General features: G+C 41.8%; 1 protein-coding gene across 2 annotated transcripts; it reads left to right on the plus strand.

The window, feature by feature from the left end:
- The first annotated feature begins 25,943 nt into the window (after positions 1–25,943).
- ZDBF2 (zinc finger DBF-type containing 2) lies at positions 25,944–52,000 on the plus strand. 2 transcript variants are annotated; one of them, XM_060782812.2, is made up of 8 exons: positions 25,944–26,064; positions 32,592–32,699; positions 34,460–34,511; positions 34,661–34,715; positions 36,919–37,015; positions 38,986–39,113; positions 44,574–46,704; positions 48,480–52,000. In XM_060782812.2, the coding sequence occupies exons 3-8, from the start codon at positions 34,460–34,462 to the stop codon at positions 48,630–48,632; spliced, it is 2,616 nt and encodes an 871-aa protein (XP_060638795.2). In that variant the 5' UTR covers positions 25,944–26,064; positions 32,592–32,699; the 3' UTR covers positions 48,633–52,000. The 2 variants fall into 2 exon arrangements, with proteins under 2 accessions (XP_060638795.2, XP_060638803.2); XM_060782820.2 differs by having other exon boundaries at positions 51,144–52,000.
- Positions 52,001–70,706: the final 18,706 nt, after the last annotated feature.

The raw sequence follows: 70,706 nt of genomic DNA on the forward strand, positions 1-70,706 counted from the left end.
GCACACATCAGGATCCATAGGAGTCAGGAGACCATACGGGATCTGGGGAACACGTACAGAATGGGGCTCAGGAAACAGTCTGGGGACCCGACCATAAGGAAGTCAGGCTACTCTTGAGGGAAGGAAAGGAGCTTTTGGGGTCCCCAGGAGTCCCTTGCAGGCAAAGGACTTGGGGAACCCCAACACACTAGGGAGAGAGGCACAAGGGCATTTGGGGTCATGCAGGAAGGGGGTCACCGTCAGCTACATTAGCAAGGAAACAGCAAAAGTGAGTCAGATATGAAATAGAGAGGCAAGCATAGGTAGAAAGGATACATTTTAGACTTGAGAAATAACTGCAATATGAAAAAATATATTGTTTACTTGGCTTTCCCTTTGCTAACCCTTTTAGCTTTCCCAGGCTAAAGCATAGAAATGTAAATGTCCCTCTCCCCATCTAGACAAAAGGCATTGGAAATCCCTTTGTTTGTGAGTCAATGGCTGGAGTAGGTCATAATAGGAAAAGGGGTGAGGGGACCTGGGTGTAAAGAAGGACCCTTGGGTGGTAGCGGGAGACAAATAGCCATACCCTCCTCTGCCATTTATGGAGACAGGATCTTGCTTACTCCCTGTGGAACTCTTCTGGGATGTCAGCTGGTTCCGCCTCTTGAGATTGTGATCCCCTGGCTTTCTTTGGGTGCCTGTAGCTCTGTTCCAGCAGATGGGTCTGCTTCCACCAGCGGACAGTCTCAGATCGGCCCCAAAAGGAAGCAGTCATAAGAGCTTTCTTAACAGCATCAAAGGCAGACCTGCATCAAAGGTAGTCCACATCAGGGCAGAATCCGGCCTGCTGATGGCCTCTTACAGGGACCTGCCTAAAAGTCCTGAAATAGGGCTCCAGATTCCTGCAGAAGTCTGCCATGCTCAGAAAGTCTTCCAGCTGTTTATGGTAGCAGGAGTGGATGATGGATCCTGTAGTCCAACGCGATGCCCTTTGCAAAGTAATCCAGGTACAGTCCTTGTGATCAGCCATGGATGTTCTTCTCGAGCTGTGCTGGGATGCCTCCAAGACCTGTAGTGCACACCCTCAGTATTTAAAAATGGTAAGTGGGGTCCCTAAAACATTCACACACACGCACTCAGGAGGGAAAGGAGGACCCTTGGGTGCTTGGGGGAGACAAATAACCACACCCCTCTCTGCCATTTATGGAGATATATGTATATATACACAAGCATTGAGAAGAAATTCAGAATTATGCCCCCCCCCCTTACCTGCTGTTGTGGGGTTCTGGTTCCTCACCCTCACCTGTGGGGGTTGTTTGAAAGGATTGTTTCCCCTGTGGGCCTGGTGCTGGGCTGAGGGCAATGGGGAGAAGGAGCAGACAGGGTGGAAAGGGCCATAAGGGTCTTGGCCAGGGCAGAGGGGAGAGGGGGGGTAAAGGGAGACAGTTGTGATACCTCATGGGGCACCCCTGGGGTTCCTGCATCTGTGAGACAGGGACGGTAAGGAGGAGGGGTGACATATACATCAAGTGTGTCCTCTTCTTGGGTGAAAAAAGAGGGTCAAGAGGGAGGTTTCTAGGGCCAGTTGATGCTCCACCCGACGGCTTCACTACCTGGGGGTTGCCCAAACTGGCAAAGGCATTTGGGCAACTGAGACACAAAATCCTAAGGTGAAAGACCCCCCTCCCCCCCCCCCAAAGGAATGGGAAACAAACAGAGAAATCTAGGAGAAATAATCCATCTTCTGGTTGTCTCTTCACGCTCCTTATTTCCCAACTGACAAAGCCAACTGCTTCACCCTGGCTCCCTGGCTCAGCCTTAACTGCCACAGAACAATTGGCGCATCACAATGGAAGGCATGGCGCATCACCCATGCCCTGTCAAAGCCATGGCTGGCCTGAACTACCCCTCGATGGGGATTGTGTCTGCTTTGACAGACATCGCTATAGCATAAGAATAAACAAATAGCTTTTTTTTGTCCCATGTTTATCTCAATAGGTTTTATTAGGGTGTATTCAGTGGTTGAGCACTCAGAGATCTACATTTAAGGAGCAAATACACCAATGTCTTGGAGAACAGACATGCTTTTCTATCTCAATGTTTTCTCAGATCCATCCCCGCCCATTTTAGATGTAGTAGCTGAGATTAGCTCAGTGAGCTACTTTCCTATCTAAGAGTGGAGTTCTTACTAATCTTGGATGGGATGTGAGAGAATTTCGGGGAGAGGGGAGTAAAAAAATACATTCCTGAGTGCAGGCCCATAGCCAGGATTTTGATTTGGGAGGAGCTGAGTTTGATTTGGGGGGGGGGGGGGCTGAGTCTGAGTGAAAGAGGGTCTACCCTAGCAAACCTTTTGTATTGTTACCCCAATACCCCCATGCATATGGGATATATTGAGCATGGTGATCAGATCATGATATGAATGAACATAACACTTGAAATAATGTACCAGTAAGGCCTTCTCGTGGACCACCCTGAGAATTTGGGGGGGAGGGGGGCTGAAGCCCCTCAAGCCCCCCCCCCACATGCCTGCCTGAATGTGTAAGTCCACATCATAGAGAGAGCAGGATCTGTTTGACAGAGGGGGGTACATTTCAGATCACTCAAATCAATCTACCTTTATTGCGACTGGCCACCACTATAAAGCATTCTTCACACCTCAGTGCTAAGTGTTGTTGCGTTCCTAACAAAGTTGACTCACCACAGAGATTAAAACTGAGGCCCCTTCCACGCAGCCATATAGCCCAGAATATCAAGGCAGAAAATCTCTCATTATCTGAGTGTGGACTAAGGGTCCTTCCACACAGCCCTGTATCCAAGAATATGAAGGCAGAAAATCCCACATTATCTGAGTGTGGACTCTGATAACCCAGCTCAAAGCAGATACTCCAAGTGGGATTTTCTTTCTTGATATTCTGGGATATAGGGCTGTGTGGAAGGGCCCAGTATCTGCTTTGAACTGGGTTATCTGAGTCCACACTGCCATATATTCCAGTTCAAAGCAGATAATGTGGGATTTCATTCAGCTGTGTGTGTGTGTTTGGGGGGGGGGGGGGGGTCTGTCAAAGAATGCAGTTTGATCTGTGCTATATGGTCAATGTAATGTAGTTCAATACAGTTCAAGCTGCATTATGGGTCTACCCTGACCATGTAATGCAGTTCAAACTGCTTTCATTAGATCCAGCCTCAGTTTTCCCAGCTCTGGTGTAGAAGCCCCAAAAGCAATAGGAATAGAAAGCACTGAATTGTCAAGACAAATGCATGAATTAGCATTTTGATCCAATTGATGTTTCTGCAGAAGCCCCCTCTACATTATCATCCAATGCAGTTTGAAACTGCATTATATGGTCAGTGTAGGCTTATATAATGCAGTCACTCTCACTCCGCCTCAGAGGAAGGAGAGAACTTATTTTTTGGACACGAGTAAATGCAACCATGGGTATCATGTGGTCTTACTAAAGTTATAAATTATGCTGCAGATACTGCACAGAATATAAAAACAGGGGCAGCTAAACTAATAAGAAAATAAAACTTGTCACTTTTTTCTGTTTTAGAGAAACTTTGATCTTTGACTTCTTACTTTGTGCTGCAAAATGTTCTTTTAAATGAGCTGTGCTATGCTTTAAATAATGTTTAAAGGTATTTCATGCTGGTTTAACCTTGTGTTTCTGTTCTCATTTTTAAAATCGTTTTCTAAGCAGGGTCAGAGAGCTGAGTGGTTTGAGAACTCTGGAGGCCAGGGTCCGAATCCCTGTTTGGCCATTGAAGCCCCCTGGGTGACCTTGAGCAAGTCCCATTCTCTTGATGTGCTCTTGATGCATTTGTGATCTTGATGGCTTTCCTGTAGTACAGGCAGGCCTGTAGCGAGGGAGTGGTTTTAGGGGTTCAAACCCCCCCCCGAAATGTTTCAGATTTTTTTAAAAAACCTGGTTTACTCATGAATTTTAACTGGTTATCCAAATCCTCATGCTAAGTCTATGAGATGCAAAAAATTAAGAGTCCCTCCAGAACTGCAAGCACTATCTCAAGCAAATATTGACAATTTATTCACACTGTCATTACTTGCAGCAATAGCCAATGTAGTGAAGCAACCAAGTTGGGTGTGTGTGTGTTGAATGCTCTCATTAAGGAGGCCAGACTTGGTGGAGGTGGTTGACAGGGGCGGAGCTGCAAACTATTGAAGGCTGCTCTGCCCCCTCCCGTGCTCTTTGCTTCAGCATGAGCTAGGAGGCAGGTTTCAACCCCCGCTGCAAAATTTTCACCCCCCCCCCGAAAATTTCAACCCCTCCCGAAATTTTTTTCTGGCTACAGCCCTGAGTACAGGCATCCTCAAAGTCTGGCTCTGCAGCTCTTTGGGGGAAAGCTTTGCTCCCAAATCTGTAATAGATAAAGCATGATGTGCCTTTCCTCTTCCAGAAGTCAGGACATCAAGGGGTGGTGTTTAAAGGGTATTCTTTTGCTTATCAGTGAAAGGCTACATTTCTGCTTAGCATTTCTGTAAGCCAGTAGGTTGTGCAGGCACAGTAAAAGTGCAAATCTTGCAAAAGTGAATGCTTAAGGAATGGGTGTACAGAGGCATCAGGAAACCTGATACCAGGCCTGTAGCGAGGGGGGGGGGGGTGTTAGGGGTTCAACCCCCTCCCCCCCCAGAAATGTTTCAGATAAAAAAAAAACTGGTTTACTTATTAATTTTAACTGGTTAACCAAATTGCCATGCTAAGTCTATGAGATGCAAAAAATCAAGAGTCCCTCCAGAACTGCAAGCACTATCTCAAGCAAATATTGACAATTTATTATTATTATTATTATTATTATTATTATTATTATCATCATCATCATTTACTGTATTTGTAGGAGCCCCTGGTGGCGCAGTGGGTTAAACCTCTGTGCCGGCAGGACTGAAGACTGACAGGTCGCAGGTTCGAATCCGGGGAGAGACGGATGAGCTCCCTCTAATAGCTCCAGCTCCTCATGCGGGGATATGAGAGGCGCCTCCCACAAGGATGATAAAACATCAAAAATCATCCAGGCATCCCCTGGGCAACGTCCTTGCAGACGGCCAATTCTCTCACAACAGGAGCGGTTGCTCCTGACACAACAAAAAAACCAAACAAACTGTATTTGTATACCGCCTTTCTCAGCCTATCGGCAACTCAAGGCAGTTTCCAACAAAATAGAATACATAGTATCATAATACAATTTAAAAACATTAAAATTACATAAATCACAACAGCAATAAAAACAACATTGGCGTCTCCTTATTGTCAAGCATTGTCCGATTCCATCGTCAGTTATTCGTTCCTATATCAGTTATCTGTATTCGTTACTCTGTGTTTGTGAACACTTGCTCAAACAGCCATGTTTTGAGTTGCTTCCGAAACATTAAGAGGGAGGGAGCAGATCTAATCTCTCTGGGGAGGGCGTTCCATAGCCGGGGAGCCACCGCTGAAAAGGCCCTGTCTCTAGTCCCCGCCAAACATTCCTGTGACAAAGGTGGGGCCGAGAGCAGAGCCTCTCCGGACGATCACAAGGTCCTAGATGATTCATAAGGGAAGATACGTTTGTACAGGGGAGTTGGGCCAGAACCGTTTAGGGCTTTATAGGCTAGAACCAGCACTTTAAATTTATTCACACTGTCATTACTTGCAGCAATAGCCGATGTAGTGAAGCAACTAAGTAGGGAGGGGTGTTGAATGCTCCCATGAAGGAGGCCAGACTTGGTGGAGGTGGTTGACAGGGGCGGAGCTGCAGGCTATTGAAGGCTGCTCTGCCCCCTGCTCTGCTCTTTGCTTCAGCGTGAGCTAGGAGGCAGGTTTCAACCCCCCTCCGTGAAATTTTCAACCCCCCCCCCCCCCGAAAATTTCAACCCCTCCCGAAATTTCTTTCTGGCTACGACCCTACCTGATACACACTCCAACTATAAAATCCATTGTAACTCAAGATTCGGCGTGTCTGAGAATGAAGGAGAGATCCGTCTTGTGAGCCTAGATGTAAATAAAATCCTCTTTTTTCCACTTCAGAAGACTCAGTGTTATCCTTGGACTGCTCAAGCGTTATACCAGAATCCCTGACCATTGAACAAGCCGGCAATAGAGACTTCTGGGAGTTGAAAAATCAAACAGCTGGAGGGCTGCAGTTTGAGGATACCTGCTGTAGTCAATAACTTGGCTGCTGAGGGACAAAACACTGCCTTGGTCTGCTCCAGGGATGTTTTTCTCTCTCTCCCATATCTCCTTTCTCAGCTGGTGATGGTTGCATTTTAAAGGTGGCTGTTCAGCTTTTGGCTTCGCAAATCCCTAGATTGGCAATGAGGATGTTATTGGGGGAGGGGGGAAACCCAATTGGCTACTTTTCTTGTGTCTGCCCTGCTTTATGGAGGACATTCCTCTATTTTGAAAGTATCCTTCAGAATGATAGCACTTGCACTGTTGTGGTCACAACCTTTGAAATTACAGGATATGTAATTTGGAGATGGATTTGGAGTTTCCTCTTCCTATGGCAAATGAATTCATGTATTTATTTTATTTACAGTATTTATATTCCGCCCTTCTCACCCCACAGGGGACTCAGGGCAGATTACAATGCACACATATATGGCAAACATTCAATGCCATAGACATGTATAGAGAGACACAGAGGCAATTTAACATTCCAGCTTTCTGGCTTCATGAGGGTATGCTCAATTCCAGCCACGGGGGAGCCATTCCAGCCACGCTTCATTGTCCATTTGTGACATCGAGTCCTTGATGGAGTATTTCCTCATTCTCATGCATGCTGCTGGAAGGTATTATGGTGTTGTAAATTAGTTAAATTAACCTCCCTGCATAAAGTGGGACCTAAATTTCCTACCTGACAGATGCAACTGTCTTTCGGGCTGCATAGGTCAACAGCCAGCTAGACTATTAATGGTCAGGAGGTCACTCTGACCTGGGCTGGCTTTGAACTCATGACCTCTCAGTCAGTAGTGATTTAATGCAGCCGGTTACTAACTAATTTTGTCACAGCCCGGTCCCATGTTTTTTTTGTCCCATGTTTATCTCAATAGATTTTGTTAGGGTGTTTGTTCAGTGGTTGCACACTCAGAGATCTATATTTGTGACAGCGCGAGTGGCGCCACCTATGTATAGAACTGTTAGTTGTAAGACTTAAACTGTTGTATCATGCTTAATCCTGGGCCTTTTTACACTGTTTATGTATAGTTGTATGGATTGGTTGCTTGTAGCTGTCAATCAGTACTGTTTGGCTCCACCTCTTCCTGCAAGAGGGGAGAACTTCCTTTTTCTTTTCATTCTGCCATCAGAATTCGTACCAGATGGACGTGAGTAAAAGACTTGATTCTAAAGGACGCTGATTTAAGTTACCTCTTAGCACCAGTTCTGAGGTTTTTTACCCCTGGGGCTCATGCTTTATGTCCAGATCGTCCTGGACAATTATTGAGGAGACCCAGGCGCCTTCAAGATGGTTCTTTTGGCACCAGAGGAAGATCCTGAGTCTTCAAAACATAGGCCATCTGAACTGGGGTTATGGTTTGCTCCAGCATTCACAGCCATTGAGGAAAGAGGAAACTTGGTGAGGCTTCTCAGCTTCCAACCCCTTGGACCCAGGACTAACTGAGACTGTAATGTATGTTTTCCTTCACCCCTCTAAAGTTTTCCAGCTCATTGCTTTGAAGAAATGACTTTGTGATAAATAAAACTTATTTTGAGCTATTTACAGCGTTTTGGGTTTTTGGGAGTTCCAGTTTCCTATAGGAGGGCAAGAAGCAATCCCTTGGGGGAAAGATGCCACGTCCATCCCTCCTTTATTGAGAATAATAGCCCCCAGGCGCGACGGTACAATATTTAAGGAGCAAATACACCAATGTCTTAGAGAACAGGCGTCTTTTTCTCAGACACTCCCCCCACACCCCACCCAAGATGTAATAGCTGAAATTAGCTCAGTGAGTAGTTTTCCTATCTATTCCTTCTGTATCTGTGAGGCAACAGAGGTAGAGGATATTACACATGTACTGTTTAGTTGTATTTTGTACAAGAGAGAGAGAAATCAACACCTCGGACCATTCATTACACAGAAGACCCACTGGTATCCCCATATCAAAATGACATTCTTAATGGCTGGTCAGAATGCTAAGATAACACACCAAATGGCCCTTTTTCTTCATAAAGCAACACGGTGAAAACTGCGGATTTTGAAATACCAAATAAGAAATGCTTAACTATTAAAGTATATGAATGCCCATTCTGTAGAACAGTGTTTCTCAAACTCTACTCTTCCAGATGTTTTGGACATCAGCTCCCACAATTCCTAACAGCTGGTATGTCTAAACACCTGGAGGAGCAGAGTTTGAGAAACAGTCTTCTGAAGCATAGATGGGATGTTTATTTAGCCTGGGATTATTTATCGAATATACTCAAGTATAAGCTGACCTGAATATAAGCCGAGGCATCTAATTTTAACACAAAAAAACTGGGAAAACTTATTGACTCGAGTATAAGCCTAGGGTGGGAAATGCAGAAGCTACTGGTAAATTTCAAAATAAAAATTTATTAATTGAGGCATCAGTGGATTAAATGTTTTTTAATATTTACATAAAACTTAATTTAAGTTAAGACTGTCCAAATCTGATTAAATCATTATTCTAACCTTTCTTCAGTGTAAATGTGCTTGCGTATTCTTCCAATAATCACCATAGTTTATTTTAACTATACATTTTGGGGGAAATGCCGTGTGCATATGAATAAAGTGGGAAAGACTGGTGCCGAGAGGGGAGGAGAGGAAGGTGCAAGCTGCGCAAGAGAGGAGAGGAAGGACAGCTGGGTTGTTGTGCAGAGAGGTGAGGGTCCTGGTAGGAAGGCCTTCTTTCAGCCCCACGCCTTTCCACCAGGACCCTCACCCGAATATAAGCCTAGTGGGGCTTTTTCAGCCTAAACAAGATCTGCCTGCAGTGCAGGTGGGATCGTGAGCAAGGCTTCTCCAGATGATCGAAGAGATCGTGTGGGTTCGTAAACAGAGATGCGGTCATGCAGGTAGGCTGAGAGGAGATTTGATGAGGGCTATATATAAATCTATGAGGGGAAGTCATAGGGAGGAGGGAGCAAGCTTGTTTTCTGCTGCCCTGGAGACTAGGTTGCGGAACAATGGCTTCAAACTACAAGAAAGGAGATTCCACCTGACCATGAGGAAGAACTTCCTAAATGTGAGAGCTGTTCAACAGTGGAACTCTCTGCCCCGGAGTGTGGAGGCTTTTAAGCAGAGGCTGGATGGCCATCTATTGGGGTGCTTTAAATGTGATTTTCCTGCTTCCTGGCAGGGGGTTGGACTGGATAGCCCATGAGGTCTCTTCCAACTCTGATTCTATGATTTATGTAACAACTAGCTGTGCCCTGCCACGCGTTGCTGTGGCCTATAGTAAAACTTATCAAAGTTGAGGTAGATATCTGGACTATTATGAAAGAGAGGTACCTACCTATTCCTTCCCCCTTTCTCTCCTTTCTTCCTTCTCTACCTCTTTCTTTCTTTCCTTCTTTCACTACTTGGTTTCATCCTTCTCTCTTTCCTTCATTCCCTCCCCCTTTCTTCCTTTGCCTTTCTTCCCTCCCTGTTTGCTTCCTTCTTTCGCTTTTTATTTCCTTTTATTTCACCACCATCATAACAATAACAATAATGCAATGCATTGCCTCTGGGACCTGACACCTCTCCCATTCCCCCTAAAAGGGTCTCATAGGAATAATAGCATCATAATAATCATAGAAATAACAACCTTTACCCGCCACGCATTGCTGTGACCAACCTTCCCTCTTTCTCTCCTTCTTTCCCTCCTTCCTTCCTTCCTTCCCTCCCATCTTTCCTTCTCCTCTTCCTTCTCTATCTCCTTCCTTCCCCCTTTTTCTTTCTCTTCTGGCCTCTTTCCTTCCTTCTCTCTTTCCTTCTTTCCTCCCCTCCCTCTTTCTCTACATCTTCCCCCTTCCTTCACTCCCTCTTTCCTTCCTTCATTCCCTTTTTTCTTTCCTTCTCTCCTTCCTTCCTTCCCCCTTTTTCTTTCTCTTCTGGTCTCTTTTCTTCCTTCTCTCTTTCCTTCTTTCCTTCCCTCCCTCTTTCTCTACATCTTCCCCCTTCCTTCACTCCCTCTTTCCTTCTTTCATTCCCTTTTTTCTTTCCTTCTCTCCTTCCTTCCTTCCCCCTTTTTCTTTCCCTCCCTCTGTCTTTCATTTCTTCCTTCTCTACTTCTTTCCTTCCTTCCCCCTTTTTCTTTCTCTTCTGCTGTCACTCTTTTCTTTCCTTCCATCTTTCATTTTCTTTCCTTTTCTTCTTCCTTCTTTCTCTAACTTCCCTTCCTTCCCCCTTTTCTTTATCTCCCTTTCTCTTTCTTCCTTCTTTCCTTCCTTCCTGTCTTTCCTGGATTTTGACAGGGTGGGAAGGGGTGCGGTGGGGTTTGGAGGTGGCGTGAAGTAAAAGGAGGTAAGATTGGGGCAGGCGAGTGATGGAGCGTGAGGTTGTGTGTGTGTGTGCGGCAGCGGGGGGAGTGATGGAGCGTGGGGTTGTGTGTGTGTGTGCGGCAGTGGGGGGGAGTGGGGTTGCGCGTGTGTGTGTGGCGGTGGGGGAGTGATGGAGCGTGGGGTTGCGTGTGTGTGTGCGGCGGGGGGAGTGATGGAGCGTGGGGTTGTGTGTGTGCGTGCGGCGGGGGTGTGTGTGTGCGGGAAGCAGCGCGGCGGGGCTTGGAGTGGGCATGGCTTCCGCAGAGGGAACTGTGTGCGCGCGCCAGGGAACTTGCGGCTGGGCACCAATGCGCATACTCAGTTGTTTTGCCGTTTTGTGAGTGTGTTGTTGTGTTGTTTTTCATTTTGAGTAGATATGTTTGTACCTTATGGGTTGTGTTATGGGCATGGGAATTTTGGTTAAGTTTCGTTGGGGGGTTTGTGAGTTTTGTTGATTTGCCGTTTTGTGAGTGTGTTGTTGTGTTGTTTTTCATTTTGAGTAGATATGTTTGTACCTTGTGGGTTGTGTTATGGGCATGGCAATTTTGGTTAAGTTTCGTTGGTTTTTTTTGAGTTTTGTTGTTTTGCCGTTTCGTGAGTGTGTTGTTGTGTTGTTTTTCATTTTGAGTAGATATGTTTGTACCTTGTGGGTTGTGTTATGGGCATGGCAATTTTGGTTAAGTTTCGTTGGGGGTTTTTGAGTTTTGTTGTTTTGCCGTTTCGTGAGTGTGTTGTTGTGTTGTTTTTCATTTTGAGTAGATATGTTTGTACCTTGTGGGTTGTGTTATGGGCATGGCAATTTTGGTTAAGTTTCGTTGGGTTTTTTTGAGTTTTGTTGTTTTGCCGTTTTGTGAGTGTGTTGTTGTGTTGTTTTTCATTTTGAGTAGATATGTTTGTACCTTGTGGGTTGTGTTATGGGCATGGCAATTTTGGTTAAGTTTCGTTGGGGGGTTTTGAGTTTTGTTGTTTTGCCGTTTTGTGAGTGTGTTGTTGTGTTGTTTTTCATTTTGAGTAGATATGTTTGTACCTTGTGGGTTGTGTTATGGGCATGGCAATTTTGGTACAGTTTCGTTGGGGGGTTTTTGAGTTTTGTTTCCTCGTTGGATGCCCCTAACAAATTTATATATATAGATGATTTTTGCTAACTGCAGTTGTCTTCAAGCTGCTTAGCATGTCCATTGAACATCCTGCCACCAACAGTCTTACTCAGGTCTCCTTGCGTATCCCCTATAAGTATCTTTTCGTACTGTGTTTAATCTTGCCAAAGATCATTGTCTTTTATAGTTAATCATATCTTCTCGTGATATCTCAAGAGTATCACTGATTATCTTGGCTTCAAAAAAGAGTTTAGGCTTGATTTTATTTGCAATTCCAGGTTCTGTCTCCTTTTAATTTTGCTTTTCATGTGTCCCTTAGAACCTAGATTTTGATCTGTCACTTGGGGTGCATCTACACTGGAGAATTAATGCAGTTTGATATCATGGCTCAATGCTATGGAATCATTGGAGTTGTAGTTTTATAAAGCTTTCCTATCCAAAGAGTGCTGATGACTCATCAAACTACAAATTTCAGTATTCCATAGCATTAAGCCGGAGCAATTAAAGCCAGATGTCAAATAACATTAATTCCACAATGCAAATGAACCCATAATGGGGGTTTTCTTTCTTAATATATGAAAGTGGCTCTCTACATTACAATCAAGTATATATAACACATTCTTCCATCATTGCAGTGAGCAGTGTGACTGTATTTTCAATCAAAAAGTGTGACACAGAAATAATCAGAGGTCCCATCCACTTTCACTTCCTGTTTTGTGTGTGTGTGTATGTGTTTTGGGGGGAGGGGGTCTTGTTTATGTCCAGTTTCTGACAATTAATATTAATGAGGATTGGAGAGGATATGCCAGACAGTATTCAGTAAATATTTGACCTGAAACAAGAAACAAAATGGGGGTGGGGGACACACACACCTGGGGCCAGCAAAAAGGGGTTGCAGCTCTCTTATAACTCCATTCTTTTAAAAATGCAGGCTTATATAGCATACACCTTGGCTTTCCACAACAGCTATCTATCTTCTCCTTTTGCCCCATATACTGTTAAACAAACCAGGCACTGACCAACATCACTGACGTCAATGGTGTTTTGTCCAATGAAATCCGCAGAAACGAAAAGTCCTTTTCTTTGGCTGAATCAGGCTTTCACACTTCTCTGTTTCGGATGCCTACTGTTTTGTTTTCCCATACAGCTAAAGCTTGCTTATTTTTCCTGCTGAGCAAACAGCTTTGCAACATACTTTTTAAACAGCCAGTTTACTATGGTGGATCTACACAATGCAGCGGCTAGTTTTTTTGTAGAAGAATTGCCTTAGAAAAGCTACGTCCCTAGAGCAGGTATTTGGGGAGTATGTAATGCAAACTACATGTGTGGATCCCAACACATGATTCTGTTTACGGTTACACCTCGTCTCCTTTTGAAGTTATGTACAAAGAACCTCCCTAAAACTTTCCTGGCTTATCCCTTGGAAGTGTGGCTCTGGATAATGTGTCACAAGATCACTTGATCCTATATTCAAAGGCCATGCAGGGGGGAAATGTTATGAGCCCCATGTAAATAAATAAAGGAGATGATGGTGAAGAAACACAGGAACTTGGTGGCAACTTATGGATAGCTCATGCAGCCCAACAAGATGAAATACCTTTGGTGTCTCTTGTCCTGCTGTACGCTGTGATGTCATGTATCATGTTCTGCAGTGGATGGTGGTTGGTGGTGGTATGCCTAGCAGTTGGTGATGGAAGGGTTAATGTAAGTCTTAGTTCTAAAGGATTGAGTAATCTGTAAGTAAGAGTTCATGCGTGAAAGCAATAAAGGGTGGAGGTATGCAAGAGATGGGTTGCAGCTGGATGTTTCTGGATATAAGGAGCTAGCCTTGGGACTGATCTTCGGGAGAAAAGTATTTGTTTTATTTTGGTGGTAGACGCTGCTGGTTTCCCCCCAAGTTTGTGGATTTTCGGTATCCTGACCTGTCTCTTGTACTCTTGGAACCCTGGAACCTCCAATCTCTGGACTGGCTTTGACAACGGTATAGACTCTTGATGCCTGGACTTTGCTCATTGAACTGTTGGCTTTTGACCACTGGACTGGACCTTTTGACTACGGTGTTATCTTGAACCTGCAACACTGTTTGTTGTCAGTTTTTGTTTTATATCCTATGGCTGAGTGCTATCTGTATGTTTTGGACTATTAAACAGACAGACAGTAAGTGCTGCTTTAATTAAATTGTTTAACACAAACTGGGAATTTGTTTGGTTCACCTCTGCCGGAATAACGGCAGAGCCCTGGCATCGTGACACCTAGCTCCTCTCTGTGGCCTGGCTCAGCACCAGAATACAGTACAAACCATCGGGCTGGGACCTACAGTTTCACTGACTGCATCCAACAGTATCAGAGAGGATTTGAAAGGAGAAATAGCAGAGGCAGCAGTAGCCAATGGATGGGGTCAACCTACGCAATTCATCCACTATTTCTCATCTGGAAACAGCTCCTACAATGTATTGTCGAAAGCTTTCATGGCTGGAATCACTAGGTTCTTGTGGGTTTTTTCAGGCTATAGAGCCATGTTCTAGAGGCATTTCTCCTGACGTTTCGTCTGTTGGAATTAGGACAATGGGTTTATATATCTGTGGAATGGCTGATATTCTACAGATATATAAACCCATTGTCCTAATTCCAACAGACCTCACTACCTCTGAGGATGCCTGCCATAGATGCAGGCGAAACGTCAGGAGAAATGCCTCTAGAACATGGCTCTATAGCCCGAAAAAACCCACAAGAACCTAGCTCCTACAATATCCACATTTCGTCAAAAGACCATATTCAGGAGTCAGTGATCAATACACTACTGAGTATTGATACACTACTGGGTATTGGTAGAGCTACTTCATTAAATGTGTGAAGGTGGTCCATTGAGGCAAATTCATCTTCCTTCCTCCCTGGATGTGCAACAGTATTGGGGGAGTGCCAGGGCAAACCCATGGCAAATCAATGCCATTTGAGTGGGCAAGGGAGTAAGTTGTTATTGTGCAGAGAATCAAGAAGTTCTTCTGCAAGGAAGTGCTGAATTCTTCTTTGCTCAACATTAGATGACAGTAGATGACAGATACAACCTGCTCTACCTCCAAAATAAGTCATGATAATTATTGAAAGCTATGTATATTCTAGACCAGGATTTCTGAAGTAGAATGAGGTCCACCTAAGGGAAGAGCAAGAAAATGTAGCCCTGTCTCAATGGCTCCACTCCACAACCAAAGATATTTTTAAACACAAAAATGAAGGGAAAAGAGACAAAAAACAACTGTATCTATGATTGTGACATTTATTGATCTGCCATTATCTGTTTGTCAAGTTCAGCTTGCCAAGTTTTAAAAGTAATACAATGAATTTAATTCCTAACTAGTGGCCACTGCTGGATGCCCAGAGGAAGGCGAAAAACCTCCAGGATCTCTGTCCAATCTGCCCTGGAGGAAAATTCCTTCCCGACCCCAAAAGTGGCAATCAGTGCTACCCTGGGCATATCAGCAAGGACCACAGACCAGGTACATTATTGCTCAGGCAGCTATATCCCCTCCCTCATCCCTCAAAAGTCAGAGAATACATCCTGGTGTCCATTTCTGCCACATCAGTTTGGTTTCTCTCTCCTCCGCCATTCCAAAAAAAAAAAAAAAAAGCTGGACTGGATCTTGTGATTCTTCTCTGTGGAAGGAACCAGACAATGGCCAGATCCAAAACTTCCTGAAAGTTCTTTCTTCTTAGTCAGTTTCATCTTCTTTTGTCTTTTTCATCTCATTCTTCTCCAGTAAGAACTTCTTTCCCTATATCATGCTGTTATCAAATATAAGATATTAAGCCTTTGATGGATATGCAAATCACCGCCATCATCTTCACCACCAGAAATCTATAAGAGTAAAGCACAACCCATAGCTTCTCAAATTAGCTCCATGATCCCTCAATTGAATGTTGGGATCAATCCTTCAAATTTGATGGTCTGCCCAGTTGGTGTGGTAGAACAATAAAACAAAACCGCTACGTTTTCCATTCCTGGACTTGCGATTGACCATGTTGTACATTGGCCGCTTAAGCAAGCTTGATAAGGGACTGAATGACATGGTGCTGTTGTTGCCCAGAAGTTTGGATTTTCCTTACCTTTTTTGAAGATCACAACCAGGCCTCAAATGCTACTACCATGCATGGCATTTCTTACCTTCTTTTTTGATGGAAAGGACATTTTAACTTGTTTTAACTTGTTTTTCGTTCCTAGAAAAAATGTGATCTCCATCATGACCGGTGGCCAAGACAAATCCACTGCTCAGCTAAGATGTTCAGATGTATCAAATCTATTCTGCAAAGAAAAAAAGAGAAAAAATAGAATTATTCATCGCCAAAGATATACCCTTTATTAATTTGAGAAGATGTGGGTGTGAAAGATCATTTATATTCACCTCTGCCAAATAATATCTTCTCTCTTCAGGAGTGAATGATGGATCCTGTAGGCCAACGCGATGTCCTTCACAAGGTAATCCAGGTCCAGTTCTTGTGATCAGTCACGGATGTTCTCCTTGAGCTGTGCTGGGATGCCTCCAAGACCTGTAGCACACACCCTCATTTAAAAATGGTAAGTGGGGTCCCTAAAACATTATTGCCCTACTGACAAACCCAACTGCTTCACCCTGGGTCCCCTGCTCTGCCTTAACTGACGCGGAACAATTGATGTATCAAAATGGCAGACGTGGCGCATCATCTATGCCCGTTAAATCCATGGCTGCCCTGAACTATCCCTGTATGGAGAATATGGCTGCTTTGACAGACATTCCTATGGCATAACATACAATGATAAGAGCAAACAATTAGCTTTGTTGTGTATTTGCATCTGTCCTCTTCTTCCTCTTGTTCTTCTTCACCTTCTTCCTTCTTCCTCTTCTTCTTGTTCTTCTTCACCTTCTTCCCTCTTCCTCTTCCTTCTTCCCTCTTCCTCTTCTTCTTCTTCTGGTTCCCCAAAGTCTTCATGTCTTCCTGTTGTAAGCCATGGCTGCCCTGAACTACACCTGTATGGAGAATATGGCTGCTTTGACAGACATTAATGGCATAACATACAATGATAAAAGCAAACAATTAGCTTTTGGGTGTATTTGCATCTGTCCTCTTCTTCCTCTTGTTCTTCTTCACCTTCTTCCTTCTTCCTCTTCTTCTTCTTCCTCCTCTTCTTCCTATTGTTCCCTCTTCCTCCTCTTCCTCGTCCTCTTCTTCTGGTTCCCCAAAGTCTTCATGTCTTCCTGTTGTAAGCCATGGCTGCCCTGAACTACACCTGTATGGAGAATATGGCTGCTTTGACAGACATTAATGGCATAACATACAATGATAAGAGCAAACAATTAGCTTTGTGGTGTATTTGCATCTGTCCTCTTCTTCCTCTTGTTCTTCTTCACCTTCTTCCTCTTCTTCTTCTTCCTCCTCTTCTTCCTATTGTTCCCTCTTCCTCTTCCTCCTCTTCCTCTTCGTCTTCTTCTGGTTCCCCAAAGTCTTCATGTCTTCCTGTTGTAAGCCATGGCTGCCCTGAACTACACCTGTATGGAGAATATGGCTGCTTTGACAGACATTAATGGCATAACATACAATGATAAGAGCAAACAATTAGCTTTGTGGTGTATTTGCATCTGTCCTCTTCTTCCTCTTGATCTTCTTCACCATCTTCCTTCTTCCTCTTCCTCTTCTTCCTCCTCTTCTTCCTATTTTTCTTCTTCCCTCTTCCCCTTCCTCCTCTTCCTCTTCCTCTTCTTCTTCTTCTGGTTCCCCAAAGTCTTCATATCTTGCTGTTATAAGCCATGGCTGCCCTGAACTACACCTGTATGGAGAATATGGCTGCTTTGATAGACATTAATGGCATAACATACAATGATAAGAGCAAACAATTAGCTTTGTGGTGTATTTGCATCTGTCCTCTTCTTCCTCTTGTTCTTCTTCACCTTCTTCCTTCTTCCTCTTCCTCTTCTTCCTCCTCTTCTTCCTATTTTTCTTCTTCCCTCTTCCCTCTTCCCTCTTCCCTCTTCCCCTTCCTCTTCCTCCTCTTCCTCTTCTTCTTCTTCTGGTTCCCCAAAGTCTTCATATCTTGCTGTTATAAGTCATGGCTGCCCTGAACTACACCTGTATGGAGAATATGGCTGCTTTGACAGACATTAATGGCATAACATACAATGATAAGACCAAACAATTAGCTTTGTGGTGTATTTGCATCTGTCCTCTTCTTCCTCTTGTTCTTCTTCATCTTCTTCCTTCTTCCTCTTCTTCCTATTGTTCCCTCTTCCCTCTTCCTCCTCTTCCTCTTCCTCTTTTTCTTCTTCTGGTTCCCCAAAGTCTTCATATCTTGCTGTTATAAGCCATGGCTGCCCTAAACTACACCTGTATGGAGAATATGGCTGCTTTGACAGACATTCCTATGATAAGAGCAAACAATTAGCTTTCTTGTGTATTTGCATCTGTCTTTTTCTTCCTCTTGTCCTTCTTCACCTTCCTTCTTCCTCTTCCTCCTCTTCCTCCTCCTCTTCTTCTTCTTCTTCTTCTTCTTCTTCCTCAAACTCCTCATGTCTTCTGTTAGAAACCAATTGTAAACCAAAGAAATATCAGTAGAGTAAACTTTCTTTAAGTTTCGGTATATTTTGAGAAATGACTGGAAATACTTACCTCCCCACCATTCAGTGCCAAACTCCACTACGATGTTCAGATGCACCAAATCTATTCTGCAAAGAAGAAAAGAGAAAAATAGAATTATTCGTTGCCATATAAATTACCTCTGTTAATTTGAGAAGATGTGAGCGTGGTGAAAGATCATTTATATTCACCTCTGCCAAATAATATCTTCTCTCTTCTTGACTTGCATGCTGAATGGAAATAAAAACTAAGTCTAATGTTAAGTTTAGTTTTAGTACTAGTTATATCTATATATTATTAATATATAGTCCTTTTTCTGTCTGAATGTTGTTGTTTTTTGTGTATTTTGATATGTCCTCTTCCTCTTCCTCCTCCTCCTCCTTCTCCTCTTCCACCTCAAACTCGTCATATCTTGCTGTAGAAGGAAACCAAAGAAGTATTAGTAGAATACATTTCCTTTGAGTTCTGATATATTTTGAGACATGACTGGAACGACTTACCTCCCCAGCATTCAGTGCCAAACTCCACTGTGGTCTAATGTTTCAGATAGCAAATGCAAACTTCTGGATTCAGGTCCTGTCCCCCGTCCACCCTCAAGAGTATGATGTGCTGCAAGGAAAACAGTGCATTATGTAACATTGATAGTGCCTGAAAAGAAAAAAAAATGGGCTTGCAAAACTCTTCAAGAACTTGTAGAACCAAAACATTTGATTCACCTTGTAGTGTGCAATGGGACACTCTTCCGATATTTCCAGGTTTCTCTGATACTGGCATCGCCGTAATTAGGCTCTTGTCCTCCTTCTCTCAATGGTCGAAGCTGTTTGGTCCTAAAGTGATGGAGGGAATACTTACGTGGCTCCCTGAGTTCATCCAAACACCTGTCACTTTGAAGATCAAGGAATATTCACGTTGTGGGGCATCCAGTTCCCTTAATGTTGACTTAGGAATGTCCTCACAGTTTATATAGCTTTGTAGATCAAAAACTATTGCTGCAAAGGAAAAAAAATGAGTGTCATCTTATGTTTATTATCTATGGAGGCTGGATATCTCCAGTAGATGAAAGAATAAACAGCTTTCTTACAATACGTAGCTCAGTGACTTCTTTGAGGTCTTCCTTTTCAGTTAGGGCTCTGCTGAGTATGACTTTTGCTAATCGTTTTGCTGGAGGTCTTTCATTGATGTACAAACTGTAACTTCCATGGAATCATGACTTTCCAGTGTTCACAAGATCCCATTTTCTTGGTTCTTTGGTCAGCAAAAAGCTCTGGCACCTTACTTTCAATGGCAATAATTTCCAGAGATTGTGGAGAATTGACCAGAATTTGGCTGCATTGCACTTCATGATTCAGGTGGAGAAGATAAAGGCATACAATAAGGTATCACTTTTGATGACTTACCTTCATTCCCGGGTAATGTAAGTCAGAGAAAGTGAAATAAGGAGGCCTAAGTAATGCCCGAGGAATATCTTCACGTTGTTCATCACTGTGTAGACCAAATATGCCTGCTGCAAACAGAAAGATAAAACAAACCTTTACCTGAAATTTGTAAAGTTCAGAGATGAAAGTGGAAAGAGAAATGAACCTCTATGTGGAAACCTCTTACCTAGTAGTTATTAATCATTCCTGTGAATCTTCTACTTTGTGCAGACTCCTGGATGCTGTATCTTCAAAAAATCCTGTAAATTCCTTACCTGCTAGTTGCAAATCCTTCCTGTGATTCCAACCTTGCTGTGGTGTTTTCTTGCCTCCCTTGAAAATAGCATAGAATCTCCATTAATACCTTAATACCTGGAGCTCCTGAACATGGGGAACCCCAAAACCACAGGCCATGGCTTCAGTTGGGATCTATAAAAAAACCTGTCGTGCCAGCCAACTGGCAAACAGCCAGTATTCCAGTATTAAAAATACAGGGGAAAAAAAGATGCTTCCAGCCTTTGTCTTCTCACTCCTGAACATGGGGGACCCCAAAGCCACCAGCTATGGCTTCAGTTGGGATCTAGAAACCTGTCATGCCAGCCAAATGGCAAACAGCCAGTATTCCAGTATTTAAAAACCAGCAAGAAAAGATGCTTCCAGCCATTGGCTTCTCCATCTCTTCAAATCAATGAGCAGCTTCACCACAATCTGCCTTTTCTTCTCGTCTCTTTCTCTTCTTTTACGAACATTTTTGTCAATCTCCACCATCTTCTCCATTCGCATTTCCTCTGAGACTAATCTATTCCAATTGTATTCCATCTCTTCTTCATTCTGATTAGCCAATTCGTACTTTTGGCTCCTCTCCTTCCTTCCTTCTCACTTTCCCCCTGCCTTTACTTCTTCTTTCTTCATCTGTTCTTCATTCTGTTTTGCCAGGATGAGGTTCCTTTGTGTTTCTACCTTTTCCCCAAAATATTTACTTTCCTCAAGGAACCACCCAACACCTTCACATTATGACCCAGAGAGGCATCTGGAGCACCAGCTTTTTTATGGGCACAGATCCAACACAGAGCAATGGCTGGTCCCTCCAATCAGCATGACAAATACACAGATATATTTCCATCTAATTCACCCTTTGACCAAACCAACCACCTTGAATAGGCAGGAAGTGAGAAGCTGTGATATAGATCCTATGGGCAGAATCCCCTTTGCTTTTTCCCTCTGGACCGTTTCTTCTTCCAGAGAAATTCAATGTCTCCTCCAAGGCCCAGCTTTACCTTCCTCATCCTTTCCTTGCTTGGGCCCATTTTCTTTTGTACGTCCAACGCTGTTCTCCATCTTGTTGGGACTGAGAGGTTGATGTTTGAAATGAAACAGCAAATCCCATCCTTCGCTCTTGGAAGTGAAGGATTTTGTGCTCTGGTTGCCCAAATGACTTTGCCAGTTTGGGCAACCAAGTCACAAAATCCCAGGGGAAAAGACTCCCCTCTCCTTTTTTTCCCAAAGGAAAGGGAAAGAACCAGGGAAATTTAGGATAAATAATCCACCTACTGGTTGTCTCTTCATGCTCCTAATTGCCCAACTGACAAAGCCAACTGCTTCACCCTGGTTCACCGGCTCAGCCTTAACTGCCACAGAACAATTGGCGCATCACAATGGAAGGCATGGTGCATCACCAATGCCCTGCCAAAGCCAGGGCTGGCCTGAACTACCCCTCGATGGGGATTGTGTCTGCTTTGACAGACATTCCTATAGCATAAGAGTAAACCAATTGCTTTTTTTGTCTCATGATTATTTTAATAGGTTTTGTTAGGCTGTATTCAGTAGTTGAGCACTCAGAGATCTACATTTAAGGAGCAAATACACCAATGTCTTGGGGAACAGGCATGCTTTTCCATCTCAATGTTTTCTCAGATCCATCCCCACCCATATTAGATGTAATAGCTGAGTTTATCTCAGTGAGTAACTTTCCTATCTAAAAGTGGAGTTCTTACTATACTTGGAAGGGATATGAGCGGATTTCGGGGTGAAGGTAGAAAATACATTCCTGAGTGTGTAAATCCACACCACAGATGGAGTAGGATCAGTTTGACAGAGGGGTACATTTCGGGTCACTCAAATCAATTTCCCTTTGTTTCTACTGGCCACCACTATAAAGCATTCTTCACACCTCAGTGCTAAGTGTTGTTGTGTTCCTAACAAAGTTGACTCACCACAGAGATTAAAACTGAGGCCCCTTCCACACAGCCATATAGCCCAAAATATCAAGGCAGAAAATCCCTCATTATCTTAGTGTGGACTCTGATGACCCAGTTCAAAGCAGATACTCCAAGTGGGATTTTCTTTCTTGATATTCTGGGATATAGGGCTGTGTGGAAGGGGGAGGCTGAGTCTGAGTGAAAGAGGGTCTACCCTAGCAAACCTTTTGTATTGTTACCCCAATACCCCCATGCATATGGGATATATTGAGCATGGTGATCAGATCATGATATGAATAAAGATAACAGTTTAAATAATGTACCAGAAAGGCCTTCTCGCAGACCACCATGAAAATTTCGGGGGGGGGGGGGGCTGAAGGATCAGTTTGACAAAGGGGTACATTTCAGCTCACTCAAATCAATCTACCTTTATTGCTACTGGCTACATTAACACTTCAGTGCTAAGAGTTATTGCATTCCTAACAAAGTTGACTCAAAGTTGACTTAAAACTGAGGCCCCTTCCACGCAGCCATATAATCCAGAGTATCAAGGCAGAAAATCTGTCATTATCTGCTTTGAACTGGTTCAGTTTATTCCAGTTAGGCGATCCCTCGTTGTCTGAGTAGGATAGTCTTCCAGGATTAGTGTATTGGTGGGTCTGTAGGTGATTGTGGAGCCCTATTCTTGATCTGCATCTTCTCCCACAGTGACGGCATCGGTTTCCAGGTGGAAGGTGGTCCCGATCGGGGTCGGCTTGATGCACCTTCCTCTTGGCACGTTTCTTTCACCCTCCATTCGTGCCTCTTCTAATTCTACAGCACTGCTGGTCACAGTTGACCTCCAGTTGGAGCGCTCAAGAGCCAGGGCTTCCCAGTTCTCAGTGTCTCTGCCACTGAGAACTGGCTTTTAAGGTTGGCTTTGAGCCCATCTTTAAATCTCTTTTCCTGTCCTCCAACATTCTGTTTTCCATTCAGTGCTGTACAGGGTGAGGCAGCATTTTTAAAAATGTGCCCCATTCATTCGGTTGAAGACGTAGCGGATGTTATAAGGGTCTCTGGATCAAAATAAAATATATCTGTCTATCTATCTATCTATCTATCTATCTATCTACCTATCTATCTATCTATCTATCTATCTATCTATCTCTGAGTATTCCTTGCTTAAGAACATCCTGGGGAATTTATGGGGTTGTCAGTTTACTTACAGGCACATAAACACATATGTAGTTGTAAGTCTGCCTTTGATGATAGTCCCTGTATCCAGTGAACATCTGGAATCATCAAAGAGTCAACACACTGAGAACCCCATGTGCCCTTGGTGAGCAGGGCATATCAGGCCGTAAGGGCTTCAATTATACAGGGTAAGGCAGCATAACTTCCTTTTTTAAAATGTGCGTCATTCAGTCAGTTGAAGTTGTAGTGGAGTGCTAGCGGTCTAGTTCGAGAGGCGGGAGTATAAAGTTTTGTCCTGACACAGTTCAGTCGCCAACATGCGTTGGAACAGTGAGGAGCGTGCTTTTGCCATTGAGGCCTACTTTTCGAGCGGATAAAAAGGGAATTTTCAGAGATCTTACCAATGCCCATATGTCATGATTTACTGCCATATTGGCCTATTTCTCCAGTAGGCCTATGTTTACAGAAAATGCTGATTGTTTGAGAAATCAGTGCTCCAAAGAAGAAGTTACTATTTAAGGATAACAGTATATCCGGACAAAACCAGCTAGCTGTTGGCTAGTTAGAACTCCCGAGTTTCCCAGTCGCTCTGAAGCCATGTTTGCAACAGACTAACAATAAGATACAGTCATGGTCAGAGAACCAGAATATTTCCCAAAAAGGCTGAAGCCTCCTTTCTAATAGGGAGGGCAAGGATGGACACCACGAAAGTTGAATCTTTTAAACTGCAAAAAACTATTTATTGCGTGGTCATAACAATAATAAAAAACAAGCATACAGGAATGCAATCAAAGGGTTTGTCGCAACCCCCAATGGGGCTGCAGAGCATTTATAGTAAATGGAATATACATTTTCATTGGTTCCCAAAGACAAATCATTTCATTGGTCTAAGTTAGTTATGCAGTTGTTCATTTGTTGTTTATGATTTTGATTGACATTATAGCACACGTGGGATCCTAACAATGGCATAACTATAACATAACTATAGTCCATTGTTTCTTTGCCCCTACAGGTGAGCCGGGCATATCAGGTCGTAAGGGCTTCAATTATATAGTCTGAGGTAGCATAACTTCTTTTTAAAAAATGCGCGCCATTCAGTTGGTTGAAGACATAGCGGAGTGCTATTGGTCTCGTTCGAGAGGCGGGAGTATAAAGTTTTGTCCTGACACAGTTCAGTCGCCATCATGGGTTGGAACAGTGAGGAGCATGCTTTTGCCGTTGAGGCCTACTCTTTGAGTGGATTTGGAGTGGTCGGCCTGCTCTCCAGATTTGGCCCCTTGTGATTTTTTTCTACGGGTTTTTTTGAAATTCCGTGTTTATGTGAACCATCCAAGGACCCTACAAGATTTGAAGACCAACATCCAGGAAGAAATTGCCAACATAACGCCTGCTATGCTGGCAAGAGTCACGACAAATGCTAGAAATCGGTTTACCAAGTGTATGGGGAATGGAGAATGGGTGACATCACCTGCCTAATTTGATCTTCAAAACTACATAAAACAAAACTTTAGGTATGTGCCTACATTATTTAAAAAAATAAAAAATTCTGATTCACCGGGATTGTGGCGCGGCTGGCTGAGTGTCAGTTGCATTAAGATCACTCTGACCGAAAGGTCATGAGTTCGAAGCCAGCCCGGGTTGGAGTGGGTTTCCAATCAATTGTGTAGCCCGTTGTCGACCTTTGCAACCCAAAAGACAGTTGCATCTGTCAAGTAGGAAAATTAGGTACCACCTTAAAGTGTGGGGAGGCTAAATTAACTAATTTATGAGGCCATAAAAAAGACTTCAGCAAAGCATGCGGGGATTGTGGAAGTACTTCATCAGTGTTGCAGATGGACGATGAAAGCGACAGCTCCCCTGGTGGCCAGAAAAAGTTAAATAGCCTCTGTGTACGTCTGTATATATGTTTGTATGTCAAAAATTGGCATTGAATGTTTGCCATATATGTGTACACTGTAATCCGCCCTGAGTCCCCTGCGGGGTGAGAAGGGCGGAATATAAAAGCTGTAAATAATAAATAAATTCATACAATGGGTTTTATTAAGTTTTGAAAAAAGGAAGTTATGCTGCCTCAATCTGTGGAATTTCTATCTGAGCCCATACTGCCATATAAACCATATTTTCTGTTCAAAGCAGAAAATGTGGGACTTTACGCATCTGTGTGGAAAGGGGGGTCTAAACAGCATATCGGAAGTGCCAAGAACTTAAAGAGAATGCTTCCCACCATGGGCGAGAGGAGCGCATGTTATGTATTCTGATTGATACAATATGTTTTATTAACTTTTGAAAAAAGGAAGTTATGCTGCCTCATAGAATCAAAGAGTTGGAAGAGACCTCATGGGCCATCCAGTCCAACCCCCTGCCAAGAAGCAGGAATATTGCATTCAAATCACCCCTGACAGATGGCCATTCAGCCTCTGTTTAAAAGCTTCCAAAGGAGCATCCACCACACTCCGGGGCAGAGAGTTCCACTGCTGAACGGCTCTCACAGTCAGGAAGTTCTTCCTCATGTTCAGATGGAATCTCCTCTCTTGTAGTTTGAAGCCATTGTTCCGTGTCCTAGTCTCCAGGGAAGCAGAAAACAAGCTTGCTCCCTCCTCCCTGTGGCTTCCTCTCACATATTTATACATGGCTATCATATCCCCTCTCATCCTTCTCTTCTTCAGGCTAAACATGCCCAGCTCCTTAAGCCGCTCCTCATAGGGCTTGTTCTCATAGGGCTTGCCTCACCCTGTGAAATTTCTATCTGAGCCCATACTGCCATGTAAACCATATTTTCTGTTCAAAGCAGAAAATGTGGGACTTTACGCATCTGTGTGGAAAGGGGGGTCTAAACAGCATATCGGAAGTGCCAAGAACTTAAGGAGAATGCTTCCCACCATGGGCGAGAGGAGCGCATGCGCCCTTCGGACTTTAGAACTCTGCAATGCGCGCTCCCGCACAGAACGCGCGGACACCGTGGCTTGTCTTTCCCTTCTTTGGCCCTTCTAGGGAAAGACCACTCCAAGTCTCGTTGCTCTGCTCAACCGGAAGAGGAAGCGGCGCCTCGTGCCTCTCGACCCATTGGGTAACAGCGAAGAGGAGGGGGGTTGAAAAGAAAATGAAAAAAAGCACGACGGAGGAGGTAAGAAAGGGGAGAAAGGCAAACAGGTGGGCGAAGGGGGACCCTGGCACGCGGGCAAGGGGGGAGGTGGGGCCGCCGAGCTTCGTCCCGCGCGCACATACACACACGCGCGCAAGCAAGCACCCCCTCCCCTTCCCAGTTTGAATGGCTGTTCCGAACGTTGGGAGTTCTGGGGCGCGCGGTTCCCCTCCTGCCCCGCCCTCGCTGTCTCTCTCTCTCTCTGGGTGCCTCTTTGAGCCATTCTTTGGAAAGAGGCCCTTGCCTGGAGCGCCGGGTCTCCCTGAAGTGCGGCCTAGTGGGCCTCTGCAGAAGTCAACTTGCCAGAGGATTCCCCCTCTTCTCTGTTTCTTCCCTGCCCCGCCTTGCCTTTCCACACCGCCCCCTTTCTGCAGGGCTGGCTTCAAGTGGGCTGCCTGCCCCTCAGTGGGGCTCCTGAGTGCTGTATCTGTGGCCCTTCTCTGGCCCCTTCTGCACTGCCATATACAATCCAGATTATCTACTTTGAACTGGATCATGTGGCAGTGTAGGCTCAGATATACATGAGTCTACAGTATATACTCTCTCTCTCTCTCTCTATATATATATATAAACTAGCTGTCCCCTGCCACGCCTTGCTGTGCCCCAGTCTGGTGATCTGGAAAATAAAGTAATGAGAAAATGTTGGTTTCTAATATATGTAATTTCTTTATGCTTGTGTTATTGTAGAGATTGTCTGGTTGGCCTACTCTGGAACATGCAACATAGAATTGTCCTTGTTTAGGGGTCCCTTTCAAATCTCTGATACTATATCTCTGTGTGAGAGAGTCATATATATCCATCTATATCTATGGCTGGATGGCGCTTTGTCAGGAGGGGTTTGATTACGTTTTCTCGCCCTGGTAAAGGGAGTTGGACTGGATGGCCTTAAGTATTTTCTGTTGGTCATGGGGGTTCTGTGTGGGAGGTTTGTCCCAATTCTCTCGTTGGTGGGGTTCAGCATGCTCTTTGATTGTAGGTGAACTATGAATCCCAGTGACCACAACTCCCAAATGTCAAGGTCAATTTCCCCCAAACTCCATCTGTGTGCATATTTAGACGTATTGAGAGCTTGTGCCAAATTTGGTCCAGATCCATCATTGTTTGAGACCACAGTGCTCTCTGGAGGTAAGTGAACTACAACTCCCAAACTCAAGGTCAATGCCCACCAAACCCTTCCAGTATTTTCTGTTGGTCATGGGAGTTCTTTGTGCCAAGTTTGGTTCAATTCCATCGTTGGTGGTGTTCAGAATGCTCTTTGAGTGAAGGTGAACTATAAATCCCAGCAACTATAACTCCCAAATGACAAAATCATAATTTTTGGAGTGATGGTCACTCCTTGTGTTGCGAGACATTTTGTTGCCAAATTTGGTGTGATTACGTTCATTGGTTCTTTTGTTTTTTAGGTACTCATTATGCACAAAGCATTTATATAGATAGATAGATAGATAGATAGATAGATAGATAGATATGCATATACACACACAAAACATGTACACAGAAAGGAGGAAGGAAAGTGGGTAGAGAAGAAAGGAAGGAGAGAAGGAAGGAAAGAAAGGGGCAAAGAAGGAGGGAAGGAGACAAAGAAGGAAAGAAAGAAGAGAAGGAAGGAAGGAAGGAGGGAGGTAATGAAATAAAAAAGTGAAAGAGAGAAGGAAGGAAAGAGACAAGGAAAGAAAAAGAGGGAGGGAAGGTTGGCCACAGCAACGCGTGGCGGGTACAGCTAGTCTCTCTCTCTCTCTTTCTCTCTCTCTCTCTCTCTCTCTCTATATATATATGCTCTGTGCATAATGAGTACCTTAAAAACAAAAGAACCAACGAACGAAATCACACCAAATTTGGCAGCAAAACGTCTCACAACACAAGGAGTGACCATCACTCCAAAATTTATGATTTTGTCATTTGGGAGTTGTAGTTGCTGGGATTTATAGTTCACCTATAATCAAAGAGCATTCTGAACAGAATCAATGATGGAATTGAACCAAACGTGGCATACAGGACTCCCATGACCAACAGAAAATACTGGAAGGGTTTGGTAGGCATTGACCTTGAGTTTAGGAGTTGTGGTTCACCTACAACTCCTAAACTCAAACAAAGTGCTGCAGAGCACTGTGGACTCAAACAAAGTGCTGGCCATGGCCTATAAAACCCTAAATGGTTCTGGCCCAACTTACCTGTCCAAACGTATCTCCCCTTATGAACCATCAAGGACCTTGAGATCGCCCGGGGAGGCACTGCTCTCAGTCCCGCCTTCGTCTCAGGTACGCTTGACGGGGATGAGAGACAGGGCCTTCTCAGCGGTGGCCCCCCGGCTATGGAATGCCCTCTCCAGAGAGATTAGATCTGCTCCCTCCCTCCTCACGTTTCGTAAGCAAGTCAAAACATGGCTGTTTGAGCAAGCGTTCTCAAACACAGAATAATGGATATGGATAAATGATATAGGAATGGACGATTGACAATGGAACTGGACAATGCTTGACAATAAGGAGATGCTAATGATGTTGTTTTTACTGCTGTTGTGGTTTATGTAATTGTAATGTTTTTAAATTGTTCTATGATACTCTGTATATTGTTTTGTTGGAAACCTCCTTGAGTCGCCAATAGTCTGAGAAAGGCGGTATACAAATACAGTAAATAAATAAATAAAATGATGGATCTGGACCACACTTGGCACGAATATTCCATATGCCCAAATATGAACACAGATGGAGTTTGGGGGAAATAGACATTCACATTTGGGAGTTGTAGTTACTGGGATTTATAGTTCACCTAACATCAAAGAGTATTCTGAACCCTACAAAAAACAGAATTGGGCCAAACTTCCCCCACAGAATCCCCATGACCAACAGAAAATACTTAAGGCCATCCAGTCCAACTCTCTTCATCAGGGCAAGAAAATGTAATCAAAGCCCTCCTGACAAAGAGCCATCCAGCCATAGATAGTTTTGATAGATAGATATGATTCACACACACAGAGATAGTATCATAGATTTGAAAGGGGCCCCTAAAGAAGGACAATTCTATATTGCATGTTCCAGAGTGGGCAAACCAGACAATCTCTACATCAACACTGACAGAGAAACAGCAAGAAGTGCTGTTTACCCACAAGTATAAAGATATTGCATATATTAGAAACCAACACTTTCTCATTACTTTATTTTCCAGATAATCAGACTGGGCCACAGCAACGCGTGGCAGAGAACAGCTAGTATGTTATAATAGTAATGTTGCAATATAATATATATTATACTAGCTGTAACCACCATACGTTGCTGTGGCCAACCTTCCCTTCCTCTTCTTTCTTCCTCTCCTTCCTTCCCTCCTTATTTTATTCCTCTCCTTTCTTTCTCTCCTCCCTTCCTTCACTTCTTCTTTCCCTTATACTCTTTCTCCCCTTTCTTCCTTCTCTATCTATTCTTGGACTGCAACTCCCAGCAGTCCTCCTGTTCCATCTATCTACCTACCTATCTATCTCCATCTAATCTGTCTATCTGAAGGATTGCTGTGAGTTGCAGTCCAGGAATAGGAAATTGGAAATATGCAGGGATTGGGATGCTCTCAAAGGAATCCAAGGAGAAGAAAGCGTGCAGTTTGGATGCAGTGCATTTGGATCCTCCTCCTCTCCTAAAGGACTTGGTCTAGGGGATGCTGGGAGCTGTAGTCCAGAAGAGAATGTGGATATGCTATTGTGTGTTTTGTTTTACCAGGGGGAGTTGTTTTTGCGCATGCACTGTAGCTCCCCCCCCCCCTTTTGGCTTTTTCAGTCCCTTCCGCTGTGTTTTTCAGTATTTTTATGAGTGATGGTCACTCATTGGCCTAATAGGTGTATTGTGTCCAAATTTGGTGTCAATTGATCCAGTGGTTTTTGAGTTATGTTAATACTACAAACTAACATTACATTATTATTTATATAGATAGTAGCTGTTCCCTGCCATGCATTGCTGTGGCCCACTCTGTGTATATGTGTTTTGTGTGTGTATGTATGTGTATATATGTAGTTTTTTGCATGCATTGTAATGGGGTTTTTTTTGGCTTTTTAATTCCAGCCCACTGTGTTTTTCAGTGTTTTTATGAGTGATGGTCACTCGTTGGCCTGATAGGTGTATTGTGTCTGAATTTGGTGTCAATTCATCCAGTGGTTTTTGAGTTATGTTAATCCCACAAACAAACATTACATTTTTATTTATATAGACTAGCTGTGGACTCAGATAACCCAGTTAAAATCAGATATTGTGGTATTTTCTGTCTTGATATTCTGGGATATAGGGCTCTGTGGAAGGGCCTTGAGGCCCCCTTTACACTGCCTTATAAAATCCAGATTATCTGCCTTGAACTGGATTATATGGCAGTTCAAAGCAGATAATCTGGATTTTATATGGTAGTGTAGATGGGACATGAGGTGGCAAGGCAAGACTCCTGGGCGGCTCAGTAGAAGAGCCATCTTGGGATGTAACCATAAAGTCCCCAAGTAAAAAAATACAAAATAGATGTAAGTGTAGAATAGGAATTGTACAACAAAAACAATAATATCTTTATTTATACTCCACCCCATCTCCCCGAGGGGACTCAGGGCAGTTTACAAGACAACAGCAGTGCAAAACAAAACACAGATAATTTATTTTGTCTTTAAGGTAAAATGTTTGGGATTATGACTACAGATTAGAGTTCAAATCTCTACATGGCCATGGAAACCCACTGGGTGACCATGAGCAAATAATAATAATAATAGTTATTATTATTTTATTTCTTACCTGACTCTCCTCGTGGCTCAAGACAGGTCACAACACAGTCAAAACACAGAAACATTGCAGAAATACCACAGATACACATATTAAAATGTAGTTCTATAAGAGATACATATTAAAATGCATTTCTATAAAATACATATTAAATACACAGGACAGAGATTAAAGCACAGGACATGAGTTTAAAATTATTGCTTAAAAATCACACTTTCAGAGGAAGGCCAGAATAAACCCCCTTTTGAATAAATCTGGCCAAAAAAAACTCTGTGAGAAATTATCCGCAACTCAGAAATGACTTGAATGTGAATTATCTGCTTTGATAATCTGGAATATATGGCAGTGTAGACGGGGCCTGAGACAACCCTATTAAATTGGGTTGCTATTAATTGACAGACAAGTTGAAGGCATTGACACACACACACAGGTTCTCTTTGTAATTTGCTCTAGAGCAAGATTTCTTAAACTTTAACACTTGGGACCCCTTTTGTCCTGCAGCATTTTTACATGACCCCAGGTATGTAGGCATATAAAACAGGTATAAGAATTTAAACATTTACTGATAACAAATCAGCTTTTCTGAGGCTTGATAAACAGGCTGATGTTTCTTTCTGTGAAGTGATAGCTGAAAAATCTGCAGATTCTACCGTAAACACTGAACAACAGATTCATGTAAAATGTCTAAAATAGCCACTAAGTCAGACATGGGCAAACTTTGGCCTTCCGGGTGTTTAGAACTTCAACTCCCACAGTTCCTAACAGCCAGTAAACTTGCTGGGATTTCTGGGAGTTAAAGTCCAAAACGCCTGGGGGGCTAAAGTTTGCCGGGACCCAATATTGATCTAAGAGGGGACCTCATTTGTGGTTGAAACCTACCGTTTAAGAAGCCCAGCTTTAGAGGGTAGCTGCAGATCTGTTTGTACCCTGGTCCTTCTGTGTCAATCATATATGTATTATTATTTTTTAATGAACAGAAGGGACATGTATGTAAGAGGCTTATCTCTTTATGTTCTCTGTAGTATCAAAGTATAGTGCAAGGAGATGAGGGAGGATTGAGGAACCAGTCAAGAAATCTTTTGCTTTTAAGATTAGTCCTCAACCTCCACTTTAAATATGACTGGGGAGGGACTGCTTATCTGCTGTTACGTTTAGTTAGAGCCTGAATTTATAGCTTTTTAAAATGAAGCTTTCAGTGGGTGTTTTCCAAGAAGGCGTAATTATTTTGAAAGTGCTGAGAGGCCTTTGCATTGTAGGTGAAAGTAATGATTCAGATAGTAAAACTAAGGGAGGTTGGCAGAAAATTTTAATCCAGCACGTATAATAGCAAGTCAACTGGAGTCCTTTTATAGCCAATTAACAAATAATTTCTCAACCACACGAGTACAAGTTTGGCTTTATCCTGATGGATTATGGTTTGACATAAATAAAACGAAAACTAGCATTTTACGAGGGGTGTCCATGTTTTCAACGCGCATCATTCACATGTCCCCAATCTTTGCACAAAACTGTGTGCAGAGAAATTTTATCTAGTAGGGTGTCTTCTGCTCTGTCAGTAACATTGATAGTGACAATCCCATTTGTTAACTAAATAGGACCATCTAGTTCAGGGTACTTGCCATTTTTATCTCCCAGTTTGATGACTATTTCTGCTGGATTCATTGGAACTTGCTTTCCATAGAGATGCGTATAATATTGTGACCTTCAGCTTTTGAAATATATAATGCGCTTCTTGAGAGTGACGAATACCTAGAATTTGACATTTCTTTACAGGCTCCTGGAAAACATGAAAGCAGATGAGAGTCCTGCTCAGAAAGCAACTTCTAACACGAGATACAGTGTAGTTTGTTTTTTGTGTGAATACCAGGGCTGACAAGAAACGTAAGTTCATATATGTACTAAATTTCATTCATATCATTGTCAGGCAAATACAGGAGAATTTTAAGTACTTCTTTTGAAATCAGGTAGCATGTTGCAAATTTATAGAATGGAGAATACTATGGGCCCTTTCACATAGCCATGTAACCCAGAATATCAAGGCAGATAATCTATATCTGTTTGAACTGGGTTATCCACACTGCCATATAACCCAGTTGAAAGCAGATACTGTGGGATTTTATACAACTGTCTGGAAGGGGCCTATGACTGATTATTGATTTGAAGACTGTGCCTGTGTAGGCAAGTGAACAAAACAGAATCACAACCATTAACCCCTGGGGTTGGGGTGGACGGATAGTAATCCCTTTCAATAAACAAAGAAATCTTTAGAGAAACAGTATGTTCAATTTTAGTGGGATTTGTTTCCCGGTAATATATATATCATTTATTTATAAATATGAATAATAAATATTATTTACATTTCTTGATTAAATGAATAGAATTACATATCTTGTATATTGCTTAAAAGGAGCATTGTTTAAACAGGAGCATTGTTTAAACAGAGTGTGCCTTGCTTTTATTATTATTATTATTAAACTTTATTTGTACCCCGCTAGCATCTCCCGAAGGACTTGATACAGCTTACAAAGGCCAAGGCCTCAAACAACAACAACAGACAATAACAACACAATGCAAGCAAATTAAAAACATAAGCAATAACAACAACAAAACATTACACTATTACGTAATAAAACCAGGGCCGGGCCAATGAAGGGTACAGGTTAAAAAAGTGCTGGGTGTAAGAGGTGATATGTTGGGATTCTGGGCAAGTGCAATGTGCAGAGAGTCTTAAGCTCTAATAAAGTGCTTCTGGGACGTAATGCTGGAGGTTATCCTATTCAGGAAAGGCACATCGGAATAGCCTTGCTTTTTCTTCTTCCTAAATATCCCAGGATTAGGATCCAAGTTTGTAACTACTTTTTCTCATAGACTTATCTGATCAATTGATAATATGGAGTCCAAGGTTCTTGAGTCCTCCTAATCTTGTCCTCCTACAAAGAGCCATATATGTTTAGAGTTATGCTCTATGTTGTCTGTATATGATGTACCATGGCAAACTTTGGCTTTTTAAATACATTCTCCTAAGTTTGTAGCTTAGGTAAAGCTAAATTGATCCCATGAAGATTGTTTAGATATATGCATGATCCATCACTAGCTTGTTTTCGTCATCTTCTGAATTAGGTAAAGGTTTCTCCTTGACATGAAGTCTAGTTGTGTCTGACACTGAGGGGTGGTGCTCATTTCCATTTCTAAGCTGAAGAGCTGGCATTGTCCATAGATGCCTCCTAGGTCATGGTGCCGTCATGACTGCATTGAGCGCTGTTGCCTTCCCGCTGAAGTGATACCTATTGATCTACTCACATTTGCGTGTTTTCAAACTGCTAGGCTGACAGAACCTAGGGCTAACAGCAAGAGCTCACCTCACTCCCCGGAGTCGAATGTCCAAACTTTCAGTCAGCAAGTTCAGCAAATAAGGTGTATCCTTCCAAAAAATGATAACTCATGGCAGAAAGTAGGCTAGGCCTTTGGAAAGAGCAACCCCTTTTACTATCCTAGAATGCAATTTAAATAAGATGTAGAGGTTTTTGGTATATTATGTAGCAGTTTAGGGCTGTTTTTTTTAAAAAAAAATCACTGTTATTTTCTTGGAAGATTCTTTCTGTTCCACATTTACTTGCACTGACTTTATTTTTGCTTTATAGATGTTTGATCGAAATAAACAAGCTGATGAAGCTGCTGCTGCTTCAGCACAAGGTATGAGAAAACGTACAGCCAATCTGTCAGGGTTTACTTGGGGAAAAAATTCATCACCGGCGGTAGGTAACTGGAAGTCTTTCAGAGCAGCGATATACATATATTGATGGATTTTTTTCTTTTGTCCATCCCCCCCCCCCCCTATACAGTAAGTGTAATAAGAAGAGGTAATGGAGACGCTTCACGGCAAGAGAGCAATAGTGGGTAAGTTTGCGGGTTGTTTAATTCTTGTCCAGAATGTTTTTTGTCTTATTAAAAAATATAACAAGCAGTTTTCATAAATATTCTCCAAGTTTGTGGGAGGTCTATATATAATATCTATAACCCCAGCTGTTGATCCTCCAGATGTTGTTGGACCTCAGTTTTCATAATTCCTCATTGTTGACTCCACTGCCCAGGGCAGGTAGAAATCATAGGCACCACAGGGCCACTGTTGTAGATTCCACTTACTATCACCACTATTCATATTCTTTTATTTATCTTGCAGTATAGGTGTGTGTGATTAAATTAATTCTCAGTGGTGGCCCCTTGGCTGTGGAACTCCCTTCCTGGGGATATTAGATCGGCCCCCTCCCTCCTGACCTTTAGGAAAAGAGTGAAAAGCTGGCTCTTCGAGCAAGCTTTTGGAACCTCGTTGTAACCAGATAAAATCAGTATTGTGAACGAATATGGAACGGCTTAATGATCCAAATGGACATGGATTTAAACCTGGAAGTCATTGATTTTTATAGTTTTAAATTGTTTTTTATATGAATTTTATTATGTTATTTAATCTGTTTTAAATTATGTATTTATGCGTGTTGCCAGTCTGTACGCCACCCTGAGTCACCTTTGGGCTGAAAGGGGCAGGATAAAAGTGTGGCAAATAAATAAATAGTTCCATACACATTATAAAATGTAATAATCAAAATAAGAACAGTCGATACTTCTAATAGAATTGTGTTTATTTCTTCATACGAGCCATGACAGTCCCAGCAGTCAAACAAAGTGGGGCGATGAATATTGTATCCTTCTTATGGATCAACTTCTCTGTAGTGCTTTGGAAGTGTAAACTACTTACCTACTGGCTATGAAATTTTCCTGATTTGCGTTTCAAATCAACTTTGACCAATCCTATCCTAGGAAATAAAATACATTAGATCAGTCCCCTCCCTCCTAGCCTTCAGAAGGAAAGTAAAAACCTGGCTTTGTAATCAGGCTTTTGGAGAATAGTGTAATGCCAATAACAGATTTGGAATATGTGCAATGACTATGGAACATCTTTGGACTACAATTATGGATGGCATGATTTATATTCAATGTAATGTTTTTAAATGTTTTAAATGCTTAATATGTATTACATTTTAATTTTATTTTAATTTTTAATATTACTGGAATTGTATGTTTTTAAGGCATTGAATTTAAGGCCTATATGTAAGTCGCCTTGAGTTCCCTTTGGGGTAAAAAAAGGCGGGGCATAAATAAATAAATAGTGAAGGATTAGCTTAATCTACTTTAACAATCTTCTTACTTAGAAGGATCTTAATTTGTTAACTAGCAGAGATAACTGATTGTCAGAATTTAATTTTCAAAGGTTCCCTGCAATCCCTGATTGCAACACCCTGCCTGCCATCTTTGGTGTACGACTGACATCAGCCAGAGCAGCGCCACACTGGGTTGCCTGAGCCTAAGAACGTGCTATTAGAGTTAAGATACTGATAACTAATTCTGGTTAGGAACTAGCCACATCTGTTTTGGTAGCCGCAAAGTTGTGTGAAAGCCCAAAATCTGATCATGGGTTCCCCCAACTTAGCTCAACCTGGGGCAAGGCCATATTAAATCATTCAGCCTCCACAAGGCTGATCCAACTGCCCTCCAACCTAAGTAGTTGGTGCAGATGAGCCCAAAATCAGAAAAAAGATTATATATGAGGTTCAGTCTTTTAAGCTATACATCCAAAGCAGTTTAGTTTAGTTTAGTTCTTTGGTATACTAAATTGTTCTATTTTCCTAAAGAACATCACTATACATACATTGCTTGGCAAACTCTTTATATAAAGTTTTACTCAGTTTTTTATTTCAGAAATTACTCCACCATTCCCCTGCCCTCACCTTAATTTTGCCAGTGTAGATTTTGTTACACAGGGAAAAAACAACATAACTCAATCCACACCTTGGCAGGCAAACATTAATAAAACAAGTAAGAAAAATGGCATCTTTGCAGTAAGTGCATCACACATACAACATACCTGTTTTTCAGTGTGTTTTGTTTGCTGTTTGAGTCTCTTGTTTACATCCAGTGGGTCCAAGTGGACTTTGCATGAGTGTTAAAAATGAATATTGTTTAGAGGCAGCCCTTTAATATTCAAGGTCTTCATTGATTCCTTACTCTCTCTGAAAACAATGAAATATATTACCCTTTCTTTCAGTTTAAACATACAACAACCAGAGCCGGCTCGGCCAGTTAGGCAGAACATGCAAGGCTATTGCAACTGCTGCCATGTGCACTACAGTAATCTTGAACAGGTATGGAAGCAAGAAATCAATTCAACTCTCTCCATTAAAGGAACCTTGATTTTGCATTACGTGTTAAGGATTTGGGTCAAGTCTGGGCATTTGAAAATTTAAAAACCAGGAAGATTTGCTTAGTTTGAGCAATTTCTCTTTCCTTTCCAGCTTGAAAGAGTTTTGTACTAAAAATTGTTTGGGGTGATACATCTGTAGCAAAGTTGGCCAAACTACGGCTTGCTGTCTGCATTTTGTAACTTGAGAAAATATGTTCTAAGAATTAAAATATGGCCATTTAAAGGCAATGATCCTGTGGTCAAGTATGTTTGATTATTCATTCTTAGCTTCCTCATATTTATCTCTTTTTATTACCAGTATCACTATTTCCAGTCTGTGCTAAGCTGTTCGGAGAAGCTCCATGTGCTTGCAACATAGGCCACCCTCTCTCCTCCCCTTTATGGCTGTTGAAAGAGAATTAATGTTTAGCTCATAGCAACACTGAGCAAGAATACTCTGAACATTTATGTTGTTGGTGAAAGTATAGCAAATGGCAATGAGAACTGAAAGCATTACATGTTTTTTCATCTATTTCTGTGAATCATATGATAATGTGATTTTAATATTTATACTAAAATGTTTTTAATGCTTGTTTTAATGTTCAAATGTTGTTTGTGACTTATGTTTAGTAGTTTTAATGATTTTAATTTATAATTATCTGTTAGTGTTTAGTTATTAAGATTTTTTTTCTTTCTACATGTATGTTGACATTGAATTTTTGCCATTAATATGTTGTAAATTGTCTTGAGCCCCCCCTAGGATGAGAAAGGCAGTATATAAATGTAGTAAATAAATCAATTGGACAGAAGTCAAAGCATTTGAGGTGTGGGAAATTTCCCTAGACCTCAGGAAAAATAATTCCAATGACCAAAGGGACAGAGTTGCAGAACTCCCTATGTCTTGTCACTACGATCCCTTGTGGATATAAATTTTCATTATTCTTTAATTATTTTTGTTCTGTATCCTACTACCACTCCAAAACTATTGCTTCTCCACACTTTCTGCAGTAATATTCTTTTCCTTTCTGATCTTAGCCCCCATTCTGATTACCCCAATATAGCTATTTCTTCCTACACTCTTCTTTTGTTCTAGTGTAGGGGTGGGTACCGCATGAGGTCTCTGAAATTCAATTTTTGATGTTTCCCGCTCCACTTCTCCCCAGTTAATGTATGCCTCCCTCGCAAGACACACTCTCAAAATCATGTCCCCTGCAGCAAGTGGCACAGCCCTCCCTCCTCCCTCCTGTGAGTCACCACACAGAATTGTGAAGAAGGATGCTCTGTCAGTTGCAATGGCAATTTGGTGTAGCTTTGAAGGCGAGGCAGTGGTGAAGCTTCTGAAGTGTGGTGAAATTGTCTGTGCCCTTTCACCCCAGCTGAAGGAGCTGCCCATTGATGTGCTAGTGCTTGGCAAAGAGAAAGAAGAATATCATTAGTACATCGTTTAAAAGTCTTCAGTCTTAGATACGACTACCATGCTTAAAACTAGTTGACAGTATCACTCCTCTCTTTGTTACAGAAGATAGATGTAATTCTTAATACTTTTTGGTAATGTGTGTTAGTGTAATAGAGATGAAGAAATAGATATAACAATTATAACTTTGCACATTGCCTCTTCTCCTGCCCCCTCAATCCCTCACTCCTCCTCTGTGACATAGTAGATATTTGTAAATATTTAATTTACTAACAATAGCTCCACTAATCCCCGTCTTCCCTATTTCTTCTCCTTTTACCCAACTTTTCCATCTTTCCTCTTTGTGTGTGTGTGTGTGTGGGAAAAAATTGGAAAATTGTGTGTGTGTGAGTAAAAAGTCTTCAGTCTTCATAACAAATGTATTGGCAATTTCCCCTAGAGTATATGTATTCTAATGAAAAATTTGATTAAGATTGGATAATTGAGTAATATAAAACATATCTTCCTCCTTTGTTCAGCATATCTCCAGTGCCCAGCACAGACATTTTGCCACTTACTGTAGGAATCGTATGGGTACAACTAGCTTGATGGAGCGTTTCCTGCAAGATGTTTTACAGCATCATCCCCACAGTTATGATGACAACAGGTAGGGAATTCTGTTTGTTGGATTTTCTGGCAGTTTCGTAATAATGATATGGTGTTTTATATCACTGTGTAGACATATAGAATATATGGCACTTTTGGCATTACTGAAAAGGAATATTATTACCTACAAGACACTTTTGAGAGAAAGTGTTAAAAAAACTATTTCTGGGATATTGATATGTTGCTCAACTCTGTGCAGTTGGTATAATAGGACTAATAAGATAATTTGATGTGCAGTTATGTGCACGTTTATATGTGCTTACACGTTACCTGTTGACTTATGGTCAGCCATGAATTTCACAGGGTTTCCTTAGACAAGAAATATTCAAAACTGCTTTTGCCAGTTCCTTCCTCTGAAATATAGCCTCCAGGTGCTGTAGGCTGTATTTTAGATGAAGAAACTGGCAAAACCATTTCAGAGATATCCTTGAATAAGAAAATCCTGTGAAATACATATGTGGATGTGAATGTTATGGTTTGCTAAAGTTGCTGACATTATGGCTACTATTTTATGTGATGTGATATTATCTTCAAACTCTTTATTGCAAATGTACTATAAGAACTGTGGCAGACATTGTGCGTACTATGGGTCCCGGGTAGATATACTGCTGAAATTAGAGAGAGACGTGCTTAACAACAGAATGAATCTATATGCTTCATTTTCTATAACATTTGCATATTTCAGTTACAAGTTGGTTCCATTTTGTTTCTGCATCAATGTGCAAACCTCGCTTAAATCCTGCATAAAATTTGGTATGTCTTGTTATTTATGACGTATGGCTACCCTAAAGTGAATCTATCACAGGGGCTTCTTTGTGGGATTTATTTAGAAGGGATTTGCCTTTACTTTCACCTGAGGCTGTGACAGTGTGACATGCCAAAGAACCACGTAGTGGGTTTCCAGAGCCGAGCAATCATTTGAATTCAGGTCTTTTGCAAAATGTGGTCACACCATATTTCCTCATTACATAATTCTGTTTATGTGTAGGTATGGGAAGTGGCAATTAGATTGAGGGCCTAAAACCCCTAAAGGCAATAGATCCTGTCTGATCTTGGAAGCTAAACAGGGTCTGCCTTGTTAGAACTTGGCTGGAAGACTGCCAGTTGAATATCTGATGTTGTGTGCTATATTTTGGAGTAAGGAACTGGCAGATGCATTTCTAGGTATTCCTTGTGACATTCACAAGGTCACTATAAATTGACAGGTGACTTGAAGGTACATGAATACCCATGCGGTGAAGTTGGTTCACATTAAAACATGAACAGATTTTACTCTTATTTCCACTTGAATAATGATGATATTTTGGGGATCCACACTATAATTGCAAAGTTGATTTACATGAATCAGTCGCTAAGTTAATGGATAAGGTTCTGCTTTTGTGTGGAAGGATAGATGTGAAGGCGTCTTTAGAAGGAGTTAGGAAGGATCCTTGTTCTGCTATTTATGTAGAGTTGAATCTAGATATGTCCCTCTTGTTGGGATAACAAATACAGTTAGGCTGATTCTCCTGCCAAAGAAAGAGGTAATTTCAACTACAGTAGTTACCTATATAGGCTTTTTCCATACTTTTTTTCAGAAAGTCTAGGGTTTAGAAGACTTATTTTGTATCTTGATGGTGATAAAAATGAACCACACATACTTGTCTTATACTTATATCATGGAAGAAAAAATCAAATCTGTCTTGATTTCTTCTTCTTTCTTGTTAAAGTAATTTGATATTGAAAAAAATGTGAATGAGTAAATGAATTACAGAATAAGAAGCATGATGACTTGAAATAACATGTGTTTCAAGATTTCATTTAAATATTAGATGTTTTGGCAGTCTGTTTGCAACATTTTCAAAGTTATTACTTTCAGCAGCATCCTGCAGTTCCATGTAGTTCAGACAGCAAAGTATGCATAACAACAGAAGCATTCAGTCCAAAATGACACCATAGAAGACATTTTTGTCACTTGGTTGATGTGAGATTTTCGGGCTGTGTGGCCATGTTCTGGAACATGGCCATACAGCCCAGAAAACTCACAGCAACTCAGTGATTCCGGCCATGAAAGCCTTCGACAGTCACATTTATGTCACTTTTTCATAAATTTACAATTTAAATTTCACTGACATGGTTGAATTCCTATGGTAGAACAGATTTTATTAGAAGATTGCTTAATGGAGATTATGAAGGGAATCCTAGAATGGTGTATTAAAGAAGCTGGAGTTTTCTAACTTTCAGAAACAAAACATAATGAGAAATTTCCTACACAACAGAATATTTAAATTTAGCACAATCCCATATTTAGTGAATGGACATTTTTAATAATCAGGTCTGTAGCACTGTTTAAGACATCTGTGAAGAATAGCCAGTGCAAAACCTGATGTCGTTAATGAGTTAAATTCAGATTGTATTGGTAATTTCACATACTCCGAATCAGTGATTCAAATGCCCTTGATTGAAATCAGTGCACTCGAGGATTTTGTTTTCCTTTGTCAGCATATTATTGTATGCTCTTTTAAGTCTGACAAATCTGCTGAAGGCATTTGAACCCATCATTTGCCATGTGATGTGATTGACTACACAGTTGCATTCTTTGTGACTGTCTTAATAAGAAATAGACCTTATTCTTTCACATCTTGGCTCTGTCAGGCAATCAGTTTACAGTTTACTTGATATGTAAAAGAAAGTGCAAAAGGGACTGAGAATTCCTATTTGGAAAGAATATGGCATTTATTTGATGCCGTGTAATAGCTGAATTGCATATCTGTGTATATATTTCATTGTAGAAAAAAACACAAATTATAATGTTTGCATTGCAGTGTTATCTAGACAAGATAAGAATCATGCAGCCTTACAGATGATATTAGACTGTGCTTTCTATCAGTCCAAGCCAACATACCCAACAATAAATAAATATTTAGAGCTGTGTTTCAGCAATATCTGGAGGTCCTCATGATTCTCATCTCTGGTTTCAAACAAGCCTATAGACCACCTGATTCATGCAGTCAAAAATGGAGCTGTGATGGTGCAATGGGTAAACCCTTGTGCCAGCTGAACTACTGACCTGAGGTCAATGGTTCAAATGCGTGAGACAGGGTAGGCTCATGTCTGCAAGCTCCAGTTTTCCCATACAGAGACAAGCCCCCCAGGGGGTAGTAATACATCTGGGTGTCCCCTGGGCAACGTCTCTGCAGACGGCTGATTCTCTCACACCAGAAGCAACTTGCTGTTTTTTCAAGTTGCTTCTGACACACACGCATTCACACACACAAAACCCAGTCAAATCAACTATCAAGTAATTATAAATTTCTATTGGGGTCTCAACATTTGTCCCTTTTTATTGCCTGGCTCAGATGTGAAAAAACAAACAAAATGGATGTTGTGTAGAAGGGCCAGGAAGATTGTCCCAGAGCCAGGGTGAAAAGACAAAAACCTTTTCTCAGGAAATGATTGTCATGAAGGGCAAAGAAGTGAGTGTTAGAAGGCAGGTTTAAGAACTGGGTACAGGAAGTGCTCTCTCAGGGCCCTTCCAGACATGCCCTAGATCCCAGGATCTGATCCCCAGTTTTCTGCTTTAAACTGGATTATATGAGACTGGACTGCCAGATAATCCGGGATAATCAGAAAACCTGGGATCAGATCCTAGAATACATGGCCTGTCTGGAAGGGCCCTCAGAGTTTTGTTGAATGCCTGGCAGCTGAGCTGCAGAGAAGGTGCTATTATACCCTCTTTTTCTCTCTCTCTGAAGTCTGAATGAGGCTCCTGGGACAAAAATCCTGCATTGTCTGCTGTGTCAAGTCATAGTTCTCCCACAGTTAATCTTATATTCACCTTGTTAGGATATAAGTGCAAATGCGTCTAGAGTAGGACTTAAACTTTTCCAATCAGGACCCCTTTCTGACCAAGATTTTTTTATATGACCCAAGTATATAGGAATGAGAATCAAACATTTACTACTAATAAATCAGCATTTTGCCAGGTCTACTGGATAGGCTTATTTCCCTTTTTGTGAAGTACAGTTGTCCACTTCACATTGTCCCTATCAGATTTTTGTAAATGGGTGGCATTCAGAAACCTTTTACTGTTACCATTTTTTGGAACCTCAACATTTATTTACAATATTTATATGCCGCCCTTCTCACTCCGAAGGGGATTCAGAGCGGCTTACAAATCATATGTGCATACAACATACTATATTATTAGTATAGTATTAATACATCATTCATAATATTAGTATTATATAATATTATATTGTTGCCGGGGGTGCGGCTCTGATGCCACAGGAGACAAGATGGAACTGTCTTCTCGGCTCCCCTCTTAACATTGGGCTAATGGGGACTTATTTGGGGTTGGGACCCACAGTTTCAGAAGCCCTCGTCTAGAGGCTGACTTAGTGTTGAACTCAAGCAAAGTAAGCTCCCCCCCCCCACCTCTTTTTCTTGTTTTGACTTTCAAAGTCTATCAGGAACAAAATACCATCTGGACATTGGCCGTGAAGTCACCATTGGTCTTTCAAATAATCAACTCCTGGAGTGAAATAAACACCTGACTATTCTGGCTTAGCTATAATCGCATCACTCACATGCAACAGCCATGAGCTGCGGAGTAGGTCATTCTAATGACTGCAGACTAAAATAGTATTTTGCTCTAGTACCTGATGTATTATTTATCAAAGCGGGTGTAGAGAGTTTTATGTTATGTGCTATACTGATGGTAGGGGCAGTGTTTTTGAAGGCTGCTGTTTCATGCTGCTGTGGTTTTCCTTTATAAAAAGAGAGTGCATCAGTTTTTGATTTCAGGATGCAAAGCACAGGTAACACTCTGCAGAGCCTTCTTTAAAAGCTGACATTCCATTCGACAATATGGCTTATCAAGGGTTTGAATCTGAAAGATAGAAATATCAAGGGTCCCAGAAGCTTAATTTTGTAATGTAAAGACATAGCAGGCATGCTTTATTTCTCCTGAGCATGCTCTTGACAGTCACAATTAGCTATTTTATTACATGAAGCTTTCCTGCAGCAGCACCGGCTGCTGTAACTATGGCAGTCAGAATGAAAGCTTGTGTTCTTTTATTTGTGCTGTCACCAAAGATCCTTCCCTGGTGTTCGAGGAGTTCAGAACAGCGTTAATCATTGTGGTGGAGGCTCTTGGCATGGAGCATAGTTCTGGGAATAGTGCTGCAGTCTTTCCTATGCAGCAGAATTTCAAAGCCTTATACAGTTACCTTCATGCAGTTTAAACAAAATGCTGTTGCTGACGGGATTCACAATTCATGCATATAGTAATCCCTAGAATATTTTGTGAGAGAGCATATTTGTTGATAGTCCACTTTGGCTTATAGCTGTAGTGCTCTTCATATGGCTATTGGTCTTTTCTATTTTATTAACTCTTTTAGTTCATAATCTTTAAACTGCAATCCCAATTTAGTACTAAGTGCATTTAAAAATATTTATGTGGCTTCCTTCCCCTTCTCAGACCGACTTATGATGACATGCCAACCACCAGCTCCCAACTTCCTGAAAATGAACCTCTTCTTTCATTGGAGGTGAAAAAAGAGAGAACTGCCAGCGGGGAGGAAGAGCCAAGCATTGACAATGCAATCCCTGCTGAATCAGGCCTCCTTATTTCCCAGAGATCACAAGAGGAAGTGAAGAAGGTTTCCACAATAGTTGCACCTCTCCATAAGCTAGAAGGACAGGAACACAGTCCACAAAAAACTTCAGCAATCTTTTGTAAGAAAAAAGACACTGTTCCATTGGAAGATGATCTGTCTGAAAGTAATAATCCTAAAGCCTCATGTACAGCTGTGGACCTCTTACCTGATCCCGTAATCATTAGCCACTCTCCATCTGCTCCACAAAGACTTTCAAAAACTATTCAAGATCCAGTAGTCCCAGAATCAGTTTCCAGTAAAAAGTGTGAGCAAAGTAAACATGAAATATGCAGTGAAAATGGAGTGCTACATCCGAGTCTGAGTGCTGTTTTACCATCAACACAGTCAAAAACTATTTCGCTTTCACAAGAGAGTCCTGTCTGTAATCAAGGCAACTCTTTAATCTCAGGTCAACCTTTTTTGAAACAAGATAGCTTACAACCTCAGGATGAAACTCAGATTTCCGACTTCAGTCTCAGGAACACCAGCAACCCTTTGGGTACCAGCAGTTCCCAGGCTTTTCAAGTAGATTCCCAAGTGTCAGGGAATAAAGAAATTAAGTTGGATGGAAGTTCTGAAACTGTACTCGAAACAACTGAAGAAGCCCTTCTGAAATATGATAAAACTGCCCCCAATGAGTTGCCTTCCAGAGATGAAGATACTAATTCCTGTGTAAATATTCTGTCACTTCTTGATCACAACAGTGCACATGACTCAGACATAAGTTTTGATTGTGATGCAGCTGTCCCGTCAGGACCAGTTCTGCCCAAAGCAACCGTTAAAAGTTTGGAACTTCTCAAAGAGGTCCAAGTAAACCTCCAAGATGAGAACTATGGCACTCAGCTCAATACCATCCTTAAGAATGGCTCAGTGCAACAGGAAGTAGAGACAGGCAATGGTGTGTCAGTTCAGAACAATGAGCCTGTTCTTCCCGCTCTGCCCCACGTGCCCCCTTCCTTTGTAGGAAAGACGTGGTCCCAGATCATGTACGAAGATGATATGAAAATTGAAGCCCTTGTGCGGGATTTCAGGGAAGGTCGCTTCCGCTGTCACTTTGATACAGAGTCCTTAGCTAATCGTGCAAGGAGGAGGGCAAGAAAGAAAAGGCAGGAGGAAGAAGCAGGAATCTTTGCAAATACAGCCAACAAAATAGAGGATGTGTCAGTGAAAGAACTTCCAGAATTTCCTGATGCGTTAAGTGTCGCCTCTGACTTCAGCAACTCATTTGGAATCTCTGAAGCGCCACCTGTTCCAGAAATTTCAAAGAGACCTAAAAAAAGGACTTGGCGTCTTGCCTCAAGATGCCAAGTAGTCAAGGTTAGCCATGGCACACAAACCAGCTTACATCACTATCCAGTAGTAAAACAAAAAATAGTTAGAAAGGACTGTGACCCACCAGATCAGAAAGAGAGCCCATTATGGTCAGAGAATGAGAAAACACCTACCATGAAAACAAGGCTGTGTGCCCTCAAGCTGCCTGAATCATATACCAAAATTATGAGTCCCATACAACCCCAGACAGTGGTTTATGTACTTTCTTGTCCAGAGATTAAGCAGTGTAGAAGCAAAATTGAAGACATTCCCAAAATGAAAAAAAACCAGCACTCCACAGAAAATAAGGACTCTGTAAGATACAAATACAAACAGGGTTCTATCAGATATTATGATCCAGTGACCAATCGAGTCTTAAAAACTCCTCCCCAAAGCCTGGCTGGGGAAAAGTCAAGGAACCCTCCACACATTCGGCAACTCTTTAGGAGTCTCAATGTTGACGCAAACCAGAAGAAACAAGCTGATTCAGAGTGTGATGGCATATTGCCAAAGGCCTTCAGTTCAACAGATTTCCATGGTTCATCGGCATCTTTCCTGCTGCACCCAGTTAAAGAGAACGATGTGAATTCAAGTCATAAGACAGATGGATCTTCAATTTCCACAGAGAGCTCTGAATGTCTGGTATGTAACAATTCAGAGAAATCCTATAAAAATTTAGTCTTCTCACCATTGAACTCTCACCAATCGCAGCGCGAAGGTGACTTTCGATTAACTCATTTGAAGTCACATGTGGCTGACTGTTTGGAAAGGGATAATCCAAAGACAAAGAGGCGGAGGAAAAAAGGCAATGGAGAATCAGGGGGTTCCAAAAAAGCTTCAGGGCTAGCCTTTGTCAAGCATAGTCTTGTTAGGAGAGGCAATAGGAAAGAGTCGCCCACGACTCCAGCTCAGCGAAAGAGGGAGAGGATCAGAAAGATTTCTCCTTGTACCCCAAAATCCTCTGCCTCATCCACTCCCAGGCATCAAACAAAGAAAACTAGTATAGGAAAGCACCTTAAGAAAGAGAAATTGGATACTAAAAAACTAAAGGTGACAAGGAAGCCCAAAAGGACATTTTTGAATCCTGCCACCATCATGGGCATTTCTGAAAAAAAGCAAGAGCCACTGCAAGGCCTTCTTCCAAAGTAAAGAAAGGGGAGGGAAGAGTTTTCTTTGCACGGTAACATGAGGGTTTCCCACACTACATGAACTTGGATTCTGATTTGCTCTACTAAGAGTAGTCAGTGGGGTATGCATGTGTCGAGTTCAGTTTTTATGCCTTAGGGCAGGGGTCCTCAAACTAAGGCCCGGGGGCCGGATGCGGCCCTCCAAGGTAATTTACCCGGCCCTCGCTCAGGGTCAACCTAAGTCTGAAACGACTTGAAAGCACACAACAACAACGACAACAATCCTATCTCATGAGCCAAAAACAGGCCCACACTTCCCATTGAGATACTAATAAGTTTATATTTGTTAAATTCTTCTTCATTTTAATTGTATTGTTTTAAGTAATTTTTGCACTACAAATAAGATATGTGCAATGTGCATAGGAGTTCATGTTTTTTTTTTTTAATTATAATCCGGCCCTCCAACAGTTTGAGGAACTGTGACCTGGCTCTCTGTTTAAAAGGTTTGTGGACCCCTGCCTTAGAGCTAGAAATACAGGGTGTTTCAGAATGAGGGATTAAATTTCAAAGCAGTATAATTCATGGTGGCAATATATTACAATTATACAAAAAAAACTACAAACAATTTAACGAGTTGTCAAGCTTTCCTAACTATTTTGAACCAGAAACTAATTGACAAAATAACTCTGCAAATGGGGAATATCACATTAGATCGTTCTCAACCTGTGAGTCCCCAGATGTTTTGGCCTTCCAACTTCCAGAAATCCAAACAGCTGGTAAACTGGATGGAATTTCTGGGAGTTGTAGGCCAAAACACCTGCGAACCCACATGTTGAGAAGCACTGCATTAGACCTTATGGTTGAGGATCACTATTTTGCAAATGAGAGGCATGTAGGGGTAATCCTTCGAAATTCTATGCCCCATCCTTTCAAGTGATAAGAGATTTGTGGGCGGTTGTGGTTAAAGAGATAAAGCCATTTCAAATTGAGTCCATCTTTTTGAAACAGTCTGTAGGATAAATCCATGGTTCAGCAATAAGCTGAGAAACTTAAGATTCCTGTTCATGTAAGTGCACTGTTCTATTGCCATATATAAGTTACAAAACAAACATATTTTTTCATCAAAAGCAATAAGAGCCCTGTTTAATAAGGTTCTAGGCATCCTTCTCATAGTAGGTAGGTATATATAGATGAATTTAAATTCTCATTATTGTTCTGGTAAATATAGTACACTACATTGCAAAGATGGATATGTCTGCCTTGTTGATAGGATTCACTTTTCTTATCCAGCTGTCAAAGAACTCATCCAACAGTGACTTGGATCCAGACATCCTGGTGTATGAGCAGAAGTCAATGCTGCTCACATGTGAGGATCAGCACTTTCTCACCGTCAACAGTCCTGCACACACACCTAGCTGCTCTGGAGAATCCCTGGTCATCTGAAGCCAGTTTCAAAGGGACAGCAGATTGGGAAATGGGAGCGCCCTCGCTGCATTAGCAAACATGCCTTTGGATCATGTGGGATCTTTGGATCCTCGTAATTCACTTCATCTCCATTGTCATGTGAAAGGGAATATGTAGTTAAAGTAACTTGAAAGGTTTAACTACCAAATATAGTATGATACACTGAAAACCAACAAGATTTTAGTCCATGGTCCTGTGCACAGTTTTGGGGGGAGTAAATCCCACTGAACAAAGCCAGATTAATTCCTTATACTGAATTTGTGTACATTTGCACTCTTAAATTCTAGATCAGTTGTTCTCAGCCTGTGGGTCCCCGGATGTTTTGACCTTCAACTCCCAGAAATCCTAACAGCTGGTAAACTGGATGGGATTTCTCAGAGTTGTAGGCCAAAACCCACAGGTTGAGAACCACTGTTCTAGATGGAAGTACAAATTTGCAAAATCAATCCCCCATTCCCTATTTCACCTGTTATCTCTGCTATTATGGATAAGATTATCAGAGATCATTGTTCTGGAAAGAAGCCAGTGCCGAAAAGAGAGATGTCCTTTTTGTGATGGTTCTCTCCTCCTGGAAGAAGGCTGATCTACTGTTTCTTATACCTGTTAACCTAGAATGCTGCATGTAAGCAATCTTTCTCACCTTAGTCTGTTATTGAAATTAAACACAGAATGAACTTTTTGAAAGGAAAGCACTAGTTATTATTTCCCGGTCTCTGTAAAAGTATTGGACAGACTTCCTACAAACTAAAACTAGACAAGGCAAAACATCTGAAATAAGATACTTTAGGTTAAAATAGATTTCCAAATCTTGATTGAAAAAATAATATCCTGTAGGTTTAGGTAAATACATCACTGATGTTTATTTTTAATGTCCATTGATTTGTTTAAATTAAAGGGGTTTATTTAAATCACTGTATGTCCCAGGCGATTAGTTACAATGTATATATCTAAATAAGATATAAATTAGTTTCCATCACCATCTACATGAGATCCATTTGGATTGTTAAGACTGGAAAATGTTTTCCAACAAGACTGAATGTTTATACTGCTTTCTGCACCACTGACTATCCGGACATTGTTTTTGAGTGAACTGTAGTAGCTGGTTAATTATTAGTGCCTGTCATTTGATATTCTGCCTAATGCAAAATGATTTTTAAAACAAATGTTCTTAAACTGATGGGTTTTATAGTAAAGTGACTTTATTTATGAAGGCTTTAATGCAAAGATTTCTTTTTCAGAAGCAAAGTCATGTTTGAAATGATGGTTTATCACTGATAAATTTCAAGCTAGCCTATTTTTATGGGGAAGAGTGTCCTTTCTACCTAATGTGCCAATTCATGTTTTTTTTTAAATGGTATATAAAATGCAGGTATACATAGTTGTGTTGATTCATAACATCTTATGAACTTCTTTGTTTGAGTAGATAGGTATGTTTAGGCAGTTACTAAATAGTTTTGCATCTTCTTGTGCTGTTCCATTCTGTGACACTTCCATTTTTCTTCACAACCTTTAGGGCACAAACCGTCTACCTTTGAAAACTCATTTAGATATTTGAATGAGTCCTGGGATGTTTTTTGTAAATAGTGTAGAGAACCAGAGTGATTTTTTTAAAATAAAGAAAATAATTATATTTAAGATAAATTTTCTGTAGCTATATATTTTTTTCTTTAAAACCAGAGCGAAGACTAACAGGTTATTTTTTGTAAAGTCAAGGGCTTAAAAGAGTTTAAGTCTAGGAAAAGTTGTTCAGTGTGTAAAATGGTCTGCAGTTCTTACTTGTGTATATGCCTCCCCAGTAACTGTCAAAAGTTCTCCTTTGTATATGTTCGATAAACATGAATGTTGGGGAGACTACAGTATTTTGGGTCATAAAAATATTTTTATGCATTCAGTGTTTCTTTGTGTACATTTTTAAATTATTTTATTAACCAGCCTTGACCTATGGGATAGGGCATATTCACAATTGAAATAATTACATCCAAGGCCAAATTATGCTACAGATACCCAAACATTTTCATGCGCCATTAGGTTGTCCCTATTTTCTATTCTCATTGAAAATAAAGCTGGCCATCCAGTACAGTCCTGACAAGGTTTGCCAGGTTTCTGATTTTGATATGTTAAGAGTTTTAGCCTCTTACACTCATTGTTTCACTAGTAAATATATATTAGCATACTAGGGTTTCTTTCTCTTGCTGATCTCTGTCATGCCTGAGATTCACGTTGTTGGTCTCCCCAGCCTTCAAGATGCACTTCTGAGGATAAGCGGGTAAGTGCAGAGGATTGTTCCCCTCCCAGTTCTGCTGGCAGAAGCAAGTCCCAACGGTAAACCTTGGCTACTACTCAAGGATTACCAGGGAAAGAGTACAATTTTGGATTGTGGGTTCAGAACCATAGGCAAGCCATTTACTACTTGGCTTGAGAATTTTTGCAATTGACCCTACAAATGTCCCTTCAATCTCTTTGCTAAGTGCTATCCTCTGTCATCGGCAGGTACCTCCCTCCAGGCCCCAGGTCCAACCACCTGAGCCTCAGAAGATCTGGTGACCCAAAGTTAGACTGCAGCTTCTCATGCTCTGCCAGAGGCACTTCTGGAGGGTCTTCTTACTGAATGGAGGAGCTTGCAAGGGACATGGGGTGGTCATGAATAAAAGAAGGACCTCGAGAGTGTTGATGTACATAGTGAACCTGTCCTTCATATCCTGGCCATAACCTTTCCATGAATACTTTTCTTAAATGGAGTTTTACAGCTGCCAAAGAAATATGTATAAAATAAAACTATCAAAGCCGGACAAAAATTGTGTGTCAAACCTTAGGACTAAGGTTCTAAAAGGAATCCTTGAAATGCTAATATACTTAGGGCACGAAACAATGGCTTCCAACTACAAGAAAGGAGATTCCATCTGAACATGAGGAAGAACTTCCTGACTGTGAGAGCCGTTCAGCAGTGGAACTCTCTGCCCTGGAGTGTGGTGGAGGCTCCTTCTTTGGAAGCTTTTAAACAGAGGCTGGATGGCCATCTGTCAGGGGTGATTTGAATGCAGTATTCCTGCTTGGCAGGGGGTTGGACTGGATGGCCCATGAGGTCTCTTCCAACTCCTTGATTCTATTCTATTCTAAGTCATTTCCTGTGTCACCTGAAACCACTGCCATTGGTTTCCAGGTTCACCTTCACTGAAACAGCTTGTCAGATGACAGTTAAAGCTCCAGGCTATAGGTAGCTTAATATGGAACAATTAAATGGCAGCAGATTTTTGTTAAGTAGCATAAATGTAGTAGGCTTTTAAATTTATGTTTGCCTACTGTATCAAGGGGTGTGCAAATGAAATAAAATTGTAGAAATCATTGAATTTTGTTGTATGCCTCCGAGTTGCTTCCAGCTTATGGTGACGCTAAGGGAAATCTGCAGCAGGGTTTTCTTGGCAGGATTTTTTCCGAGAGATTGAGAGGATATGACTTGCAGAAGGCCACACATGGTCAAATAGGGATTCAGACCCTTGTCCCTGAGTTGTAGTCCAAAGCTCAAACCATTACACCAGTGGTTCTCAACCTGTGGGTCTCCAGATGTTTTTGGCCTTCAACTCCCAGAAATCCTAACAGCTGGTAAACTGGTGGGATTTCTGGGAGTTGTAGGCCAAAACACTTGGGGACCCACAGGTTGAGAACCATTGCATTACACCATGCTGGATCTTTGAAAAGTAGTAGAATTACATTTCCAAATAAGTGGTAGAACTGGGAGGGTGAAGTTCTGACCTTGTTTTGGCCATTCTTCCTAATGGTGTAGTTTTTGGCACTGTACATTACATTAGCTAGCAAATATTTTTTTGGGTTTCAGGGTTTTGAAAATAGAGGTGCACATTAAATTCGATGGTAGATTAGACTCGAGTAAATACGGGTATATTAAGTGCAATTATGAAAAAAACATGAAAACAAAATCCAAAATAAATCTATATAAAAGTATGTATGTTGGTTTGTATCACAAAAGCTCCTATATGGCTTGATAGATCTGTAGTAAACTTGGCACACACAACCTTCATTATCAAACTTAAAATATTTGATAAATATGCCCAATCTTCAGTTGTGAACTGTTAAAATGGCCTAGTCTAAAAGCTCAAATGTTGTTCAGGAGGTTCGAATGACATGTCAAACTTTGTATATATATATAATAAACCATTTTATAAACCTGGCATGTTGCAAGGGCTGCCGCCTTCTTGCTTTCTGTTTTTTCCAGCTCTAAAACGGTCTACTTCACTATGTTTTTATAGCACTGCTCTGGCAATGGTGGGAAGGCTTCTTTGTGACTATTGCTTCCTCCATTTCACTTACCCACCTAATCCCATTCTCTTTTCTTCCTTTGCTTCCTTTCTTTCATACCCTTCCTCCCTTTTCCTTCCCTCCTTTCTTTCTTCCCCCTCCCTTTTTTCCTTCTCCCTTTCTCTTCTTTCTTTTTTCCTCCCCTCCCCTCATACCTTTTGCCCTTTCCTTTCTCTTCCTTTTGTTGCTTTTCTTTCTCCTCTTCCTTTCCCTCCCTTTTCCCGTTTCCTCTCCTCCCCCATTTCTTCCTTCCTCCCTCCTTTCCCCTCATACACTCCTAGAGCATTCACTGGGAGTTTTTGCCATGTCATGAGATGAAGACTGCCTTTGATGTAAAATATGCTGGGAAGGCAGCGTGGGACATCAGAACATGGACCATCACAGCTAACTTTTCCTTCCCAGGGAAAGGATCTGTTTTGACTTAAGCCGGCATCAGTAATCTTTATATATCCTTTCTGGTCAATTACCAGATTGCCCAGTTTCAGGTCCCTGCCACCCATCATTGTTGGCCAAGCATGATTTCATAAAGTAGTGTTTCTCACGTTCCTAATGCCCCGATCCCTTAATACCGTCTTTATGTTGTGATCCCCAACCATCAAATTATTTTCATTGCTGCATCACAACTGTAATTTTGCTACTGTTATGAATTGTAATGTAAATATCTGATATGCAGGATGCATTTTCATTCACTTGACCAAATTTGGCACAAATACCCGATACGCCCAAATTTGAATACTGGGGGGGGGGGGGGGGGGGAGTGATTGATTTTGTCATTTGGGAGTTGTAATTGCTGGGATTTATAGTTCACCTACAATCAAAGAGCATTCTGAACTCCACCAATGTTGGAATTGAACCAAACTTGGCACACAGAACTCCCACGACCAACAGAAGTTACTAGAAGGGTTTGGTGGGCATTCACCTTGAGTTTTGGAGTTTACCTACCTCCATAGAACACTGTGGACTCAAACAATGATAGATCTGGACCAAACTTGGCACAAATACTCAATATGTCAAAATGTAAACACTGGTGGAGTTTGGGGAAAATAGACCTTGACATTTGGGAGTTACTGGGATTTATAGTTCACCTACAATCAAAGAGCATTCTGAACCCCACCAACGATAGAATTGGGCCAAACTTCCCAAACAGAACCTCCATGCCTTGAAGGGATTTGTGCGAGCCTCCCTCCAGCCTTGCATGCTCTCCCTTGCCCACACACGTGCACCACGCTGCCATGTGCTAAGCACGCCTGCTCTCCCCTCCTCTGCGTGGAGTCTCAGAAATAGCCCTCCACTTGGTTGAGAGAAGGAGGACTTTTGGTGGGAGGATTCGTTGTCTGTCTCCAAAAAGGAAGAGAAGGACAGGCAGAGAGATTTTAAACCAAACACATGTTTTCTGATGGTCTTTGGCGACCCCTCAGAAACCCCCTCGCAACCCCTCCCCAGGGGTCCTGACCCCCAGGTTGAGAAACACTGTCATAAAGGAAAGAGGAAAAAAATGGTCATTGGCTGGACAGAAGTGCTGCTCAGAGGGGCTGGTCAACCTCTATGAGTAAACACATTGAAATAAAATTAATTCTGCCAATCTACCTTAGGCCTAATATTAGGGTTTTGACCATAATTCCCGTGGATCTCTGGATACACTCCCCCCCTCCCCAACACATTTTATTAAATTATACTTTTTTTACCTAGCACACAAACTTGCTATTTTGACCGCATGAAAATACGGTTCCCTTTCCCTCCCTTGAGATATTTCCCCCATCTAATCTCTCTTGACATTATCTCAAGTTCTTTTGTCTAATTTGCATCTGTGCTTCTTATACATATAGCTGTTATACTTTCTACATAAGACCACATGTCATTTTAGCTGGAGAGTACACTCCTAATAGATTTACCCCTTGAATTTTGTGAATGGTCCCATAAAAACTTCAAAAGATCTTGTCTACCTGTGAAGTAGCCAGATTGTTACTGGAGAATTGGTACTTCAATGAAGGGAGGTGGGAGTGTGAATCTTTCCTCCTTTTATTAAAAGGTACCTAACTATCAGCTCAAGCACATCATTCAGAGTTGTTGCCATCTTGCATATATAATGAGCCATTTCAACGCCATACCAAATTTCATTGGGGGGGGGGGGGGTCCTATTTTAGACAGAACTTCGCATTCTCAGGATGGCATGTGAGAGTCAGTCCACTTACTAATGTGTTAAGTCCTGTGTGTCAGCTAACTAGGCAGTAAGTCTATATTCTTTTTCACATGAGTAAGACTCTTTCCTTTCCTCGCAGTTTTTTCTTTCCTGCCCTACCAACCAGACATGGTTTATCCTGTTCCCCAGCACTTAGTGAGACTTGATAAATCAATAGATCAGAAATTGTAGAATGCAAAAAGCAAATCAAAGATGAAAAGAGGGTGTCATATCTGGTGACCCAAAAGAATCTTACTTTTCACTATCTCCCTAGATTGTAATAGTTTACACTACAGCAGTGGTTCTCAACCAGTGGGCCGCGAGAACACAAATCCGGTCCGCAAACCTCTTTCCTTTTTATTGATTTTATTTCCGTTCCTTTCCGCAGAGCTAACCAGCCCTACCTCTTTTGATACTAATGTTGGAGAGCGGTCACTAGTCAAAGTGAGTCCTGGTCAAATGGGCCCTGGTCAAAACAAAACGTTGGGAACCACTGGTTCATGCCTTTCACATTTGGAAACACACACACACATTTATAACTGAAATAGGAGCTTTGTAGTTGAGAGAGGCATAAAAATTAGACGAAAAAAACCCCAATAATTTAAGGTATGCAGATGACACCTTAATACTAGTAGAACATAGTAAAGATGTGGAATAATTACTAAAAAGTAATGGAAAAAGTAATGGAGACTAGGACACGGAACAATGGCTTCCAACTACAAGAAAGGAGATTCCATCTGAACATGAGGAAGAACTTCCTGACTGGGAGAGCCATTCAGCAGTGGAACTCTCTGCCCCGGAGTGTGGTGAAGGCTCCTTTGGAAGCTTTTAAAAAGAGGCTGGATGGCCATCTGTCAGGGGTGCTTTGAATGCAATATTCCTGCTTCTTGGCAGGGGGTTGGACTGGATGGCCCATGAGGTCTCTTCCAACTCTTTGATTCTATGAAATTACAAAGGCAGGTTTACAAAGGAACACTGACAAAGCAAATATATTGACCACAGATGGAAGTTATTGAGATAGTGACAAGAGTTCATACACTTTAATCCAGTCATTGAGCAAAATGGAAATTGCGGACAAGAGATCAGAAAAAGAAAGTCAACTGTGAAGGAGCCAAACAAAATGAAATTATTATTATTGATTAGCTAATTGGCCTTATCAAAACATATGACATACAGTATACGTCTAGTCCAAGTAAAAATACAAATATATAAGGAAGGAACCAGACAATATCTTGAAGTATACAGCTATAACGTTGAACACTAAAGTTAATATGCTCCAGACCATCAAAATTTTCCATTTCTGTGTATAGTTGTAAATGTTGGACAGCGAAGAAAGCTGATAGGAAGAAAATCAACTCATTTGAGATGTGTTGATTGATACGGAAGACAAAATTGGGTTCTAGATTGAACCTAGAAGCCAAGATGAGAAGACATGGCTCACTGTTGTTTAGTCATTCAGTCGCTTCTGACTCTTCATGACTGATGGACCAACCCACTCCAGAGCTCCCTGTCAACCGTCACCACCCCCAGTTCCTTCAAGGTCAAGCCAGTCACTTCAAGGATACCATCCATCCATCTTGCCTTTGGTTGGCCCCTCTTCCTTTTTCCTTCCATTCTCCCCAGTATCATTATCTTCACCAAGCTTTCCTGTTTTCTCATGATGTGGCCAAAGTCCTTCATCTTTGCCTCTAATATCCTTCCTTCCAGTGAGCAGCTGAGTATTATTTCCTGGAGTATGGATTGGTTTGATCTTGCAGTCACTAGAAAAGCTAATAATGCTTGGTAAGGTAGAAGGCAATAGGAAAAGAGAAGCTGCGTACCAGAGAGACTCCGTCAAGTAAGTCACAGTTGCCCTAAGCCTGCAAGTCCTCAGCAGGATGGCAAGGATGACTTGGAGGTTTCTCATTCACGGGGTCACTAAAAGTCAAAGCTGATGTGATGGCACTTAACATCCACAAAGTCGGTAAGTGTATGTGTGTTTACTTACTTAATTTTTATTTCAATAATTAATTCACAGCTTCCCGCCAATACACACACACACAAGGACTCAAGGGAGATTGCTAGAAACAAGATATTAATATTAGTAAAGGTAAAGGTTTTCCCCTGACATTAATTCCAGTCGTGTCCGACTCTGGGGTGTGGTGCTCATCTCCATTTCTAAGCCGAAGAGCCAGCGTTGTTCGTAGACACCTCCAAGGTCATATGGCCAGCATGACTGCATGGAGCACTGTTACCTTCTCGCCGGAACGGTACCTATTGATCTACTCACATTTGCATGTTTTCGAACTGCTAGGTTGGCAGAAGCTGGGGCTGACAGCAGAAGCTTACTCCGCTCCCCGGATTTGAACCTGCGACCTTTCGATCAACAAGTTTATTAGCTCAGCGGTTTAATCCACTGAGAAACCAGGGGCTCCATATTACTATTAGTCAAGCAAAAACCTGCACAAAGTTTAAAAACTCCCAGAGAAACAAACATGAATGGGAGAACACCTCTTATTTCGTAGCATGTTATCTGTGCAGATAAATTTGAGCTGTGGGCAAAACATATCAACAAGTAATAGGGAAAAACAGAAGAATCTTCTTGTAACTAGACATGGATATACTGTTGGAAAGTCAGAATATTCATCTTAAATGGCAAGCTGGTGGATCTGGAAGCTAGGAAAAAAACAACAGAGTAGGTTATTGAAGAATATATAGAATTCTCTGGTTGTAGGTTCCAATGTCTAGCCAAACTACCCAGTGCAGAATCCCATAGGGTGCACCCATGGCAATTAAAGTGGTAACAAAGTCCTATTACCATATATTCTCGAGTATAAGCCAATCCGAATATAAGCCAAGGCACCTAATTTTACCACAAAAAACTGGGAAAATGGATTGACTCGAATATAAGACTCGAATATAAGAATATAAGACCTTAGACAGGCCCCTACATTGGCTGTCTTCAGAAAGAACTTGAAGACCTGGCTTTTCCGATGCGCCTTCCCAGATTAGGAAATCTCCACTACCAAGTCCCATATGCACTTTTTCAGAACCAATGATTGCTGCACATCGCACATCGCACTTGCCCTGGAAGCCCTATATACACCTCCTGTCACATCAGCACTTTTAATCATGTACCCATTGCTCTGGCCCGGCCCAGTTTTATTGTGTTTACTGTATTGTGCCTGTTGTTTATTTTGCTTTATTCTGTTTTTAATTGTTTGATTTGCTTAGATTGTATTGTTGTGTTGTGTGTTGAGGCCTCGGCCTGTGTAAGCCGCATTGAATCCTTCGGGAGATGCTAGCGGGGTACAAATAAAGTTTAATAATAATAATAATAATAATAATAATAATAATAATAAGCTGAGGGTGAGAAATGCAGCAGCTACTGGTAAATTTCAAAATAAAAATAGATACCAATAAAATTATATTAATTTAGGCATCAATAGTTTAAATGTTTTTGAATATTTACATAAAACTGTAATTCAAGATAAGACTGTGCAACTCCGATTAAACCATTATTCTAACCTAAAATAATAATAATAATAGAGTAAAATAATGGAATTTAATAATAGCAGTAATAATAGAGTAAAATAATAAATGTAATAATAACAATAATAAAATAATAAATGTAATAAAATAATAATAACAACAAAGTAAAATAATAAATAACATTGACTTGAGTATAAGCCGGGGGAGACTTTTTCAGCCTAAAAAAAGGACTGAAAAACTAGGCTTATACTTGAGTATATACAGTAATTGTGCAGTGTTAAAAAATCACAGTGTTTTACATAGTTCCTTTCAAATGACATGCTGTATGCCATATTCATGGCTTCTCTGTGTTGTGTATGCCTTTCTTAACTGCAAGCTGTATATCTTTTTGTTCCAGGATGCTGTAGCTTTTGAGTTCCTGCCAGAATGGTGTACCTTTTGTTTTATGGAGTCTGCAGTTGGGATAACATTGCAGCCAAAGTCAGCATATTTTACCTCTCTCCTCTGTAATTAGCTAATGTTCTCAGACTGCCTTGAGGACATAAAGGACTTTCGAAGCACTAAGGAATATCTGGGTTTGTTATTTTAAAAAAAAAAAAAATCACATTACGATTTCTTTTGCTTTATCATCCCCGCAACTTAAGTTGCACTATTAGTAATACACCTATAATGATGACACAGAAGTTGAATTCTCATGTTCTGCCCTGCTCTAGAATTAAGCGGGCTATTTTTAGAAGCTTTTGCTGCCTCTTCCTCTAGGGTATATTGAATATATTGTGTCAGATGTTAAGATTTTTCCCCCAAATGTGCTCTTTTAGATTAAAAAAATAAAACAGCTCTCATGTAATACTCTGGCTGGAATGAAGACATTATGGAATCTTCTGCATGACTAATGGGGACGAAGGCTGCATTAACAGAAATTGGAATATACAGCTGGCAAGAGAAGGGAAGGGAAGGGAAGGGAAGGGAAGGGAAGGGAAGGGAAGGGAAGGGAAGGGAAGGGAAGGATTATTGAAGAATAAGAAAGAGTGTCTAAAGTCAAAGAAACGTGGAGATAAATTTAGTGTGAACTCGATGAGCTCTCCTCTTGCCACGTGTTTGGAGAATCAGGGGATGTCCAAGAATAGCATGCGCTTTGGGGAAAAGGACAATCAGCCAAAAGCTCCAGCCCCTCTGATCTCCCATTGCAGAGCCACTAGATTTCAATCTCTACCATACTCCAAAGTAGCTTTTTTATTCACAGAATGCAAATATGGGTTCTTCAGACTATGTCTGGCATCCTGTTAGTGGGACATGATTTCCCCTTTGTTTCAGAGGAAGGAATTCCCCACCAATTCCTTCAAAATGCAGCTGTCCCTTGCTCCTTCTTCCAAGATGCCCTCACAATGGCTGCTGGAGAGCAAGAGGTTGCTTATAAGGATCTCTTGGACTTCCAGAGGATCTTTGTTGGAGTGCAGAAGACAGAGATCCTTATATCAAATCAAGTCATTTATTTCAGTCATTGACCAGCACAGGAAATAGAGTCACATTTTCATACAAACTTGGTATGTTTGGTACATTAAAAATATAAATATAACTACTGAAGCACAATATGGGTGAGGGAGCAGAAGGGAAGGGGAAACAGGGTAAAAACATACAATGCCCAGATCCATCACCAAATTGTAGATTCAGAGAAGAAGATTACTGGACACACAGTTAACTTTTGGGACTAGTCATTCCCTGGCGGATTTTGTATGCTGCTGCACAGAACTTTGCAACATTGTAGGTTGTAGCTGAATTAATATCTGCAAGTAGTAGGGAGGTATAAAATTGTCCTGAATGGCCTGGGTGCTTGTCTATCAGAGGTAAGATAAGCCTGGCACGGATATCCCTGTAGAACGGGAACTGGAGGAGCACATGTTCTATCGTTTTTACATGACCCGAGTCACAGGGGCAGAGTCTCTCTGGGAAAGGGATCTTCCAGTAGTGCCCTTCGAGTACAGCTGATGGGAGAGCGTGGCATCGAGCCAGCGTGAAAGCCCTTCGATGAATGGGAACCTCTAAGTTTGTTAAATATGCCATAGGGGAGGCAAGATATCTGCTGTCTTCATTGATAAGGAAGGTTGGAACCGAGGCCAGATCTAGTTGTCGCTCTGTGTCTGTGATACGTTGTTTAATAAGTGCTTTGGCTTGATTGTAATCCATAGCGAGTAGTAGACCTGGAGAAAATCCCAATGAGGAGATTTTTGATGCTACCGCCTGCTTCCATGTGGATTAGAAGTCATCCTTCATGGTTAGTGGGGCAAGACCAAGGGATGCATGTGATAGTCTGAGCCAGAGGTTGAGTATGGTCACCCACACCCTGGCCTCCACTCTCATAAAGCCCGTCTCTAGTCACAGGGTGGCATTAGAAATGCATTTAGGGACCTGCAAGGCCGATCTCAGAAACTTTGACTGAACCAGCTCTAATGGGGCAAAACTAGGGAAGGGGCCCAGCTGAGCACCATACAAGAGTTGGGCTAATGACTTGGCTTCAAACAGCTTGAGCACTGCTGGTGTGAAGTGGCCCCTCTTGTCTTAAGATATTTTAAAATGGCAATTGAGCTCCCCTGCGCCGTGTTGGATACTTGATCCCCATGAGCTCTTCTGCTACCATTAGATTGGAAAACTACATCTAGATATCTGAAGGATGTAACTTGCTCAATTTTATGGCCATCTATGCTCCAAGAGTAAGTCCTGGGCCTATTTGCGAAAGCCATGATTTTGGTTTTATTGTAATTAAGTTGGAGCTGATCTGTGTTGCAATGTTGTATTAATGCTCTCAGAGCTCTTTTGAGCCCAATGGGTGTTCTAGAGAGTACAGCAGCAGCATCTGCATAAAGCAGGATGGAGATGTGTCTTCCCGCCAGCTTTGGAGGGTGGAAGTCCATATTTTGAAGCTGGTCCACTATGGAGTTATATAAAAGTTGAACAGCAAAGGGGTCAGGACGCAGCCTTGCTTGACACCCTTGCCTGTGTCAACAGCCTCAGTGAGGTGGCCCTGTGGGTTGCATCTTACTTTGAGATATGAAGAGTAAACAAAACAAGCTGGGAAAGAAGCAGGGAATGAAGAATAAAGGTCATGTTGCACGGAGGTTCATGTCCAGTTCAAAAAACTTGTAATTTATGACTTAGCGTATGACCGCTAAGTCAGTGATAATTTTCACAGAGACAAAATCAATTTGGATGGAACATTAGTCTCGGTGTGGTATGCAAGCAAAATGTTCTTTCAAAGCCTTTCCAATGGTTCATTGCCTTACTATGTCTTTCCTCTTTCAGTTCCCCAAATAGAGAGGAACATGAGAAGACACATAATAGGATGCCCAATGCAGCAACACATTGACCTTGAACTAAGCCTTAGAATACCTGTTCAGACTTCGTGCAAACCAATAGCAGTTTATAGATGAAGCTCAGAGAGGAGTATGAGCTTCGTCTATAAGCTCAAGGGGTCAGGCATGACGCATTTACTTAGGCGATCCCTCGATGTCTGGGTAGGATTGTCTTCCAAGACAGTGTACTGGAGGTGGGTCCGTAGGTGACTGTGGAGCCCTATTCTTGATCTGCATCTTCTCCTGCAGTGAGGGCATTGGTTTCCAGGTGGAAGGTGGTCCCAATTGGGGTTGGCTTGACGCGCCTTCCTCTTGGCATGTTTCTCCCTTTCGCCCTCCATTCGTGCCTCTTCAAATTCTGCAGCACTGCTGGTCACAGCTGACCTCCAGTTAGAGTGCTCAAGAGCCAGGGCATCCCAGTTCTCAGTGTCTATGCCAGAGTTTTTAAGGTTGGCTTTGAGTCCATCTTTAAATCTCTTTTCCTGCCCTCCAATGTTCCGTTTTCCGTTCTTGAGTTCGGAGTAGAGCAACTGCTTTGGGAGACGGTGGTCGGGCATCCGGATAACGAGGCTGGTCCAGCGGAGTTGATGGCAGAGGACCATGACTTCAATGCTGGTGGTCTGCTTCTTCCAGCATGCTGATGTTTGTCCGCTTGTCTTCCCAAGAGATTTGCAGGATTTTCCGGAGGCAGCGCTGATGGAATCATTCCAGGAGTTGCATGTGACATCTGTAGACAGTCCATGTCTTGTAGGCATATAGCAGGGTTGGGAGGACAATAGCTTTATAAACAAGCACCTTGGTATCTGTACGGATGTCCTGGTTTTCAAACACTCTCTGCTTCAATGTATTGTCAAAGGCTTTCATGGCCGGAATCACTGGGTTGTTGTAGGTTTTTTCGGGCTATATGGCCATGTTCTAGAGGCATTTCTCCTGACGTTTTGCCTGCATCTATGGCAAGCACCCTCAGAGGTAGTGAGGTCTGTTGGAACTAGGAAAAAGGGTTTATATATCTGTGGAATGACCAGGGTGGGACAAAGGACTTTTGTCTGCTGGAGCTAGGTTTGCATGTTTCAACTGACCACCTTGATTAGCATTTTATTGCCTGGCAGTGCCTGGAGCAATCTTTTGTTGAGAGGTGATTAGATGTCTCTCTGCTTCATTTGGAAAAATGCTGTACTCACAGAGCTCAGGAGGTGTTGTATTTCAGTATCAGTGTTGACTTTTGTGGAGAAGTGGCTGCCAAGGTAGTGGAAATGATCAACACTTTCTAATATACACCATTAAGCTGTATCTCTGGCATTGGAGAGGGATTGGCTGGTGACTGCTGGAAGAGCACTTTGGTTTTCTTGATGTTCAATGACAGCCGAGCATCTCGTATACTTCTGCGTAATGCTTCTGTATGAAGTTGGAAATGGGACCATTACATTTTGTGCAAATGGGGGACTTCTCTTACTGAAGAATAATCCTCCAATCAATGGCAGCATCATTCGATGCACAGTTGTAATAACTGCTGCTGGTGCTGTAAAATTGTAATCAGTGTGAGTCAAATGTTCCTTTATCCCCATACAATCCTTTTCTTTAGCTTTCCTCCATGCATCTTGTCATAGAACATATTGGTTCCTACTTTCTTTTCAATAATTCTAATTATTTTCCTACTTTGGAATTGCATGACACAGAACAGGCGGAGTTCATCTTCCTGGCCAATGTATGCAAATGCAAACGATTTATTTTCATAGCCAAAGCAATGGCACTTTTGTATTGTCGAAGGCTTTCATGGCTGGAATCACTGGGTTGTTGTAGGTTTTTTCGTGCTATATGGCCATGTTCTAGAGGCATTCTCTCCTGACGTTTCGCCTGCATCTATGGCAAGCATCCTCAGAGGTAGTGAGGTCTGTTGGAACTAGGAAAAAGGGTTTATATATCTGTGGAATGACCAGGGTGGGACAAAGAACTCTTGTCTGCTGGAGCTAGATGTGAATGTTTCAGCTGACCACCTTGATTAGCATTTGATTGCCTGGCAGTGCCTGGAGCAATCTTTTGTTGAGAGGTGATTAGATGTCCTAGTTTGTTTCCTCTCTGTTGTTGTGCTGTTCTAATTTTAGAGTTGTTTTTTTAATAATGGCACTTTTATTTGTCACTTGAGCTGGAACTCAACATAAGGGGTAGGAAACCACAGCCCTATTACACTGTTCTCTTAATTGCTCTGCAATTAATGTGACAAAAGATTGTATATGTTTTCAATAACATGGAGCTGGTTCTTATTCAGACCTCTTTAACATAAATTAAGATAGATAGATCGGTAGATAGATAGATAGATAGATAGACAGAGATAGATATTCTTCAGCACCCTGCCCATTTTCAATGTTATTCACCTTTGTGGCCTCTAACAACCCTTCTGCCCAGCATGACTGCCTAAGGAACTCAAGAAGCTGTTTAGAGCAGCAGTATTATTTTTAGGGATGCCAATGCAGCACTACAAAAACTATGTTTCATCAAGAAATTTACTTCATTCTGTAAGGGAAGAGCTTAATAAACAAATTTACAATAAACATCGTATCTACCTTCTATATAAACAGACTTCTGCAAAAAAAGTGAGAGAGATAAAATTCAGAGGAATAACATAAGATAGTATTGACAGTGGATGAAGGTACTATGAATTTAGCAAAAGTTGCACTGTGTATTGTGGAACAAAGATCAGGGGGTATCTGAGGTCCCTTCTATACTGACATATAAAATCCAGATTACCTACCATGAACTAGATTATTTAACAGTGTAAACTCATATAATCCAGTTTTTTTCTTATGTCAGGAGCATCTTGAGAAACTGCAAGTTGCTTCTGGTGTGGGAGAATTGGCCGTCTGCAAGGATGTTGCCCGGGGGATGCCCAGATGTTTTTGATGTTTTACCATCCTTGTGGGAGGCTTCTCTCATGTCCCCACAGGGGGAACTGGAGCTGACAGAGGGAGCTCATCTGTGCTCTCCCCAGATTCAAACCTATGACCTCTCGGTCTTCAGTCCTGCTGGGGCAAGTGTTTAACCCACTGGCCCACCGGGGGCTCCTCTAATCCAGTTCAAATCAGATAATGTGGGTCATCTACTTTTACAATCTGGATTATATGGCAGTATATATAAGAGCCCCCGGTGGTGCAGTGGGTTAAACCCCTGTGCAGGCAGGACTGAAGACCGACGGGTCACAGGTTCGAATCCGGGGAGAGGCGGATGAGCTCCTTCTATCAGCTCCAGCTCCTCATGCGGGGACATGAGAGAAGCCTCCCACAAGGATGATAAAAATATCAAATCATCCAGGCATCTCCTGGACAACGTCCTTGCAGACGGCCAATTCTCTCACACCAGGAGTCACTCCTGACACGACAATATATATATATATATATAAAAGTTCTCCTTGACATCAAATCGAGTCCAACTCTGGGTATAGGTGCTCATCTCCATTTCTAAGCCAAAGAGCCGGCATTGTCTGTAGACACCTCCGAGGTCATGTGGCCAGCATGACTGCATGAAGTGTCGTTACCTTTCCGCCAGAGCGGTACGTATTGATCTACTCACATTTCCATGTTTTCAAACTGCTAGGTTGGCAGAAGCTGGGGCTAACAGCAGGAACTCACCTGACTCCCTGGATTCGAACCACCAACCTTTTGGTCAGCAAGTTCAGCAGCTCGCAGTTTAACCCACTGTGTCACTGGAGGCACAGTATTGAAGGACCTTAGGCAGGATTCCTGATACAGCAAGAAAAGACTATGAAATAATAGGACTATATTGTATATTGATTTCAGAGTCTGCTATGGTTTGGAGAGGAGAAAAAAAGAAACAGAGCAATATTTAAATAACCATACTATGAAAGCCAGTTTGGAAGTTTGAAACAGATATGAAAGAAATTTGGCTTCTGGGTCATTGTCCCCACTTGCTGTTATACAGCAAAGACACTTTGGAAGATCTGTTTGCAATGAAACACTGTAAAAAAACAAAGTATGGATCGTTGATGTTGCAATCCCAGGCGACAGCAGGTTTGATGAGAAGCAACTGGAAAAGCTGACACGATGTGAGAATTTGAAGATCAAACCGCAAACTCTGGCAAAAAAGCAGTAAAAGTGGTCCCAGTGGTGATCAGCACACTGGGTGCAGTGGCTAAAGACCTTGGCCTACACTTAAAAACAATTGGCGCTTACAAAATTACTATCTGCCGGCTGTAAAAGGCCACCCTACTGGGATCTGCACACTTTATTTGCCGATAAATCACACAGTCCAATGTGTGATCGAATACAACAGCCAGCAGAGTGATCTTGTTTGCTGTGGACTCATCTTGTGTTTCTAATAATAATAATAATAATAATAATAATAATAATAATAATAATAATAATAGACCAACAGCAGTCATAGGAATAAGGGAGAAATTGCTATGGTTAACTCAAAAGAGGATATTTGTTTAGCCCTTCCGAAAGTGAGACAACAGACATCTCCGCTTACTTGTTAATGTAGAGAACGCACACTTTACCTATGTGATGTGGGGAAAGTGCCATTTTAGAAAGAGCCTACGGGCAATGCCTGCAATGGACCGGTTTCTTTCATTAAACACAGCCCAAGCCCTGAGATTAATCTGCCTATAAATAAGCGGCCTCTTTAAATATAAATGGCACTGTGCTACATTTAGTACCGTTAGATCACTTTGTTCAATTATTTACCATTCTTTTATCATTTGTAGGAGAATTTTTAGAGAAATGGGAACAGGATCTCTTACTCACCAGTTATTTATAAAACACATCAGTTTGAAGACTTTATACCCCTGACAGGACTAGCTACCAAGGCTGGCAAAGAGACTAACAGCTCTATGGGTTTTTAATAAAGTCTCAAAAATTAGAGATGGGAATTAAAGAAACAGAGCACCTCCGTCTCTGCCACTGCGCAGCTCCACTCAGCACACTTTTAGTTTTTCTTACTGGTTGTGTGGATCTCATGTCATCTCCTTGGTAAACCTACCACCAGGCATGTAGCCGGGGGGGGGGGGGGGCTTGAGGGGCTTCAGCCCCCCCCCCCCCCCCGAAATTCTCATGGTGGTTCGCGAAAAGGCCTTACTGGTGCATTATTTCAACTGTTATGTTTATTCATATCATGATCTGATCACCATACTCAATATATTCCATATGCATGGGGGTATTGGGGTAACAATACAAAAGGTTTGCTAGGGCAGACCCTCTTTCATTCAGACTCAGCCCCCCCCCCCCCCGAAACTCAGCCCCTCCGAAACCTCCCCTGAAAAAAATTCAGCCCCCCCCCCCCCCCCCCGAAACGAAATCCTGGCTACGGGCCTGCCTACCACTTTAATGTCTATTACTGATTGCATCTATTAGATGAGGATTTTAGGGCCCCTTCTACACTGCAATATAAAATCCAGATTATCTGCTTTGAACTGGATTATATGGCAGTGGAGACCCATGTAATCCCATTCAAAGCAGATAACGTGGATTATGTGCTTTGATAATCTGAATTATATGACAGTGTAGATTCAGCCTGAAAGAGAGACTATGGCCCCCTTCTACACTGTCATATAATTCAGTGTCTGATCCCAGATTATCTGCTTTGAACTGGATTATATGGCAGTGGAGACTCATATAATCCAGTTCAAAGTTGATAATGTCAATTATGTGCTTTGATAATCTGAATTATATAGCAGTGTAGATCTAGCATGAAAGAGAGACTATGGACCTGCTCACGATCCCACCTGCATCACAAGCGCGATTGGTGGGGACGAGGGACAGGGCCTTCTCCGTGGTGGCCCCCCGACTCTGGAACTCTCTCCCCAAGGACATCAGACAAGCTCCAACATTGGCAGTCTTTAGGAAGAGCTTGAAGACCTGGTTGTTCCAGTGTGCCTTCCCAGAATAGGAAACTCCAAGCATCATATCCCAAATCCACTTTATTAGAGATTTAAGATTGTCTGCACATAGCACCTATCTCCAAAAAACCTATCCATTTCACCTGTCATGCCCAGCATTTTAAAATTTTTAATCATTACATTGGCCCGGCCTTAGTTTTAAATGTGTCATGGTGTTATTGTCTAATGTTAATTGTTATTGTTTTAATGTTTATTGCCTGTTTTATGAGTTTATTTATTGTTGTATTTGTTATGCTGTTGTTTTTTGATGTGTTGGGCCTCGGCCTCTTGTAAGCCGCACCGAGTCCTTCGGGAGATGTTAGCGGGGTATAAATAAAGGTTTATATTATTATTATTATTATTATTATTATTATTATTATTATGGACCTCTTCTACACTGTCATATAATCCAATATATGATCCCAGATTATCTGCTTTGAACTGGATTATATGGCAGTGGCGACTCATATAATCCAGATACTAAAGTATCTGACAGTATAGAATCATCCTATGCCCTGTGGCTGAATCTACACTGCCTTATATCCCAGAATCTGATCCCAGATTATCTGATTTGAATTATTATATGAATCTATGCAGCGAGATAATCTGGGATGCACGGTGTACATATCTATTCTTTGCTTAATGAATACAACAACATTTTAAAACAAAAATCCATAATATCACAGACCTCTAACTTGTTCACAATGTAAGAACTTTGACTTTGGGTAGAGAAGGAGAGATGAGTAATTTTTAGCAGTGACATTTCATTTATATATAAGAGTCATTCTTTTGCATTTCAAATGAATGCCTTCAAGGAGACTTCTAGAATGTAGAAATCACACTCACCGCATAAGCAAGGAAATGTTGGTGTACTTCCTTACAACACTGGTGTGCCAAATGTTAAGGTAGGAAGAATGTTTCTGCTGCTTCTCTAGAACATGGATGGCTACTCACTGGGCTGGGCTGCCATGATGCTATAAATTTACTTATTTAGGCGATCCCTCGTTGTGAGAGAAGAATAGTGCTGGTGGGTCCGAAGGTGACTGTGGAGCCCTATTCTTGATCTGCATCTTCTCCTGCAGTGAGGGTATTGATTTCCAGGTGGGAGGGGGTCTCGGTTGGGGTTGGCATGACCCGCGTTCCTCTTGGCACCTTTCTCTCTTTCACACTCCATTCGTGCCTCTTCAAATTCTGCAACACTGCTGGTCACAGCTGACCTCCAGCTGGAGCGGTCAAGGGCCAGGGCTTCCCAGTTCTCAGTGTCTATGCCAGAGTTTTTAAAGTTGGCTTTGAGCCAAATCTCTTTTTCTGCCCACCAACATTCTGTTTTCCGTTCTTGAGTTCAGAGTAGAGCAACTGCTTTGGGAGACCGTGGTCGGGCATTTGGACAATGTGGCCGGTCCAGCGGAGTTGATGGTGGAGGACCATTGCTTCAGGGCTGGTGGTCTTTGCTTCTTGCAGCACACTGACATTTGTCCGCTTGTCTTCCCAAGAGATCTGCAGGATTTTCCTGAAGCAGCGCTGATGGAATCATTCCAGGAGTTGCATGTTATGCCTGTAGATAGCCCACGTCTCACAAGCATATAGCAGGGATGGGAGGACAATAGCTTTATAGACAAGCACCTTGGTATCCCTACGGATGTCCCGGTCCTCAAACACTCTCTGCTACATTCAGAAAAATGCTGCACTCGCAGAGCTCAGGTGGTGTTGTATTTCTGTGTCAATGTTGACTTTTGTGCAGAGGTGGCTGACAAGGTAGTGGAAATTGTCAATATTTTCTAATGTTACACCATTAAGCTGTATTTCTGGCATTGGAGAGGGATTGGCTGGTGACTGCTGGAACAGCACTTTGGTTTTCTCAATGTTCAATGACAGCCATCTCCCCTTGGCTCTTGGTTCTCTGGCCAATGAATAAAACTTCTCTTAAACTCAGCTTGCTCACCTGAACTCATTTTTGAGTTCTACAGTTGGCCCTCCTTATCTACAGATTCTGCACCAACAGATTCAACTACCCACAATTTGAAAAAAAAGTTCCAAAAACATATTTTGGTTTGCCATTATAAGGAATATAATTTCCCTACACCAATGCATATCATGAGACCTGAATATTCACCAATTTTGTTAACCATAGATAGTCCTGGAATCAAACCTCAGGAGATGCCAAGGGCCTACTGTATTATCTCTTCTTCTTCTTGCACACAAAGAGGGGGATGTTAGATAAGTACATCGATTAGGGTTCTTCCTTGCCATCATCATCATTATTTATGCAGGAAGTCCAGATTGCAAATGGCCTTCTTCAGGGACTGTCATCCTGCTAAGACCTTTACTTAAGAATAAATCCTATTGATTGCACAGGCAAAGAACACTAAGGTGTGCAGAAATGGATCCCTAGCAGGGCAAAACAGCAACTGAGAATGCCAAAGTAGCTTTGATTTATGCTGACTGAGGCCAATGTTGCACAGCACAAGGAAATATCTGTGTTCAGAGGCAACCACTTCTGATCAGCAGGTACTTGAGCAAACAATGTGTTGTGTCTTATTCGCTTCCCAGACTCCTCTGGGTGCCCATGAACTGCTGACCGTTAACCAGAAATGAATAATAGAAGGTGCAAATGAGGCAAACAGACAAGCTGCTTTGATAGCCAAAACTGATGAGAAAAATCCCCGACTTATGTCAAAGAAGTTGTATTTGTCAGAAAGGGAAGGGATGTAATGTGATTGCATCATTCCAGAGCTTGGAAATTTACTTATTGAACACCATGGGTCCCCATTAGTCACCAAAGTACTTTAGAAGTACAATGAGCCCCCTACTTTTACAGGCTTGTTACGTGGTTTCAGCTCTATAAGAAATGTGGGTTC

Source organism: Anolis sagrei, chromosome 1, assembly GCF_037176765.1.
Source record: "Anolis sagrei isolate rAnoSag1 chromosome 1, rAnoSag1.mat, whole genome shotgun sequence".
Classification (NCBI taxonomy): Eukaryota; Metazoa; Chordata; class Lepidosauria; order Squamata; family Dactyloidae; genus Anolis; species Anolis sagrei.

Excerpts from the sequence above, each read along its gene's own strand:
- ZDBF2 (XM_060782812.2), top strand. The coding sequence starts at position 34,460 with ATGTTTGATCGAAATAAACAAGCTGATGAAGCTGCTGCTGCTTCAGCA. Across the intron at positions 34,512-34,660 it reads TGCTGCTGCTTCAGCACAAG|TAAGTGTAATAAGAAGAGGT; the intron begins GTATGAGAAAAC and ends CCCCCTATACAG. Across the intron at positions 46,705-48,479 it reads CAGAGAGCTCTGAATGTCTG|CTGTCAAAGAACTCATCCAA; the intron begins GTATGTAACAAT and ends TTTCTTATCCAG.